The sequence below is a fragment of the Oncorhynchus clarkii genome, chromosome 21 (genome assembly GCF_045791955.1).
Source record: "Oncorhynchus clarkii lewisi isolate Uvic-CL-2024 chromosome 21, UVic_Ocla_1.0, whole genome shotgun sequence".
NCBI classification, from domain to species: Eukaryota; Metazoa; Chordata; class Actinopteri; order Salmoniformes; family Salmonidae; genus Oncorhynchus; species Oncorhynchus clarkii.
In genome coordinates, this window is record NC_092167.1 from 8,512,293 (window position 1) to 8,584,381 (window position 72,089).

Sequence of the window (72,089 nt, forward strand, 5' to 3'; positions counted from 1 at the left end):
TCCAACAGTAACAGGAAATGTGAATTATAATGTGGATTATAATTAATGTACATTTTTTGTTGGTAGTGATGTGTTTATCATCAGGGAAAATCAAGTCTGAAATTTCAAGGTGGAAATTACAAACTTCAGAAGCCATGTTAAACCTCAAATACACTAAATGTTTTACATTTCCTGCATTGCAGGACAGTTCTCCTGCAATAGGGTGATCAAATTAAGGTCCTACATTTGTAGATTACAGCCTTTATAAATCAAGCAGGTTAAAAACTTTTCCAAGAAAGATGAATCAGGAGTACCATCTACTACATGTGGCTAGACCTCTCATGTTAATCTGTTAACATTGTAGTATCTAGACCTCTCCTGTTAATCTGTTAACATTGTAGTATCTAGAACTGTCCTGTTAATCTGTTAACATTGTAGTATCTTGTGTTAGTATGAACTAGTGGTTGATGACGATTTGGTTTCAAGTGCGAACATATATAACTAAGCAATGACATTATTTAGGTCTGAAGGTTCTCAATCTGTCAACAAGGTTTTATGAATACAGTGCCTTGCGAAAGTATTCGGCCCCCTTGAACTTTGCGACCTTTTGCACATTTCAGGCTTCAAACATAAAGATATAAAACTGTATTTTTGTGAAGAATCAACAACAAGTGGGACACAATCATGAAGTGGAACGACATTTATTTGATATTTCAAACTTTTCTAACAAATCAAAAACTGAAAAATTGGGCGCGCAAAATTATTCAGCCCATTTACTTTCAGTGCAGCAAACTCTCTCCAGAAGTTCAGTGAGGATCTCTGAATGATCCAATGTTGACCTAAATGACTAATGATGATAAATACAATCCACCTGTGCGTAATCAAGTCTCCGTATAAATGCACCTGCACTGTGATAGTCTCAGAGGTCCGTTAAAAGCGCAGAGAGCATCATGAAGAACAAGGAACACACCAGGCAGGTCCGAGATACTGTTGTGAAGAAGTTTAAAGCCGGATTTGGATACAAAAAGATTTCCCAAGCTTTAAACATCCCAAGGAGCACTGTGCAAGCGATAATATTGAAATGGAAGGAGACCACTATGTGTATCAGACCACTGCAAATCTACCAAGACCTGGCCGTCCCTCTAAACTTTCAGCTCATACAAGGAGAAGACTGATCAGAGATGCAGCCAAGAGGCCCATGATCACTCTGGATGAACTGCAGAGATCTACAGCTGAGGTGGGAGACTCTGTCCATAGGACAACAATCAGTCGTATATTGCACAAATCTGGCCTTTATGGAAGAGTGGCAAGAAGAAAGCCATTTCTTAAAGATATCCATAAAAAGTGTCGTTTAAAGTTTGCCACAAGCCACCTGGGAGACACACCAAACATGTGGAAGAAGGTGCTCTGGTCAGATGAAACCAAAATTGAACTTTTTGGCAACAATGCAAAACGTTATGTTTGTCGTAAAAGCAACACAGCTGAACACACCATCCCCACTGTCAAACATGGTGGTGGCAGCATCATGGTTTGGGCCTGCTTTTCTTCAGCAGGGACAGGGAAGATGGTTAAAATTGATGGGAAGATGGATGGAGCCAAATACAGGACCATTCTGGAAGAAAACCTGATGGAGTCTGCAAAAGACCTGAGACTGGGACGGAGATTTGTCTTCCAACAAGACAATGATCCAAAACATAAAGCAAAATCTACAATGGAATGGTTCAAAAATAAACATATCCAGGTGTTAGAATGGCCAAGTCAAAGTCCAGACCTGAATCCAATCGAGAATCTGTGGAAAGAACTGAAAACTGCTGTTCACAAATGCTCTCCATCCAACCTCACTGAGCTCGATCTGTTTTGCAAGGAGGAATGGGAAAAAATGTCAGTCTCTCGATGTGCAAAACTGATAGCGACATACCCCAAGCGACTTACAGCTGTAATCGCAGCAAAAGGTGGCGCTACAAAGTATTAACTTAAGGGGGCTGAATAATTTTGCACGCCCAATTTTTCAGTTTTTGATTTGTTAAAAAAGTTTGAAATATCCAATAAATGTCGTTCCACTTCATGATTGTGTCCCACTTGTTGTTGATTCTTCACAAAAAAATACAGTTTTATATCTTTATGTTTGAAGCCTGAAATGTGGCAAAAGGTCACAAAGTTCAAGGGGGCCGGATACTTTCGCAAGGCACTGTATATTTCTATATCATTCAACAACATTTAAGATTAAAGTCTACTTTGGTTTATTGAAAGAGACAACAAAAATATTTGTTCTTAAGGTAAATCTTTATTTTAATTTATTCATCAAAGCATCAAAGCAAACATTCCTACAGTATCTAATAGTAATAAAACAGAACACATCAAATCTAACACTGATACAACCTCAGTCTACAGAGAGGATTGACACATGAACTCAAGCAAAGCCCCCTGTCTGTTTGCATGTCAGTGATCAATAAGACAGAGAACATCTGATCTCAGAACAGAGTCAAAGCAGAGAAACCAGCAGCCTCTCTCTGCAGGGGTGTGTGACTGAGGGTTCCTACCCAGAACAGTCAGTCAGCCTTCCTCATGGTCTTGGTGACTGGAGTCTGCGATTTATGGGACTGGCCTCCTGCTTCTTGCTGGTCCCATCCACTTTCCAGCTCATGATCCTGTCTGAGGGGAAGCCCTTGTTGCATTCGGAAAGTATTCAGACCCATTGACTATTTCCACATTTTGTTACATTACAGCCTTATTCTCAAATTGATTAGAAAAAAATCTACACCCCATAATGACAAAGCGAAACATTTTTTTAGAAATGTTGGCATATTTATATATATATATATATATATATATATATATATATTAAAAAACAATGAAATTCCTTATTTACGTAAGTAGTCAGACCCTTTTCTTTGACTCGAAATTGAGCTCCGGTGCATTCTGTTTCCATTGATCATCCGTGAGATGTTTCTACAACTTGATTGGAGTCTACCTGTCATAAATTCAATTGATTGGACATGATTTGGAAAGGCACATACCTGTCTATATAAGGTCCCACAGTTGACCGTGCATTTCTGAGTAAAAACCAAGCCACGAGGTCGAAGGAATTGTCCGTAGAGCTCTGACACAGGATTGTGTTGAGGCACAGATCTGGAGAAGGGTACCAAAACATTTCTGCAGCATTGAATGTCCCCAAGAAGACAGTGGCCTCCATCATTCATAAATAGAAGAAGTTTGGAACCACTAAGACTCTTCCTAGAGCTGGCGACCCGGCCAAACTGAGCATCGGGGGAAAAAGGCCTTGGTCAGGGAGGTGACCAAGAACCCCATGGTCACTCTGACAGAGCTCCGGAGTTCTCTGCCGTGATGGGGGAACCTTTCAGAAGGACATCCATCTCTGCAGCACTCCACCAATCACGCCTTTATGGTAGAGTAGCCAGACGGAATCCACTCCTCAGTAAAAGGTACATGAAAGCCCGCTTGGAGTTTGCCCAAATGCACTTAAAGACTCTCAGACCATGAGAAACAAGATTCTCTGGTCTGATGAAACCAAGATTGAACTCTTTGGCCTGAATGCCAAACGTCACGTCTGGAGAAGCATGGTGGTGGCAGCATCATGCTGAGGGGATGTTTTTCAGCGGCAGGGATTGGGAGACTAGTCAGGATCGAGGGAAAGATGAACAGAGCAAAGTACAGAGACCATTGATGAAATCCTGCTCCAGATTGCTCAGGACCTCAGACTGGGGCCAAGTTTCCACTTCCTACAGGACAACGACCCTAAACACACAGACAAGACAACACAGGAGTGGCTTCGGGACAAGTCTCTGAATGTCCTTGAGTGGCCAGTCAGACCCCGGACTTGATTCAAATTGAACATCTCTGGAGAGACCTGAAAATAGTTGTGCAGCGATGCTCCCCATCCAACCTGACAGAGCTTTAGAGGATCTGCAGAGAAGAATGGGAGAAACTCCCCAAATACAGGTGTGCTAAGCTTGTAGCGTCATACCGAAGAAGGCTTGATGCTGTAATCGCTGCCGAAGGTGCTTCAACAAAGTACTCAGTAAAGGGTCTGAATACGTTTTTTGTATTTGTATTTTGCATTTGCAAAAATTGCAAAAACTGTTTTTGCTTTGTCATTATGGGATATTGTGTGTAGATTAATGGGAAAATCAATTAAGTACATTTTTAGAATAAGGCTGTAACGTAGCAAACTGTGGAAAAAGTCAAGGGGTCTGAATACTTTTCGAATGCACTGTAAGTAAAAACACTTTAAAGTACTACTTAAATCATTTTGGGGGTTACCTGTACTTTCTATGACAAATTTAAGGACAAATATAAGCACCCACCTAATTTACTATTATTATAAAAGCAAGCTCATGCAGGACAAAATATATTCTAATGATGGGAACCTACTTGGAAACTGAAATAGATTTGAAACATTAATTTGCATAGTGCATCTGTCCTGCTGCTCTAAGAGCATTTATATCCCTGTGAGTTTAACACTTCATGACTGAGACCTGTTCTTCATGACAACAGAACCCACAACAACCATGACTTTTATCACCATCTTCATCTGGACACTTGCTTTCTGCTTTCAAGGTAAAAATAAGAAATCACATTTTCTGAATTTATTGTTGAAAATTAATTAAATCAACTCCATTGAATTGTATATCAATGTTAATATTTCTATTCAGAACTGCTCATTACTATATGTAATATTTATTTCATATACATGTTTTCATTTTATTTTTCAGAATCCAGAGGACAGTATGTTGTGACACAGACTCCGGTAGTGAAAGCTGTTCTCCCAGAACAGACAGTCTCTCTGAACTGTAAAACCAGCAGTAATGTTTTTGGTAATGATCGTCTAGCCTGGTACCAACAGAAACCTGGAGGAGCTCCTAAACTCCTTATTTACCTTGCTACAACACTTCAGTCTGGGACTCCATCTAGATTCAGTGGCAGTGGATCTGGGAGTGACTTCACTCTGACCATCAGTGGAGTCCAGGCTGAAGATGCAGGAGATTACTACTGTCAGAGTTTACACTGGCCTGGTAGCACTCAGTGGTTCACACAGTGATACAGAGCCATACAAAAACCTGTCAGACTGCACAGTGACTGTACTGATACAGCTGGGACCTACTGCAGGTGCTGAGGGGGAAGAGACAGTGACATGGAACACTGATCAGGTCAACTTTGAAAATGGTTAGAACGCATGATACAAATCACACGTTCTCCAACGTCCTCAATATCGTCCTCATCATCATCATCATTAATATCATCATCATGGTTGTATCTTGTTATATTGGTAATGAACTGAAAGTGTGTATGAAAGTTATTAGACGTTTTGAAACACATTACCAGTCCATATGCAGAGTAAGATCTACAGAAGTAAAAGAAAAGTGATGTTAAATCATCATCAGCCCCTCAAACCAAATCCCTACATGCACTTCACAAGCAGCTATTGATGTGATCAACTAGCATGTATTAACCCTTTTCATGAGCTGTTAGATCTGTGAATGAGACAGGATGCTGGGCTCAAACATGAGACACATTTACATAGAGACATACACTACACACTATCATCGTGAAGTATAATTATTTTTTATCTGTCATTAATTACTTGGTGCCTTATCTGTTATGTGTCCCTCCCTGAATCCGCCATAGAGGATCAAATCAGTCACCTCCCTCACATCAGTCCAAGTCCAGGGTATATCAGGGAGTGAAACTGGTCAACTGGTAGACTGGGAGCTGTAGGAGTGAAACTGAGATTTACATAGACAGGGCTGGGTGGTTCTGCTTGTCCCAGAATAGACCAGCACTGTCACCAGATGTTCAGCCAGGGGGAAGAGACAGTGACATGGACCACTGACTGAACTAAACAGTGGCGGTCGGTGCCATTTAAGATGAGGGAGGATGATTATGTTTTATTATGAGCATGGCCTTATTTCTATTACAGCATATTGGATGACTGTCATTGATATTCCATTCACCCAGTTTAACATAGATTGGTTTAGGCTACTAAATATTACTTGCATTTTCCCTATACCCATCATGAGGTTCCCAACCACCTAGCCTATGAATTCAATATAGGTGCACACAGCTCGAGAGAAAGATTTGAGGTGACAGTGACACATGGACAGACAGTGACACATTCAATACCGCCTTGCACACTCTTGCCTGCATCTTGCTGACCTAGCGTGTAATCATTCGTCCAACAGTTGCAAACTGTAAGGACTGACGCCGGACAGGAGAAGCAGGTACGGAGAGTCAGACATTTATTAGGGATCAAATCAAATGTATTTATATAGCCCTTCTTACATCAGCTGATATCTCAAAGTGCTGTACAGAAACCCAGCCTAAAACCCCAAACAGCAAGCAATGCATGTGTAGAAGCACGGTGGCTAGGACAAACTCCCTAGAAAGGCCAGAACCTAGGAAGAAATCTAAAGAGGAACCAGGCTCTGAGGGGTGGCCAGTCCTCTTCTAGCTGTGCCGGGTGGAGATTATAACAGAACATGGCCAAGATGTTCAAATGTTCATAGATGACCACACCCACAGGGACTGATAGAACTGAACTACTAGTGTAATGCAGAAGGGAATCATAGTACTGAATTACTAGTATAATGCAGTAGGGACTCATAGTACTGCATTACTAGTATAATACAATAGGTGAGGTATCCTGAGAATAGAGGATGTGTGCCAGCACAGAGGGATAAGGAAACATGTGAGTTATGCTTTAGTAAGGTTGTCTTCTTAGCGTTCATAGCAATGGTTGTCAACTATACCGCAGAAATGGAACGTAAACCACAGAGAAAAGATTTTGTGGTGGCAGCTGCAGAGAAGTACTTGGGTATACGAGAGTAAACTTCAGAAGAGTTACTATTATATTTGTTGTCCCTAATTTTGTGATATCCAATTGGTAGTTACAGTCTTGTCCGATCGCTGCAACTCCCCTATGGACTCGGGACAGTCAAAGGTTGAGAGCCATGCGTCCTCCAAAACACAACCCTGCGAAGCCACACCACTTCTTGACACACTGTTCGCTTAACCCTGAAGCTAGCCACACCAATGTGTCATCACATTCTGTTCGGCTCTTCCCGAGCAGTGTCACACTCATCTGGTTTCTTCTCTCCAGACACAGCAGTGATGTAGCCACAGTCTGGGGCACCTATCCTCTCCCGTTGCTGGCTTGAATGTCCTGAACATTGTCTGAGCTGCCTTTGTGCAGGGCAGCTCATTAACCCCAATACTCCTCAGGTGTGGGGGTTGTGGTTCAGGTCCCTAACTAACACACTCCTTCCCTCATTCACTCAACGAGAAGAGCACTCAAAAGGCGTTAACCAATTCAAAGGAAGTCAATCAAATAAGTAAATAAGAAAGAAAGCAAAACACAGCACACGATAGGACTAAATAAATATTAAAGGACTTCTAAATAAATACATTCTAAATAAATACATTCTATATAAATACATTCTAAATAAATACATTCTATATAAATACATTCTATATAAATACATTCTATATAAATACATTCTATATAAATACATTCTAAATAAATACATTCTATATAAATACATTCTAAATAAATACATTCTATATAAATACATTCTATATAAATACATTCTAAATAAATACATTCTATATAAATACATTCTATATAAATACATTCTAAATAAATACATTCTATATAAATACATTCTAAATAAATACATTCTAAATCAAGGAAATCCCGGCTGGCCAAACCCTCCCCTAACCCGGACGACAGTGGTCCAATTGTGCGCCGCCTCATGGGTCTCACAGTCACGGCCAGCTGTGACACAGCCTGGGATCAAACCCAGGTCTGAAGTGACACCTCAAGCACTGTGATGCAGTGCCGTAGACAGCTGCGATGCAGTGCCTCAGAAACCTGTGATGCAGTGTCTTAGACCGCTGTGCCACTCAGGATGCCAACTTCAGAAGAGTTACAGGGTGTGTTGAGGGGTGGTGTCCCGTCATGCCAGGCCATTGGCATGGTGCAGGAGCAGATAGGGTCAAAGTAGTGGAAAATGGTAGTGGGTTTTAATATGTAGGTGGTAGCTGAAGGGAAGTACCTGAGTGTACGAGATATTACTGCAGAAGAGTTCATGGAGTTCATGTTTTTATGAAATAGTGGTATGTAGGTGTAGGGTTAGTTGGTGTGTAAGTTTTTCCTTTTAGGAACAGGAATAATAAAGGTAATCTAATGAAGATGGCCTCACAATTTAGTACAGTAGGTGGCAGTTTATACACCCTTAAATTGAATGCAATCCTCCAACCCAATCCAGAAAGAAGAAGAGCTCTTCAAATACAGCAGCACATGCTTCAGTGCTCTATTAGTATTTATATTCCTGTGAGTTTAACACTTCATGACTGAGAGCTGTTCTTCATGACAACAGAACCCACAACAACCATGACTTTTATCACCATCTTCATCTGGACACTTGCCTTCTGCTTTCAAAGTTAACATTGTCAGAATGTATTGTTGAAAAATATTTGAATCTACATGAAGGTATAACATACAGTATATTCATTTTAATATTTGTTTTCATAACTATTGATTAGTATATGTAATATTTATTGGATAGAAATGTTTTTATTCTATTCAGAATCCAGAGGACAGCCTGTGACTCAGGCTCCTTCAGTGGAAACTGTTCTCCCAGGACAGATGGTCTCCTTATTTATCGAGGAAGTACTCTTATTTCTGGGACTCCATCTAGATTCAGTGGCAGTGGATCTGGGAGTGACTTCACTCTGACCATCAGTGGAGTCCAGGCTTTTTACATCCTCCCTCACACCACTGTGGTAGTTCCAGAGAGCAGCAGGTGAAGCAGGAGACTGGAGATGTCAGAGCTCTGGAGATCTCCCTTTTAGATCAGTCAGTCAGCAGCATCACAGACTGCAGTTACTGAGCCTGACCACTGGAGGGAGACATAAAGCAGCTACTATCTGGTCAAATAACACATTATTTTTTTTATTTTTTTTTTACCTTTATTTAACCAGGCAAGTCAGTTAAGAACAAATTCTTATTTTCAATGACGGCCTGGGAACAGTGGGTTAACTGCCTGTTCAGGGGCAGAACGACAGATTGTACCTTGTCAGCTCGGGGGTTTGAACTCGCAACCTTCCGGTTACTAGTCCAACGCTCTAACCACTAGGCTACCGCCACAATATGCTCCATTTGTAGATAGTCTACAATCAATGCATCAGTCCCCATTCAGCACTTATATCAGAGACCATGTCAGTCGTTACATAGCTATCAGGATTCTACATCATATCAGTTTGACTGTCCAGGAAGACTATTTACATATTTAATTGTTTTATTTAACCTTTATTTAACTAGGCTGTCAGTTAAGAACAAATTCTTATTTACAATGACGGCCTACCCCGGCCAAACGCTGATGACACTGGGTCAATTGTGAGCCTCCATATATAGGACACTTTGCTGCAGTGCTCTGGGAGTGTTTATAGCCCTGTGAGTTTACCACTTCATGACTGAGAGCTGTCCTTCCTGACAACAGAACCTACAACAACCATGACTTTTATCACCGTCTTCATATGTATATTTTCCCTGTGTCTCCAAGGTAATATATTTGACAGTAAAGGATGCAAACCATTGCAATATTAGGCTATATAACCTTATTACAGTTTAAGAAAATAATCTATATGGACAAATGAATGAACAATTTAATGTTAATTCAACATGCCATCTCTGTTTCAGAGAACAGAGGTCAGGTTGTTGTGACTCAGACTCCAACAGTGAAAACTGTTTCAGTGGGTCACTCATTAACATTCAGCTGTAAGACCAGCAGTGCTGAAAACAGTGACATCTATGGACAGGGGATGGCCTGTTATCAACATAAACCTAGAGAAGCTCCTAAATACCTAGTATACTTAGCAAAAACCATTCAGTCTTGGACTCCATCTAGATTCAGTGGCAGTGGATCTGGGAGTGACTTCACTCTGACCATCAATGGAGTCCAGGCTGAAGATGCAGGAGATTACTTCTGTCAGAGGTTATACAACCCCAACTAGGTCTGGGTGTTCACACAGTGATACAGAGTCGTACAAAAACCTTCCTCAGTCAGACAGCACTATGGTAGTTCCAGAGAGCAGCCGGCTCTGGAGATCTCCCCTTTAGATCAGTTGGGCTACCGAGTGGCGCAGCAGTCTAAGGCACTGTATCTCAATGCTAGAGGCGTCACTACAGATGCTGGTTCAATCCCGGGCTAATCACAAACAACAGTGATCAGGAGTCCCATAGGGCGGCACACAATTGTCCCGGGGTAGGCTGTCATCGGAATAAATTGTTTGTTCTTAACTGACTTGCCTAAGTAGTAATTTAAAAATATATATATATGTTTTTAAATGAAGTCAGTCAGCAGCATTTAAGTCTTTGAATGCCAAGTTAACAAACAGATCACTGGCCATTTTGAATCCAACTGTACCTTCTCCGCTGTGCAATCCGGTTTCCGAGCTGGTCACGGGTGCACCTCAGCAGCGCTCAAGGTACTAAACGATATCATAACCGCCATCAATAAAAGACAGTACTGTGCAGCCGTCTTCATCGACCTGGCCAAGGCTTTGGACTCTGTCAATCACCGTATTCTTGTCGGCAGACTCAACAGCCTTGGTTTCTCAAATCACGGCCTCTCCTGGTTCACCAACTACTTCTCAGATAGAGTTCAATGTGTCAAATCGGAGGGCCTGTTGTCCGGAACTCTGGCAGTCTCTATGGGGGTAGCACAGGGTTCCATTCTCGGGCTGACTTTTTTCTCTGTATATATCATGATATCAGTGATTCCTTGATCCACCTCTACGCAGACGACACCATTCTGTACACATCTGGCCCTTATTTGGACACTGTGTGAACAAACCTCCAAACAAGCTTCAATGCCATACCACTCTCCTTCCGTGGACAACAACTGTTCTTAAACGCTAGTATAACTAACTTCAACCGATCGCTGCCCGCACCCGCCCGCCTGACTAGCATCACTGCTCTGGACGGTTCTGACTTAGAATATATGGACAACTACAAATACCTACAACTACAAATTAAATTGCTGGATTGTAAACTCTCCTTCCAGACTCATATTAAACTAAAATAAATCCAAAATTAAATCCAGAATCGGCTTCCTATTTCTCAACAAAACCTCCTTCACCCACTGATAAGGGAATTTATATGTTTAAAGTAATGACTAAAGAATTCCACCCTGAAACGTATAAGACTATATTCCAGTAATACATGTGTGGGACAAGTTAAGAGGGAGAAATATGTGGAGAAAACAGAGACTACACATGATAACTCTGAAAAAGCTGACAACAGGAGGGCCCTTTCAAGGCCTCTCTAATCTCGGAAGGAGAGGAGAGAACGGCGAGAAACTGCCAAGGCTGGTAGAAAAGTGATGTCTGTGTGTGTGTGTGTGTGTGTGTGTGTGTGTGTGTGTTTGTGCGTGTGTGTGTGTAGAGGGAGTTTAAAGACGGTTCAAATTTTGGTTGACTTGAGATCTCTCCTGAATAAACTACAACAAACCTTTTGCAGAATCTGAGATTTGCCTAATTCTTATTAACCCTACCTTTACAACCTAGGGGGAATTGGTCAAAGCTATAGTGATTGTTATCATCATTGGGATTGAAAATTCTCGTGACACTCACGCTGCCAAACATACTCTCGTAAAACTGACTATCCTACCGATCCTCGTCTTCAGCAATGTCATTTACAAAATAGCCTCCAACACCCTACACAGCAAACTGGATGCAGTCTATCACAGTGCCATCCGTTTTGTCACCAAAGCCCCATATACCACCCACAACAGCGACCTGAATGCTCTCGTCGGCAGGCCCTCGCTACTTATTCGTCGCCAGACCCACTGGCTCCAGGACATCAGCTGTCTGAGCAGCTTACCAATCACTGTACCTGTACACAGCCAATCTGTAAATAGCCCACCCGACTACCTCATCTCCATATTTTACTTACACTCTTGCTCTTTTGCACCCCAGTATCTCTACTTGCACATCATCATCTTGTCACGAACCAGCTCAAAGCCCGTAACAAAGGGAGACAACGTGGAGATAAGGAGTAACAAAATATATATTTATTAACTAAAGCAACTAAGGAAAATATACAATGATGTGTGTAATCAGTAATCAGTAGTGTAAGTGAGTGTTTTGCATGCATGAATGTGATGCAGGGTGTTGAAAGGTGCCAAAGCAAACAAACAAAAAGCCACCAAGAACCACAACACAATCTACAAATGTCTGCATGGAGAGAGTCTCCTCCATGAATGGGGAAGTGGTGTATTTATCCTGAGAAACACCTGGGCCCAGGTGTTTCCCATGTAGCTGACGACCCTTTCAACTCCGCCCACCGGCATCCTAATAAGGAAACAAAAACAAAGACAGAAAAAAATCTCGCTCTTCCCCTCTGCTGAGCACACCAGACCACAACCCGAGAATTGACAATCACCCTGAGCACCACAGAAGAGAGATGAGATACGGAGCTTCCCCAAAACCTACAATAACTCAACCCTAGTCTTCGTGCAGATTTGCGGTGGGAATTTACACACTGTAGCCCGCTGGCAAGGAAAAACTCCCCAGCATGCTGGTAAATTCCACCAAGCCATGGATGTGCCCCCGAGACAACTGCTCAGTCCACAGACACCACACAAAAATAACAAACATTAACCATGCCCAACATATTAAAAAAAAAATGAAACATGTCGCTAAGCCTATCAGGGGAAAAAAGACTATAGCTCCAGGTAGCAAGTTCCACTACCCTACCCAAATCTCCCACTGAGGTACACAGCCGATTACTCACTTCAGACTGATGTCCCAACAGAAAGTAGAACAAACGTTTCCACCTGGGCCCAGGTGTTTCCCATGTAGCTGACGACCCTTTCAACTCCGCCCACCGGCATCCTAATAAGGAAACAAAAACAAAGACAGAATACGGCAGACAGAGTGGGAGGGTCGTCACAATCTGCACATCTATCACTCCAGTATTAATGCTAAATTGTAATTATTTTTGCCTCTATGGCCTATTTATTGCCTACTTCCCTACTCTTCTGCATTTGCACACACTGTACATAGATTTTTCTATTTTTATTTTATTTTGTGTTGTTGACTGTAAGTTTGTTTATGTGTAACTCTGTGTTGTTGTTTTTGTCACACTGCTTTGCTTCATCTTGGCCAGGTCGCAGTTGTAAATGAGAACTTGTTCTCAACTGGCCTACCTGGTTAAATAAAGGTGAAATAAATAGAGGAATTGATCAGAGAAACCTGCATGATGTAAGTGTCCATCTCATTACACTTTTTTACATTTTATCTCTGTCCTGTAGGTGACAGAAAATCCACATACTCTTTCTACCATATCCTATATCCCCGACATGATTTATGTTACATGATTATTTTCGACGGAACGTTGGTGGAACGCCGCAGCGATGTGTCTCTCCAACAGCACCCTGGAGAGGCGCACTGGGAATAGACAAGCAAAATGTTTTGCGCCCCTGCCTTTGTCAAAGTGGGCACTGCTTATCATAGGGCTGCATCAGCGCTCACCTAAAAAGCCCATATGCCACTGGCTGAGAGAAATTATCATTGTTTTTAGGCAGAATTATGGGAGGTTTTATATGTTGCTGTATGTGTGTCTTGGTCAGTTTAGCTCAGAAAATGCTGCCCTCATCAATCTAACGCCATAGGTGGCCACCTAATCCTGCCTAATGAGCGGGCTGGCCGTGCCAATGATCACTGGAAGGTGGAAACTGACTGGTATTCCTCTTTTCCATGGATACCAATATGTTACCATAGCATATTACCATAACACTAATAAACAGATAAAGTGATATATGTTCAGAAGTTACATGATATACGACTTTTAAAAATCCCCATTTTTCATTATAGTTTTGTCTTACTAAAAAACAACCAATAACCAATAATAGCATTGTATTTATGCCCTTTTTATTCACGTAATTGAACATTACTTGAAAGTTACAATCGCTTCAGGCTCCCAAGCCCTCAAAAAATCCACAAATGGACTTTACAACCAGCTGTGGAAATCCAATGGATGTGATCATCAACAGCAGCATATTAACTTTTTTCATGAAGTAGGTTACGGACTGTTAGCTCTGTGAATGAGACCTGACGCTGGATTCAACATGAGACACATGTAAACTATCATCATAAAGTAGAAAACCCATTATATCTGTCATTAATTACATGTTGGCATATCTGTTATGTCTCCCTTCCTGCATCCACCATAGAGGTTAAAACCAGTCACTCCCTCACATCTGGCCCAATCCAGGGTATTTCAGACAGTGAAACTGTTCATCTGCTAGACCGGTAGCTGTGGGAGTGAAACTGAGATTTACATAGACAGGGTTGGGTGGTTCTGCTTGTTCCAGAATAGAGCAGCACTGTCACCAGATGTTCACTCTGTTCCCAGGGGGTTGGAGGTAGAGAAGACTATATCTTGAAGATGTGATACATTTGTCCACATAATATTAAATGTATTGCAATTAAGCAAAATACAGGAATGATCACATTGGTGAGAGTCCGACATATCGAACAAATGTTCAATAGCATTAGACTAAGTCTATAAATCAAGCAGGTTAAAAAACTTTCCAAGAAAGATGAATAAGGAGTACCATGTACTACATGTGTCTTGACCTCTCCTGTTAATCTGTTAACATTGTATTTTCTAGACCTCTCCTGTTAATCTGTTAACATTGTAGTATCTAGACCTCTCCTGTTAATCTGTTAACATTGTAGTATCAAGACCTCTCCTGTTAATCTGTTAACATTGTAGTATCTAGACCTCTCCTGTTAATCTGTTAACATTGTAGTATCTAGACCTCTCCTGTTAATCTGTTAACATTGTAGTATCAAGACCTCTCCTGTTAATCTGTTAACATTGTAGTATCAAGACCTCTCCTGTTAATCTGTTAACATTGTAGTATCTAGACCTCTCCTGTTAATCTGTTAACATTGTAGTATCTAGAACTCTCCTGTTAATCTGTTAACACTGTATTATCTAGAACTCTCCTGTTAACCTGTTAACATTGTAGTATCTAGACCTCTCCTGTTAATCTGTTAACATTGTATTATCTAGAACTCTCCTGTTAATCTGTTAACATTGTATTATCTAGAACTCTCCTGTTAATCTGTTAACATTGTATTGTCTAGAACTCTCCTGTTAATCTGTTAACATTGTATTATCTAGAAAACTCATGTTAATATTTTAACATTGTAGTATCTAGACCTCTCCTGTTAATCTGTTAACATTGTAGTATCTAGACCTCTTCTGTTAATCTGTTAACGTTGTAGTATCTAGACCTCTCCTGTTAATCTGTTAACATTGTAGTATCTAGACCTCTCCTGTTAATCTGTTAACATTGTAGTATCTAGACCTCTCCTGTTAATCTGTTAACATTGTAGTATCTAGACCTCTCCTGTTAATCTGTTAACATTGTAGTATCAAGACCTCTCCTGTTAATCTGTTAACATTGTAGTATCTAGACCTCTCCTGTTAATCTGTTAACATTGTAGTATCTAGACCTCTCCTGTTAATCTGCTAACATTGTAGTATCAAGACCTCTCCTGTTAATCTGTTAACATTGTAGTATCTAGACCTCTCCTGTTAATCTGTTAACATTGTAGTATCTAGAACTCTCCTGTTAATCTGTTAACACTGTATTATCTAGAACTCTCCTGTTAACCTGTTAACATTGTAGTATCTAGACCTCTCCTGTTAATCTGTTAACATTGTATTATCTAGACCTCTCCTGTTAATCTGTTAACATTGTAGTATCTAGACCTCTCCTGTTAATCTGTTAACATTGTAGTATCTAGACCTCTCATGTTAATCTGTTAACATTGTAGTATCTAGAACTCTCCTGTTAATCTGTTAACACTGTATTATCTAGAACTCTCCTGTTAACCTGTTAACATTGTAGTATCTAGACCTCTCCTGTTAATCTGTTAACATTGTATTATCTAGAACTCTCCTGTTAATCTGTTAACATTGTATTATCTAGAACTCTCCTGTTAATCTGTTAACATTGTAGTATCTAGAACTCTCCTGTTAATCTGTTAACATTGTATTATCTAGAACTCTCCTGTTAATCTGTTAACACTGTATTATCTAGAACTCTCCTGTTAATCTGTTAACATTGTAGTATCTAGACCTCTCCTGTTAATCTGTTAACATTGTAGTATCTAGAACTCTCCTGTTAATCTGTTAACACTGTATTATCTAGAACTCTCCTGTTAACCTGTTAACATTGTAGTATCTAGACCTCTCCTGTTAATCTGTTAACATTGTATTATCTAGAACTCTCCTGTTAATCTGTTAACATTGTATTATCTAGAACTCTCCTGTTAATCTGTTAACATTGTATTGTCTAGAACTCTCCTGTTAATCTGTTAACATTGTATTATCTAGAAAACTCCTGTTAATATTTTAACATTGTAGTATCTAGACCTCTCCTGTTAATCTGTTAACATTGTAGTATCTAGACCTCTTCTGTTAATCTGTTAACGTTGTAGTATCTAGACCTCTCCTGTTAATCTGTTAACATTGTAGTATCTAGACCTCTCCTGTTAATCTGTTAACATTGTAGTATCTAGACCTCTCCTGTTAATCTGTTAACATTGTAGTATCTAGACCTCTCCTGTTAATCTGTTAACATTGTAGTATCAAGACCTCTCCTGTTAATCTGTTAACATTGTAGTATCTAGACCTCTCCTGTTAATCTGTTAACATTGTAGTATCTAGACCTCTCCTGTTAATCTGCTAACATTGTAGTATCAAGACCTCTCCTGTTAATCTGTTAACATTGTAGTATCTAGACCTCTCCTGTTAATCTGTTAACATTGTAGTATCTAGAACTCTCCTGTTAATCTGTTAACACTGTATTATCTAGAACTCTCCTGTTAACCTGTTAACATTGTAGTATCTAGACCTCTCCTGTTAATCTGTTAACATTGTATTATCTAGACCTCTCCTGTTAATCTGTTAACATTGTAGTATCTAGACCTCTCCTGTTAATCTGTTAACATTGTAGTATCTAGACCTCTCATGTTAATCTGTTAACATTGTAGTATCTAGAACTCTCCTGTTAATCTGTTAACACTGTATTATCTAGAACTCTCCTGTTAACCTGTTAACATTGTAGTATCTAGACCTCTCCTGTTAATCTGTTAACATTGTATTATCTAGAACTCTCCTGTTAATCTGTTAACATTGTATTATCTAGAACTCTCCTGTTAATCTGTTAACATTGTAGTATCTAGAACTCTCCTGTTAATCTGTTAACATTGTATTATCTAGAACTCTCCTGTTAATCTGTTAACACTGTATTATCTAGAACTCTCCTGTTAATCTGTTAACATTGTATTGTCTAGAACTCTCCTGTTAATCTGTTAACATTGTATTATCTAGAACTCTCCTGTTAATATGTTAACATTGTAGTATCTAGACCTCTCCTGTTAATCTGTTAACATTGTAGTATCTAGACCTCTCCTGTTAATCTGTTAACATTGTAGTATCTAGACCTCTCCTGTTAATCTGTTAACATTGTAGTATCTAGACCTCTCCTGTTAATCTGTTAACATTGTAGTATCTAGACCTCTCCTGTTAATCTGTTAACATTGTAGTATCTAGACCTCTCCTGTTAATCTGTTAACATTGTAGTATCAAGACCTCTCCTGTTAATCTGTTAACATTGTAGTATCTAGACCTCTCCTGTTAATCTGTTAACATTGTAGTATCTAGACCTCTCCTGTTAATCTGTTAACATTGTAGTATCAAGACCTCTCCTGTTAATCTGTTAACATTGTAATATCTAGACCTCTCCTGTTAATCTGTTAACATTGTAGTATCTAGAACTCTCCTGTTAATCTGTTAACACTGTATTATCTAGAACTCTCCTGTTAACCTGTTAACATTGTAGTATCTAGACCTCTCCTGTTAATCTGTTAACATTGTAGTATCTAGACCTCTCCTGTTAATCTGTTAACATTGTAGTATCAAGACCTCTCCTGTTAATCTGTTAACATTGTAGTATCTAGACCTCTCCTGTTAATCTGTTAACATTGTATTATCTAGAACTCTCCTGTTAATCTGTTAACATTGTATTATCTAGAACTCTCCTGTTAATCTGTTAACATTGTAGTATCTAGAACTCTCCTGTTAATCTGTTAACATTGTATTATCTAGAACTCTCCTGTTAATCTGTTAACACTGTATTATCTAGACCTCTCCTGTTAATCTGTTAACATTGTAGTATCAAGACCTCTCCTGTTAATCTGTTAACATTGTAATATCTAGACCTCTCCTGTTAATCTGTTAACATTGTATTATCTAGACCTCTCCTGTTAATCTGTTAACATTGTAGTATCAAGACCTCTCCTGTTAATCTGTTAACATTGTAGTATCTAGACCTCTCCTGTTAATCTGTTAACATGGTAGTATCTAGAACTCTCCTGTTAATCTGTTAACACTGTATTATCTAGAACTCTCCTGTTAATCTGTTAACATGGTAGTATCTAGACCTCTCCTGTTAATCTGTTAACATTGTAGTATCTAGACCTCTCCTGTTAATCTGTTAACATTGTATTATCTAGAACTCTCCTGTTAATCTGTTAACATTGTAGTATCTAGAACTCTCCTGTTAATCTGTTAACATTGTATTATCTAGAACTCTCCTGTTAATCTGTTAACACTGTATTATCTAGAACTCTCCTGTTAATCTGTTAACATTGTATTTTCTAGAACTCTCCTGTTAATCTGTTAACATTGTATTATCTAGAACTCTCCTGTTAATATGTTAACATTGTAGTATCTAGACCTCTCCTGTTAATCTGTTAACATTGTATTATCTAGACCTCTCCTGTTAATCTGTTAACATTGTAGTATGTAGACCTCTCCTGTTAATATGTTAGCATTGTAGTATGTAGACAGACCTCTATTGTTAACATTGTATTATCTAGAGCTCTCCTGTTAACATTGTATTATCTAGACCTCTCCTGTTAACATTGCATTATCTAGACCTCTCCTGTTAACATTGTAGTATCTAGACCTCTCCTGTGAAAATAGTAGTATATTGTGTTAGTATGAACTACTGGTTGATGACGATTTGGTTAGAACATAAATAACTAATCAATGAGGTTTAGATCTGATAGTTTCATAGAAACTGTGAATCCGGCTTTATGAATATAATGCTATATCATTCAACAATATTTAAGATTAAAGTCTATTTGGGTTTATTGAAAGAGACAAGGGCAATATTTGTTCCAAAGGGAAATCTTTATTTCCATCAAAGCAAACATTCCTACAGTATCTAATAGTAATAAAACAGAACACATCACATCTAACACTGATACAACCTCAGTCTACAGAGTGGATTGACACATTAACTCAAGCAAAGCCCCCTGTTAGTCTACATGTCAGTGATCAACAAGACATAGAAAATCTGATCTCAGAACAGAATCAAATCAGAGGAACCAGCAGCCTCCCTCCACAAGGGTGTGTGACTGAGGGGTCCTACCCAGAACAGTCAGCCTTCCTCAGGGTCTTGGTGACTGGAGTCTGGGATTTCTGCTGGGCTTCACAGGTCACCTCTCCTGCCTTGGTCCACTCCAGGCCAGTGAGAGTCAGGGTGCTGCTCCAGCTGTACAGGCCATCCTTCTCCAGGACCCTAGAACTGGCCTCCTGCTTCTGGCTGGTCCCGTCCACTTTCCAGCTCAAGGTCCAGTCTGAGGGGAAGCCCTTGTTGGCCAGACACGTCAGTGTGGCTGTTGTTGTACTGGACAGTTCCTCTCTAGCGGGGGACAGGACAGTGAGGGTGGGGGCACTGTTACCTGGAACAAACAGAACACATCAACTGCATCAACTATGTCCAAAAGATTTATAAAAGCAATAGATATACAAATATATTGATTTGGAAATGCCTTCTAAATATAATGTAGTTAGATTGATAAAAGATTTGAAGAAAACACAAACCATAATATGATAGATATACAATGCAGATTTATGAACAATATGAGTCAAGTGTAAGTGGTTAACTTTAGCATTACTAGTATGTCAGATATCTTAGGATTGTTTCTGATCAGAATACTCCTAACATCTCCAGTATATTAAGATGATCCAACAGGCTGTAAACAAACATAAGACTCACAAAGCAACAATTACACAAAGCAACAATTACTGCAATAACCATAAGAGTTATACATTCTGCTCTCATACAAATCAGACATACAAATAAACCTACTATTTAACATTTTGATTGAATAATATATTATTTGAAAGAAGGCTCAGTGAAAAGCAATAGAAAAAAAACATGTTTTTAAAATGAATATTTATAAAATCATAATATTTTAGAAAGTAAAAAAAAAATGTAATCAGATAGAAATGTCAAGAGAGGTTGTTACTTACTTCAAACATCAAGTCTGGTGCCGCTACCAAAAGTTTACCACAGTGATACAATCACTATTACTGCTGGTACAAATACCTCCTGACCATTGGACAAGCTGAATTTCTTTAGACTGTGGTTCAAATATCTAACTCTAGTACGGTATGAATACTTGCCAAATATTGTTTTATCTTCTTCATGTGAAAGAAAGTGTTTATTGTTTATTTATTTTTAACATACTGTTTATTGTACATTTTCTACTAGGTGCAGTATGTTTATGCATACAACTAGTCTAAAATGTAGGCTAATCTCTTCCATTTTTCAAAAATGCAGGTCAAATTTGATTAGATGTAATAACATTTATATTCTAATTGGCCATAGTCTGTGAAGGCCGTGTATTCTTTTTAAATCATCTTCAATGTTTTTTTTAAATCCTCAATATTGAGGCTAAATGTATAGAACAATTGAAACATGACATCAAAACGTGAAAAAAACAATGAATTTGGTGTTTACTTACTTCCAACATCAAGTCTGGTACCGCTACCAAAAGTGAACCACAGTGATACAATCCCTATTACTGCTGGTACAAAAACCTCTCTGTTGTGTTGCTGCAGCTGTTACAGTGAAGATCACTCATACAGAATCATAATCAACAAAAATACACTTTAACATCTTCCAAGTAGAACAAACACTTCATAATAACATTTCTAGATAATAAAAATATGAATTGTGTCTTAAATCCAGATATGAGTCATTTTTCCTTCCTCTGTGTATCAGGTGTTCTTCTAGTCTAGTCCAGCATTAGATCCGTGTTGCTAGTATTCCTCCATATTGTCCATATGAAAGACAACAGCAGCAGCAGTAGTGATAGTGATCCATGTTGTATATTCCTTTATTAAACATGTTGATCTCAAATTTAACAGTGGTGGTAAAGTCACAGAGGACAGACAACACTACCAGAGGAATCCTAGCTTTAGTTTAGAGAAGTGTTCACTAACTGATTAGAGGAACTTACATGAGAGACCAAGCATGAGTGAACAGACAGTTCATTATATCTGATGTGGCAGGGTCTACAGACAATCACAATCCTGGATTACAAAAAGAAAACCAGCCCCGTTGCGAACATCAACGCCTTGCTCCCAGACAAATTAAACAATCTCTTTGCTCGCTTTGAGGACAATACAGTGCCACTGACACGTCCTTCTACCAAAACCTGTGGGACCTCCTTCTCCGTGGTCAATGTGAGTAAAACATTTACACGTGTTAACCCTCGCAAAGCTGCCGGCCCAGACTGCATCCCTAGCCGCGTCCTCAGAGCATGCACAGACCAACTGTCTAGTGTGTTTACAGACATATTCAATCAATCCCTATGGAAGTCTGTTGTCACAGACGATGCCATCACATGCTTGAAGATGGCCTGTTTCTAAGAATGCTAAGGTAGCACTCATTTCTTTAAAAAAAAATGTTTTACCACCTTTTCATGGTATCCAATTGTTAGTAGTTACTATCTTGTCTCATCGCTACAACTCCTGTACGGGCTTGGGAGAGACGAAGGTTGAAAGCCATGCGTCCTCCGAAACACAACCCAACCAAGCCGCACTGCTTCTTAACACAGCGTGCATCCAACCCGACCAATGTGTCAGAGGAAACACCATGTACCTGTTGACCTGGTTAGCGTGCACTGCACCCGGCACAGGAGTCGCTTGAGACAAGGACATCCCTACCGGCCAAACCCGGACAACGCTAGGCCAATTGTGGGTCGCCCCATGGACCTCCCGGTCGCAGTCGGCTGCAAAAGAGCCTGGGCGCGAACCCAGAGTCTCAGGTAGCACAGCTAGCACTGCGATGCAGTGCCCTAGACCACTCCGCCACCCAGGAGGCCCTTAGCACTAATTTATGTCGTCATGAAGTGCTTTGAGAGACTAGTCAAGGATCAAATCACGTCCACCCTACCTGACACCCTAGACCCACTCCAATTTGCTTTCTGCCCCAATAGGTCCACAGACGATGCCATCACACCATCTGGACAAGAGGAATACCTATGAAAGAATGCTGTTCATTGACTACAGCTCAGCATTCAACACCATAGTAGCCTCCAAACTCATCATTAATCTTGAGACCCTGGGTCTCGACCCCTCTCTGTGCAACTGGGTCCTGGACTTTCTGACGGGCCGACCCCCAGGTGGTGAAGGTAGGAAACAACATCTCCATTCCGCTGATCCTCAACACTGGGACCCCACAGGGGTGTGTTGTCAGCCCTCTCCTGTACTCCCTGATGACCCATGACTGCGTGGCCATGCACACCTCCAACTTAATCATCAAGTTTGGAGATGACACTACAGTGGCAGGCTTGATTACCAACAACGCCCAGACGGCCTGCAGGGAGGAGGTGAGGGGCGTCGGAGTGCGGTGTCAGGAAAATAACCTCTCACTCAACGTCAACAAAACAAAGGAGATGATCGTGGACTTCAGGAAACAGCAGAGGGAGCACCCCCCACCCCCATCCACATCGACGGGACCGTAGTGGAGAAGGTGAAAAGTTTTAAGTTTCTCGGCGTACACATCACAGACAATCTGAAATGGTCCACCCACACAGACGGCGTGGTGAAGAAGGCTGAATAAATTTGGCTTGTCACCAAAAACACTCACAAACTTTTACAGATGTACAATCAAGAGCATCCTGTCGGGCTGTATCACCGCCTGGTATGGCAACTCCAGAGGGTAGTACGGTCTGCACAACGCATCACGGGGGGCAAGCTACCTGCCCTCCAGGACACCTACAGCACCCGATGTCACAGGAAGGCCAAAAAGATCATCAAGGACAACAACCACCCGAGCCACTGCCTGTTCTCCCCGCTATCATCCAGAAGGTGAGGTCAGTACAGGTGCATCAAAGCTGAGACCGAGAGACTGAAAAGCAGCTTCTATCTCAAGGCCATCAGACTGTTAAACAGCCATCACTAACAGAGAGGCTGCTGCCAACATACAGACTCAATCTCTGGTCACTTTAATAAATGGATCACTAGTCACTTTAAATAACGCCCCTTTAATAATGTTTAAATGTCCTACATTACTCATCTCTTATGCATATACTGTATTCGATACCATCTACTGTATTTTGCCTGCGCCGCACGGCCATCGCTCATCCATGTATTCATATGTACATATTCTTCTTCATCCCTTTACATTTGTGTGTGTATAAGGTAGCTGTTGTGATTTTGTTAGATATTACTGCACTGTCGGAACTAGAAGCACAAGCATTTCGCTACACTCGCATTAACATCTGCTAACCATGTGTATGTCACCAATAACATTTGATTATATCTGATCATCATCAGAATAATAATATAATGGTGGTGTGACATAAAAGTTACCATACATTAGTTATCTGAGTAAACAGTTGCTGTTTGATGTTAGAAAAGCTGTGACATGAAGGAGAAAATACTCCAATAACTGGAGCCTACTTGGAAACTGAAATAGATTTGAAACATTAATTTGCATAATGCATCTGCTCCACTGCTCTAAGAGTGTTTATATCCCTGTGAGTTGAACACTTCATGACTGAGAGCTGTTCTTCATGACAACAGAACCCACAACAACCATGACTTTTATCACCATCTTCATCTGGGCACTTGCTTTCTGCTTTCAAGGTAACAGTTTTCAGAATTCATTGTTTGAGATTAATTTAATCTATAGTGTATACATGTAGAGTATATCAATGTTAATATTTCTATTCAGAACTATTCATTACTATATGTAATATTTAATTTATAGAAATGTTTATTTTCAATTTTTCAGAAGCCACAGGACAGTATGTTGAGACACAGACTCCTGCAGTAACAGCTGTTGTCCCAGGACAGACAGTCTCTCTGAACTGTAAAACCAGCAGAAATGTTTACAACAATAACTATCTAGCCTGGTACCAACAGAAACCTGGAGGAGCTCCTAAACTCATTATTTACGATGCTGCAATACTTCAGTCTGGGACTCCATCTAGATTCAGTGGTAGTGGATCTAGGAGTGACTTCACTCTGACCATCAGTGGAGTCCAGGCTGAAGATGCAGGAGATTACTACTGTAAGAGTTTCCGCTATCCCAACAGTGCCGGGGTGTTCACACAGTGATACAGAGCCGTACAAAAACCTCCCTCAGTCAGACTGCACAGTGACTGTACTTATACAGCTGGGACCTACTGCAGGTGCTGAGGAGGAAGAGACAGTGACATGGAACAATGACTGAACTAAATTACACTGAGCTAAATATATCAGTGATGGTGTCTATAATGTAAACTTATCCCAGGTGCTGAGGGGAAGACAGTGACATGGAACACTGATCAGTAGAGGAGGTCAACTTTGAGTATGTTTACAAAGCATCATTCAGATCACAAGTTCCCCATCATCCTCATCACACTTGTGAATATTTATTGTCATGGTCGTGAAGTTCACTTATAAAAGTTATATGAAGTTTTAAAACACACATTACCTGTTCATAATCAGAGTCAGATCCACAGATAAACAATGGTGATGTTACATCAGCATCAGCCCCATAAATCGAATCCCCATATGAACCTCACAACCATGAGGTCTGTTACATCTGTGAATGAGACATGATGCTGGGCTCAAACATTAAATATGTTTGAATAATATACATTTGATCTGTCATAATATCTGTAATTGTAACTAACCTGAATCCACCATAGAGGTTAAAACCAGTCACTCACATCTGTCCCAGTCTAACTACTAGACTGGTAGCTGTGGGAGTGAAACTGAGATTTACATGGGCTGGGTGGTTCTGCTTGTCCCAGAACAGAGCAGCACTGTCATCAGTTGTTCACACTGTCCCCAGAGGGTTGGAGATAGTGGAGACTCTATGACTATCGTGAAGCTGTGATACTGGTAATATGTGGATCTTGTAAAACAAATTTAGCTTAATGTAGGTGTGATCACATTGTTGAGAGTCCAAGGCATTGATCAAATGTTCAATAACATTCGTTTACTGTCTTTATGAGTCTATAAATCAAGAAGGTAAAAAACAGTCCAAGAAAAAAGAATAAGGAGTACCATCTACTGCGTGTGTCTAGACCTCTCCTGTTAATCTGTTAACATTGTAGTATCTAGACCTCTCCTGTTAATCTGTTAACATGGTAGTATCTAGACTTCTCCTGTTAATCTGTTAACATGGTAGTATCTAGACCTCTCCTGTTAAGCTGTTAACATTGTAGTATCTAGACCTCTCCTGTTAATCTGTTAACATTGTAGTATCTAGACCTCTCCTGTTAATCTGTTAGCATTGTATCTAGACCTCTCCTGTTGTTATTCTTGTTTTAATATTAACTACTGGTTGATGACAATGGGGTTTCAAGTGAGAACATAAATACCTAAGTAATGACATAGAGGACTGGTAGGTTTAAAATAAACTGTGAATCAGGCTTTATTTATATGTCTATACCATTCAACATTTAAGACCAAAGTCTAATTATTGAAAGAGAAAATAAAAAATGTGTTCCAAAGGGAAATCTTTATTTTCATGCATTTATCAAAGCAAATATTCCTACAGTATCTAATAGTAATAAAACAGAACACATCACATCTAACACTGATACAACCTCAGTCTACAGAGAGGATTGACACATGAACTCAAGCAAAGCCCCCTGTTAGTCTACATGTCAGTGATCAATAAGACAGAGAACATCTGATCTCAGAACAGAGTCAAATCAGAGGAACCAGCAGCCTCCCTCCACAGGGGTGTGTGACTGAGGGGTCCTACCCAGAACAGTCAGCCCTCCTCAAGGTCTTGGTGACTGGAGTCTGGGAATTCTGCTGGGCTTCACAGGTCACCTCTCCTGCCTTGGTCCACTCCAGGCCAGTGAGAGTCAGGGTGCTGCTCCAGCTGTACAGGCCATCCTTCTCCAGGACCCCGGGACTGGTCTCCTGCTTCTGGCTGGTCCCGTCCACTTTCCATCTTATGGTCCAGTCTGAGGGGAAGCCCTTGTTGGCCAGACACGTCAGTGTGGCTGTTGTTGTACTGGACAGCTCCTCACTAGAGGGGGGCAGGACAGTGAGGGTGGGGGCACTGTTACCTGGAACAAACAGAACACATCAACTAAGTAATTACAACAAGTACAGCAACACTAAGAGATTATCTCCATTATCTTCATAAAGTGAATTGGAAATGCCCTCTAAATATAAATGTAAAAGTTAGATTGTTTAAAAGATGTGGAGAAAACACTAAAGTAATATGATATAAAGCAGATTTCTGAACCAAACAAGTATAAAGTGGTTAAATAACTAGAGTTACTAGTCATATGGTGTCAGTTATACATGTTATACAGATATTGTTTAGGAATGGATCTGATCAGAACTGCCAAGTCATATTAATAGTATTTACATCACATATCATCCATGTTGGATTATCAAGTCAGTTACAACCATAACTGAGACCCTTTGTCTTCACACTAACAGTGAAGTCTACCATGAACACAATGCAACAGTGATGCCTACTTTATCCTATACTATATATTAGTTATAATACCAGAATTAGGAGTTCTAGTCCACAATCTTACAAATCAGAAAGACAAATAAACCTACAATTTAGCATGTCGATGATATAGAATATTATTTGAAAGAAAGGCTCAGTCAAAAGTAATTTGAAAAGCATCTAAAATATCTCAAATGTAAATATGTCAATAGAGACAGAGTTTAGGAAAGTAAATATCCCAAAATGTAGTCTGAAAGACATATCAAAAGAGCTTGTTACTTACGTCCAACATCAAGTCTGGTCAAGTCACTATTACTGCAGGTACAAAAACCTCCTGACCATTGGGGAAGCTGAATTTCTTTAGACTGTGGTTCAAATATCTAACTCTACTATGGTAGAACTCTACTATGGTGTAGTATGTTTATTCATACACTAGAATCTAAAATGTAGAGTAATCACTCATTGTTTAAATTCAGGTCAAAATTGATTAAATGTAATAAAATGGCCTTGAAAAAAATGGCCTTGAATATTTCTCCCAAAATCATGGAGATAAAGTGAGTTACAAAATCCTCAATATCGAGGCTAAATGTATAGAGAAATTAAAACGCAACATATTAACTGTATAAAACAGTTAATTTTGTGTTTACTTACTTCCAACATCAAGTCTGGTACCGCTACCAAAAGTCCACCACAGTGATACAATCCCTATTACTGCTGGTACAAAATCCTCTCTGTGTTGTGATGCTGCAGCTGTTACAGTGAAGATCACTCATACAGAATCATAATCAACACAGATACACTTTAACATCTTCCAGGTAGAACAAACACTTCATATTAGCTGTTTCTAGATAATACAAATATGAATTGTATCTTAAATCCAGATAGCAGTATTTTTCCTTCCTCTGTGTATCAGGTTCTCCTAGTCTGGAAGTACAGTCCAGCATCAGATCAGTGTTGCTAGTATAACACTACAATTTAAATCCTACTAGCTTTAGTTTAGAGAAGTGTTCACTAACTGATTAGAGGAACTTACATGAGAGACCGAGCATGAGTGAACAGACATTTCATTATATCTGATCATCATCAGAATAACAATATAATGGTGGTGTGACATAAAAATGACCATGGATCAGTTATCAGAGTTAACAGTTGCTGTTTGATGTTATTAAAGCTAGCTAATGCAGGACAAAATATATTTTAATGAAGGGAACCGACTTGGAAATTGAAATAGATTTTACAAAATAATTTGCATAATGCATCTGCACACTTTGCATTAGCAGCACATGCTTCAACGCTCTGAGAGCATTTATATCCCTGTGAGTTTAACACTTCATGACTGAGTGCTGTCCTTCCTGACAACATAACCCACAACAACCATGACTTTTATCACCATCTTCATCTGGACACTTGTTTTCTGCTTCAAGGGTAACATTTTCAGGATTTATTGTTGAAAAATAATTTAATCTATACCATCCATTGTTACTATTTATATTCAGAATTATTCATTACTATATGTACAATTTCATTCATTTAAGCATTTGTATTCTGTTTTTCAGAATCTAGAGGACAGATCACTGTGACTCAGACTCCTGAAATGAAAGCATTCCAGACTGGAGACGCAGTCACATAAAGATGTAGATTTAACAAACCTCCTGCTTGTAGTCCCCCTTGTGTAGCCTGGTACCAACAGAAACCTGGAGGAGCTCCTAAACTCCTTATTTACTATGCTACAACACTTCAGTCTGGGACTCCATCTAGATTCAGTGGCAGTGGATCTGGGAGTGACTTCACTCTGACCATCAGTGGAGTCCAGGCTGAAGATGCAGGAGATTACTACTGTCAGAGTGCACACTACTCCAACAGTGTCTGGGTGTTCACACAGTGATGTAGAGTCGTACAAAAACCTCTCTCAGTCAGACTGCACAGTGACTGTACTGATAAAGCTGGGACCTACTGCAGGTGCTGAGGGGGAAGAGACAGTGACATGGAACACTGACTGAACTAAAATACACTGAGATAAATATATCAGTGATGCTGACTATAATGTCAACTCATCCACCTTCATGTTAAATCATTCCTGAACTGACAACACCCATATGTCCAGACTACATAAATATGCCTTCCCTTTTGCTGTGGCTAACAAACCTTTTATTAACATTTCAGACAATAAATTGAATAGACTCCATCTATGTGAAGTAATAATGTCTCACATAATTTCAGAATAAGTATCCCAGTCTCTGTTAGGCCCCTGTATTGGGTAGTGCATTTCAAGTTAAGATTGCACTATATTAACTGAGATCATATAACATGATTATGACCCATAATAACAACCTGAGGTTCTGTCATACAAGAGACAGTGACATGGAACACTGGTTAGTGAAGTCAACTTTGAATATGTTTAGAAAGCATCATTCTAATCACATGTTCCCCATCATCATCATCATCATCATCAATGTAGTGCACCTTCAAAAGTTATTTGAAGTTCTGAAATACTCACAATACCAGTCCAATATGCAAAACAAGATGTAGAGACGTAAATAAAAAGAAGGTGGTGTTACATCAGCATCAGCCCCCTAAATCAAATCCCCATATGAACCTCACAACCAAACATGTGATGTGATCATCTAGCATTATATTAACTATTTTAATGAGCAGGTTACAGCAGGCTGTTACATCTGTGATTGAGAAATGATGCTGGATCTGTGAATGAAACAAGCTGCTGGGCTCAAACAGACATACAGTATTATCTATCATTAATTACATGGAGGCATATCTGTTGTGTCTTCCTCCCTGAAGTACCTCAGTCAGGTATTGAATTTCAAGCAAAGATTCAACAATATTTATTGAGATTATCTAACATTATTATAACCCCCTAAAACGTCCTGTGTTTATGTCAAAGCAAAACGCCTCTCCTGCCACACCTGGCTAGATCCTTTCAACACGTTCCCAGGCCTTTAATTGAGCCGAGCTGAGGCTTGTTAAAACCACTTAAGACCCTGATTGTCTGAACAATCAGCCTCAACCTTTAAAATGCTGCTGCTCACACAGATCTCTCCAATGAATGGAGGTTGTGGGAAGGTGAAGGAAGCATGGAGAGGTCAGGAACAGAAGTTGGGTTTTGGAGAAACACCATCAGTGCTCTGTAAGCAATGTAGCTGATGGAGAGGCAGGAGCTTGGTGAACAGATAGATATGATTGTGGACAGCGAGGAAGAAGGAGAAGATGTGGGAATTGGGAAGATGTTTGTTGAGGAAGAATGGTGTCAGACATGATAAAGAAGAATCTGGATCAATAGGAATCCCTTGCCTTTTGGCAGATCCATTTCTGATTTCAGGTTGGGGCAGAAAGGAGTTGGGTGCAGTTGAATCAGTGAAGGTAACCTGTAGTGGACTTGTGATGTTTGTGTTTCTTCTTATTAGAGGGAGCAGGTGCTCTGTGTCACTCAACTTGGGTCATGATCTGTTCCTTGCTTTGCTTTTACCAACAGGATGTAATGTAAAAATCTTCCCAGTGTGAAGTAGTTCTTAATTGTTGTGATTGTGAAGTCATGTAAAACGTTTCAGTGTGAAAATGTTCCTAGTCAGTTGCACGCGTGTCTGTGGATGGCTGAGCTCCTACAGATGTTTCAAATATATGCACTGTCAATCGAAAATGTAGCATCCAAGTCTTTGCCATCGCTGTTAATTCTCTCCTCACATCAACCCTCAGCACTTTGACGAGCAAGTCCGGGTGTTTATATGCTGACCTCACACCTCAACAAGCTTCTGATTGGTCAGAGTCAATACCCTTGGCCACCATTGATTGGCAGATGTGTGAAGCAAATGTGCGTGCCCACAGAACCGTTTGTCGAGGTCAGGGGACACAGGTTACATAAAGAGATGCGCATGCAATTATTGTTTTGAACATTTCCACGCTGGGAGAGATTTTACATCATGATGTACAATCAGAAAACAATCAGAACGGTTGGACTTTTTCACACTGGGAAGATTTTTACATGACACAGAGCACCATTGAAAGATTGAGTTCTGGGCTAGTGATAAGTGTGGAGGTGGAGCAATTGAAGTTTAAATACCTGGTGTTTGTGATGCCCGCCGTTTGGTGGGACGTTGATCCGGTGGGGGGAGTGGTGAAAGAGTCATTGTCAGTCCTTTTGAGTTTTGAGTCTATATTAGTTATCATGTTAGAGCTTTTGTGCAGAATCCACTGTACTGTTTCAGGTGCAACGTTCATGGTCATGTTGCAGCAGTGTGTAGGAGGGAGATTCCAAGATGTGTGCAGAAGGGCATGGGACAGAGGATTGTGTAGTTTTGCTGGATAAATTTGTGTCAACAGTAGGGGTGCTGATGTTGTTGGAGATCGTAAGTGTCAGGTGCGAGAGAGGCAGGTTGACGTGACCAGAGTCAGAGTAGTGCAGAGGGTGTCGTATGCTGAGGCAATGAAGGAAGTGGAAGAGGATGGGTGAAGGGTGAGGGATCCCAGTGAGTAGTAGATTTGTGCCAGCACAGGGAGATAGGGCAGCGAGTGAGTTATGCTTCAGTAAGGTTGTCTTAGCGTTCATAGCATTGGTTATCAACTGTACCATAGAAATGGAACGTAAATTATAGAGAATAGCTGTCGAGGTGGCAGCTGCAGAGAAGTATTTGGGTATATGAGATTTCACCTATGAAGAGTTGCAGGGTGTGTTGAGTGGTGGTGTCCCGTCCTCCCAGGTCGTTGGCATGGTGCAGGAGTCGATAGGGTCAAAGTAGTGAAATGGGGTAGTGGGTTTTAATGGTTAGGTAGAAGCTGAAGAGAAGTACCTGGTGTATGAGGTTTTACACTAGAAGAGTTAATGGGGTGATTTTAATTTGTATGAAATAGTGGTATGTAGGGTTAGTTGGTGGGGAAAGTTTGTCCTTTTAGGAACAGGAATAATAAAGATAATTTAATGTAGATTTTGTAGGCCGTGACTGGCCTTACAATTTAGTCAGTAGGGGGTGGTGTGTACACCTTTAAATGTGATGTGATCCTCTAACCCAATCCCAAAGAAAGAGAGCTCTTCAACTACAGTTTCCCTGAGGAACCAATAGTCTGTTTGCATAGAGAGGACACTTTGCATTGACAGCACATGCTTCAGTGCTCTGGGAGTGTTTATAGCCCTGTGAGTTTAACACTTCATGACTGAGAGCTGTTCTTCATGACAACAGAACCCACAACAACCATGACTTTTATCACCATCTTCTTCTGGACACTTGTTTTCTACATACAAGGTTACAATTTTCAGAATGTATTGTTGAAAATGAATTAAATCTACAGTGTTTACATGTACGGTATATCAATGTTAATATTTCTATTCAGAACTATTCATTACTATATGTAATATTTAATTCATATAAATGTTTTTACTATATTTTTCAGAATCCAGAGGACAGTACGTTGTGACACAGACTCCGGTAGTGAAAGCTGTTCTCCCAGAACAGACAGTCTCTCTGAACTGTAAAACCAGCAGTAATGTTTACAACAATAACTATCTAGCCTGGTACCAACAGAAACCTGGAGGAGCTCCTAAACTCCTTATTTACCGTGCTACAACACTTCAGTCTGGGACTCCATCTAGATTCAGTGGCAGTGGATCTGGGAGTGACTTCACTCTGACCATCAGTGGAATCCAGGCTGAAGATGCAGGAGATTACTACTGTCAGAGTTACCACAGTGATGGAGTGTTCACACAGTGATACAGAGTCGTACAAAAACCTCCCTCAGTCAGACTGCACAGTGACTGTACTGATACAGCTGGGACCTACTGCAGGTGCTGAGGGGGAAGAGACAGTGACATGAAACACTGGCTGAACTAAAATACACTGAGCTAAATATATCAGTGATGCTGACAGTAATGGCAACTCATCCACCTTCATGTTAAATCATTCCTTAAGTGATAACACCCATATGTCCAGATTGCATTAGTATTCCTCTTATGTTGCTGTAGTTCATATGTAAACATTGCCTTTACATGTCACATAATACGTTGAATGGACTCTGTGCAACAACAAGTGTCTCACATCATTTCAGAACAAAATCCCCAGTCTCTGTAAGATCCCTCTGTCAGGAAGTGAATTTCAAGCAAAGATTCATCCATATTTTTTGAGATGGTATAACAAAGTTATAAGCCCCTAAAACAACGTGAGGTTCGGTCAAGAGCAAGACCGCTCTCCTGCTAGAACCTTCCAGCACCTTGCCAGACTCTAATTTAGCCCAGTTAAATCTAGTTCACCAATCAGGGTCATGATTGCCTGGACAATCAGCCCCAACCTTTAAAATGCTGCTGCTCACACAAACCTCTTCAACAGGTCTCTTACACAGAGGAGGTGGAAATAGTTGTAGGAGTTGAGCTGGGGAACCTATGGCAGTGGATGCCCCAGAGCCTGAGAATGTCCTTGAAGGATCCTGATACACTGATCCTGAGAAGGTGGATTTTGAGGCATTTATTGTGCAGGTGATAAATTGTACTGCCCAAACGAACAAGAAATCCAAGAAACTGGACATAATTGTATCTGCAGCTGAAAGGTTTTTGGGTCTTCAGGAATTAACAGTCGAAGCATTGCAGGGACTACTGTCTGAAGATGTTTCTCCCTGCCAGCCCCCTGAGACTGTGTCGGGACCTGATTAGACAGATGACTTTGACCTATGGAGTACATAAATATTAGTTGATTTTATTTTAGGAACATTTTTCTCCCCTTTCCCTTTTTTCTCCCTAAATTGAGTGCAGTAATACACCTTTTTTTTGGGGGGGGGGGGTTGTAGTAAAAAAAAAAAAAACGAAATAATAATAAAAATAACTACAATTTCCTAGTAGCACCAAAGAAAGTAAGTTTGCATAGAGAGGACACTTTGCATTGGCAGCACATGCGTCAGTGGTCTGGGAGTGTTTATAGCCCTGTGAGTTTAAGAGAAACTTCATGACTGAGATCTGTCCTTCATGACAACAGAACCCACAACAACCATGACTTTTATCACCATATTCATCTGGACACTTGCTTTCTGCTTCCAAGGTTACAATTTTAATTCAATCTACAGTTTTTACATGTACGGTATATCAATGTTAATATTTATATTCAGAACGATTCATTATTATATGTAATATTTAATTCATATAAATGTTTTTACTATATTTTCAGAATCCAGAGGACAGTATGTTGTGACACAGACTCCGGCAGTGAAAGCTGTTGTCCCAGAACAGACAGTCTCTCTGACCTGTAAAACCAGCAGTAATGTTTACAACAATAACTATCTAGCCTGGTACCAACAGAAACCTGGAGGAGCTCCTAAACTCCTTATTTACTATGCTACAACACTTCAGTCTGGGACTCCATCTAGATTCAGTGGCAGTGGATCTGGGAGTGACTTCACTCTGACCATCAGTGGAGTCCAGGCTGAAGATGCAGGAGATTACTACTGTCAGAGTTACCACAGTGGTGGAGTGTTCACACAGTGATACAGAGTCGTACAAAAACCTCCCTCAGTCAGACTGCACAGTGACTGTACTGATACAGCTGGGACCTACTGCAGGTGCTGATGATGAAGAGACAGTGACATGGAACACTGACTGAACTAAAATACACTGAGATAAATATATCAGTGATGCTGACTATAATGTCAACTTATCCCAGGTGCTGAGGGGTTGACAGTGACATGGAACACTGATCAGTAGAGGAGGTCAACTTGAGTATGTTTACAAAGCATCATTCAGATCACAATTTCCCCGTCATCCTCATCACACTTGTGAATATTTATTGTCATGGTCGTGAAGTTCACTTATAAAAGTTATATGAAGTTTTAAAACACACATTACCTGTTCATAATCAGAGTCAGATCCACAGATGTAAAAAAAAATGAACAATGGTGATGTTACATCAGCCCCATAAATCGAATCTCCATATGAACCTCACAACCAAACATGTGATGTGATCATCGAGCAATATATGAACTATCTTGATGAGCAGGTCTGTTACATCTGTGAATGAGACATGATGCTGGGATCAAACATGAAATATGTTTGAATAATATACATTTGATCTGTCATAATATCTGTAATTGTAACTAACCTGAATCCACCATAGAGGTTTAAACCAGTCACTCATATATGTCCCAGTCTAACTACTAGACCTGTAGCTGTGGGAGTGAAACTGAGATTTACATGGGCTGGGTGGTTATGCTTGTCCCAGAATAGAGCAGCACTGTTACCAGATGTTCACACTGTCCCCAGAGGGTTGGAGATAGAGAAGACTATGACTATCGTGAAGCTGTGATACTGGTTATATTATGTGGATCTTGTAAAACAAATGTAGCTTAATGTAGGTGTGATCACATTGTTGAGAGTCCAAGATATTGATCAAATGTTCAATAACATTAGTTTACTGTCTTTATGAGTCTATAAATCAAGCAGGTAAAAAACAGTCCAAGAAAAATGAGTAAGGAGTACCATCTACAGTGTGTGTCTAGACCTCTCCTGTTAATCTGTTAACATTGTAGTATCTAGACCTCTCCTGTTAATCTGTTAACATTGTAGTATCTAGACCTCTCCTATTAATCTGTTAACATTGTAGTATCTAGACCTCTCCTGTTAATCTGTTAACATTGTAGTATCTAGACCTCTCCTGTTAATCTGTTAACATTGTAGTATCTAGACCTCTCCTGTTAATCTGTTAACATGGTAGTATCTAGACCTCTCCTGCTAATCTGTTAACATTGTAGTGTATAGACCTCTCCTGTTAATCTGTTAACATTGTAGTATCTAGAACTCTCCTGTTAATATGTTAATATTGTAGTATGTAGACCTCTCCTGTTAATCTGTTAACATTGTAGTATCTAGACCTCATCTGTTAACATTTTAACATTGTAGTATGTAGACTTCTCCTGTTAATCTGTTAACATTGTAATATCTAGACCTCTCCTGTTAATATGTTAACATTGTATTATCTAGACCTCTCCTGTTAATCTGTTAACATTGTAGTATCTAGTCCTCTCCTGTTAACCTGTTAACATTGTAGTATCTAGACATCTCCTGTTAATCTGGTAACGTACTATCTAGACCTCTCCTGTTAACCTGTTAACATTGTAGTATCTAGTCCTCTCCTGTTAACCTTTTAACATTGTAGTATCTAGACCTCTTCTGTTAACATTGTAGTATCAAGACCTCTCCTGTTAACCTGTTAACATTGTAGTATCTAGACATCTCCTGTTAACCTGTTAACATTGTAGTATCAAGACCTCTCCTGTTAATCTGTTAACATTGTAGTATCTAGACCTCTTCTGTTAACATTGTAGTATCTAGACCTCTCCTGTTAACCTGTTAACATTGTAGTATCTAGACATCTCCTGTTAACCTGTTAACATTGTAGTATCTAGACCTCTCCTGTTAATCTGGTAACGTACTATCTAGACCTATCCTGTTAACCTGTTAAAATTGTAGTATGTAGACCTCTCCTGTTAATCTGTTAACATTGTAGTATCTAGACCTCATCTGTTAACCTTTTAACATTGTAGTATGTAGACTTCTCCTGTTAATCTGTTAACATTGTAGTATCTAGACCTCTCCTGTTAAAATGTTAACATTGTATTATCTAGACCTTTCCTGTTAATCTGTTAACATTGTAGTATCTAGACCTCTTCTGTTAACATTGTAGTATGTAGACCTCTCCTGTTAACCTGTTAACATTGTAGTATCTAGACCTCTCCTGTTAATCTGGTAACGTACTATCTAGACCTATCCTGTTAACCTGTTAACATTGTAGTATCTAGACCTCTCCTATTAATCTGTTAACATTGTAGTATCTAGACCTCTCCTGTTAATCTGTTAACATTGTAGTATCTAGACCTCTCCTGTTAATCTGTTAACATTGTAGTATCTAGACCTCTCCTGTTAATCTGTTAACATGGTAGTATCTAGACCTCTCCTGCTAATCTGTTAACATTGTAGTGTATAGACCTCTCCTGTTAATCTGTTAACATTGTAGTATCTAGAACTCTCCTGTTAATATGTTAATATTGTAGTATGTAGACCTCTCCTGTTAATCTGTTAACATTGTAGTATCTAGACCTCATCTGTTAACATTTTAACATTGTAGTATGTAGACTTCTCCTGTTAATCTGTTAACATTGTAATATCTAGACCTCTCCTGTTAATATGTTAACATTGTATTATCTAGACCTCTCCTGTTAATCTGTTAACATTGTAGTATCTAGTCCTCTCCTGTTAACCTGTTAACATTGTAGTATCTAGACATCTCCTGTTAATCTGGTAACGTACTATCTAGACCTCTCCTGTTAACCTGTTAACATTGTAGTATCTAGTCCTCTCCTGTTAACCTTTTAACATTGTAGTATCTAGACCTCTTCTGTTAACATTGTAGTATCAAGACCTCTCCTGTTAACCTGTTAACATTGTAGTATCTAGACATCTCCTGTTAACCTGTTAACATTGTAGTATCAAGACCTCTCCTGTTAATCTGTTAACATTGTAGTATCTAGACCTCTTCTGTTAACATTGTAGTATCTAGACCTCTCCTGTTAACCTGTTAACATTGTAGTATCTAGACATCTCCTGTTAACCTGTTAACATTGTAGTATCTAGACCTCTCCTGTTAATCTGGTAACGTACTATCTAGACCTATCCTGTTAACCTGTTAAAATTGTAGTATGTAGACCTCTCCTGTTAATCTGTTAACATTGTAGTATCTAGACCTCATCTGTTAACCTTTTAACATTGTAGTATGTAGACTTCTCCTGTTAATCTGTTAACATTGTAGTATCTAGACCTCTCCTGTTAAAATGTTAACATTGTATTATCTAGACCTTTCCTGTTAATCTGTTAACATTGTAGTATCTAGACCTCTTCTGTTAACATTGTAGTATGTAGACCTCTCCTGTTAACCTGTTAACATTGTAGTATCTAGACCTCTCCTGTTAATCTGGTAACGTACTATCTAGACCTATCCTGTTAACCTGTTAACATTGTAGTATCTAGACATCTCCTGTTAACCTGTTAACATTGTAGTATCAAGACCTCTCCTGTTAATCTGTTAACATTGTAGTATCTAGACCTCTCCTGTTAATCTGTTAACATTGTAGTATCAAGACCTCTCCTGTTAATCTGTTAACATTGAAGTATCTAGACATCTCCTGTTAACCTGTTAACATTGTAGTATCAAGACCTTTCCTGTTAATCTGTTAACATTGTAGTATCAATACCTCTCCTGTTAACCTGTTAACATTGTAGTATCTCGACCTCTCCTGTTAACCTGTTAACATTGTAGTATCAAGACCTATCCTGTTAACCTGTCAACATTGTAGTATCAAGACCTCTCCTGTTAATCTGTTAACATTGTAGTATCTAGACCTCTCCTGTTAATCTGGTAACGTACTATCTAGACCTATTCTGTTAACCTGTTAACATTGTAGTATCTATAGACCTCTCCTGTCAATCTGTTAACATTGTAGTATCTAGACCTCTCCTGTTAATCTGTTAACATTGTAGTATCTAGACCTCTCCTGTTAATCTGTTAACATTGTAGTATCTAGACCTCTCCTGTTAACCTGTTAACATTGTAGTATCAAGACCTCTCCTGTTAATATGTTAACATTGTAATATCTAGAACTCTCCTGTTAATCTGTTAAAATTGTAGTATCTACACCTCTCCTGTTAATCTGTTAACATTGTAGTATCTAGACCTCTCCTGTTAATCTGTTAACATTTTAGTATCTAGACCTCTCCTGTTAATCTGGTAACGTACTATCTAGACCTATCCTGTTAACCTGTTAACATTGTAGTATCTAGACATCTCCTGTTAACCTGTTAACATTGTAGTATCAAGACCTCTCCTGTTAATCTGTTAACATTGTAGTATCTAGACCTCTCCTGTTAATCTGTTAACATTGTGGTATCTAGACCTCTCCTGTTAATCTGTTAACATTGTAGTATCAAGACCTCTCCTGTTAATCTGTTAACATTGAAGTATCTAGACATCTCCTGTTAACCTGTTAACATTGTAGTATCAAGACCTCTCCTGTTAATCTGTTAACATTGTAGTATCTAGACCTCTCCTGTTAACCTGTTAACATTGTAGTATCAATACCTCTCCTGTTAACCTGTTAACATTGTAGTATCTCAACCTCTCCTGTTAACCTGTTAACATTGTAGTATCAAGACCTCTCCTGTTAATCTGTTAACATGGTAGTATCTAGACCTCTCCTGTTAATCTGTTAACATTGTAGTATCTAGACCTCATCTGTTAACCTGTTAACATTGTAGTATCAAGACCTCTCCTGTTAATCTGTTAACATTGTAGTATCTAGACCTCTCCTGTTAATCTGTTAACATTGTAGTATCTAGACCTCTCCTGTTAATCTGTTAACATGGTAGTATCTAGACCTCTCCTGTTAATCTGTTAACATTGTAGTATCTAGACCTCTCCTGTTAATCTGTTAACATGGTAGTATCTAGACCTCTCCTGGTAATCTGGTAACGTACTATCTAGACCTATCCTGTTAACCTGTTAACATTGTAGTATCTATAGACCTCTCCTGTCAATCTGTTAACATTGTAGTATCTAGACCTCTCCTGTTAATCTGTTAACATTGTAGTGTCTAGACCTCTCCTGTTAATCTGTTAACATTGTATTATCTAGACCTCTCCTGTTAATCTGTTAACATTGTAGTATCTAGACCTCTCCTGTTAATCTGTTAACATTGTAGTATCTAGACCTCTCCTGTTAATCTGTTAACATTGTAGTATCTAGACCTCTCCTGTTAATGTGTTAACATTGTAGTATCTAGACCTCTCCTGTTAATCTGTTAACATTGTAGTATCTAGACCTCATCTGTTAACCTGTTAACATTGTAGTATCTAGACCTCTCCTGTTAATCTGTTAACATTGTAGTATCTAGACCTCTCCTGTTAATCTGTTAACATTGTAGTATCTAGACCTCTCCTGTTAATATGTTAATATTGTAGTATTTAGACCTCTCATGTTAATCTGTTAACATTGTAGTATCTAGACCTCATCTGTTAACCTTTTAACATTGTAGTATGTTGACTTCTCCTGTTAATCTGTTAACATTGTAGTATCTAGACCTCTCCTGTTAATCTGTTAACATTGTAGTATCTAGTCCTCTCCTGTTAACCTGTTAACATTGTAGTATCTAGACCTCTTCTGTTAACATTGTAGTATCTAGACCTCTCCTGTTAATCTGGTAACGTACTATCTAGACCTATCCTGTTAACCTGTTAACATTGTAGTATCTAGACATCTCCTGTTAACCTGTTAACATTGTAGTATCAAGACATCTCCTGTTAACCTGTTAACATTGTAGTATCAAGACCTCTCCTGTTAACCTGTTAACATTGTAGTATCTAGACCTCTCCTGTTAACCTGTTAACATTCTAGTATCAAGACCCCTCCTGTCTCAGCCTCCAGTATTTATGCTGCAGTAGTTTATGTGTCGGGGGGCTAGGGTCAGTTTGTTATATCTGGAGAACTTCTACTGTCCTATTCGGTGTCCTGTGTGAATCTAAGTGTGCGTTCTCTAATTCTCTCCTTCTCTCTTTCTCTCTCTCGGAGGACCTGAGCTCTAGGACCATGCCCCAGAACTACCTGACATGATGACTCCTTGCTGTCCCCAGTCCACCTGGCCGTGCTGCTGCTCCAGTTTCAACTGTTCTGCCGTATTATTATTCGACCATGCTGGTCATTTATGAACATTTGAACATCTTGGCCATGTTCTGTTATAATCTCCACCCGGCACAGCCAGAAGAGGACTGGCCATCCCACATATGCTCTCTCTAATTCTCTCTTTCTTTCTCTCTCTCGGAGGACCTGAGCCCTAGGACCATGCCCCAGGAATACCTGACATGATGACTCCTTGCTGTCCCCAGTCCACCTGACTGTGCTGCTGCTCCAGTTTCAACTGTTCTGCCTTATTATTATTCGACCATGCTGGTCATTTATGAACATTTGAACATCTTGACCATGTTATGTTATAATCTCCACCCGGCACAGCCAGAAGAGGACTGGCCACCCCACATAGCCTGGTTCCTCTCTAGGTTTCTTCCTAGGTTTTGGCCTTTCTAGGGAGTTTTTCCTAGCCACCGTGCTTCTACACCTGCATTGCTTGCTGTTTAGGGTTTTAGGCTGGGTTTCTGTACAGCACTTTGAGATATCAGCTGATGTACGAAGGGCTATATAAATAAATTTGATTTGATTTAATCTGTTAACATGGTAGTTTCTAGACCTCTCCTGTTAACCTGTTAACATTGTAGTATCTAGACCTCTCCTGTTAATCTGTTATCATTGTAGTATCTAGACCTCTCCTGTTAATCTGTTAACATTGTAGTATCTAGACCTCTCCTGTTAAATGTGCAACAAGGGGAAAAAGACCTCTGGACCATCTTTACTCCGCATACAGAGACGCATGCAAAACCCTCCCTCGCCCTCCTTTTGGCAAATCTGACCATAATTCTATCCTCCTGATTCCTGCGTACAAGCTAAAATTAAAGCAGGAAGCACCAGTGACTTGATCAATAAAAACGTGGTCAGATGAAGCAGATTCTAAGCAACAGGACTGTTTGCTGGCACAGACTGGAATATGTTCCGGGATTCCTTCAGTGGCATTGAGGAGTACACCACATCTGTCATTGGCTTCATCAATAAGTGCATTGATGACGTCATCCTCACAGTGACCGTATGTACAAACCCTAACCAGAAACCATGGATTGCAGGCAACATTCGCACTGAGCTAAAGGCTAGAGCTTCCGCTTTCAAGGAGCAGGACTCTAACCCGGAAGCTTATAAGAAATCCTGCTATGCCATCCGACAAACCATCAAATTGGCAAAGCGTCAATACAGGACTAAGATCGAATTGTACCTCCCTGGCTCTGACGCTAGACGGATGTGGCAGGACTTGCAAACCATTACAGACTACAAACGGAAGCACAGCCGAGAGCTGCACAGTGACACGAGCCTACCAGATGAGCTAAATAACTTCTATGCTCGCTTCGAGGCAAATAACATTGAAACATGCATGAGAGCACCAACTGTCATGGAAGGCTGTGTGATCATGCTCTCTGCAGCCGATGTGAGTAAGACCTTTAAACAGGTCAACATTTTTACCAGGACGTGTACTGCGAGCATGCGCTGACCAACTGGCAAGTCTCTTCACTGACACTTTCAACCTCTCTCTGTCTGAGTCTGTAATACCAACATGTTTCAAGCAGACCACCATAGTGACTGTGCCCAAAAACACTAAGGTAACCTGCCTAAAGGACTACCAACTCGTAGCACTCACATCTGTAGCCATGAATTGCTTTGAAAGGCTGGTCACGGCTCACATCTACACCATCATCCCAGCAACCCTAGACCCACTCTAATTTGCATACCGCCCCAACAGATCCACAGATGATGCAATCTCTATTGCACTCCACACTGCCCTTTCCCACCTGGACAAAAGGAACACTTATGTGAGAATGCTATTCATTGACTACAGCTCATCTTTCAACACCATAGTGCCCTCAAAGCTCATTAATAAGCTAAGGACCATCGGAATAAACACTTCCCTTTGCAACTGGATCCTAGACAACCTGACCGGCAGCCCCCAGGTGGTAAGGGTAGGTAACAACACATCTGCAACACTGATTCTCAGCACGAGGACCCCTCAGGGGTGCGTGCTCAGTCACCTCCTGTACTCCCTGTTCACCCATGACTGCATGGCCAAGCATGATGCCAACACCATAAATTAAGTTTGCCGACGACACAACATTGGTAGGCCTGATCACCGACAATGACGAGACAGCCAATAGGCAGAAGGTCTGTATCGGTTCCCCCCTGTATATAGTCTAACTATTGTTATTTTACTGCTGCTCTTTAATTACTTGTTACTTTTATCTCTTATCCGTACTTTTAAAGCTGTGTTGTTGGTTAGGGCTCTCGTAAGTAAGCATTTCTCTGTTGTATTCGGCGCATGTGATTAGTAACATTTGATTTGATTTGCTGGTTGAAGATGAGGTGGTTTCAAGTGAGAACATAAATAACTAAGCAATGACATTTAGTTCTGATATTTTTCAAAGAAACTGTGAATCAGACTTTATTAATGTATGTCTATACCATTCAACAACATTTAAGACTGCAGTCAAATTATTAAAAGAGACAGAAATATGTGTTCCAAAGGGAAATCTTTATTTTCATCTATTCATCAAAGCATCAAAGCAAACATTCCTACAGTATCTAATAGTAACAAAACAGAACTCATCAAATCTAACACCGATTCAATCTCAGTCTACAGAGAGGATTGACACATGAACTCAAGCAAAGCCCCCTGCTAGTCTACATGTCAGTGATTAATAAGGCAGAGAACATCTGATCTCAGAACAGAACAGAACAGTCAAAGCAGAGGAACCAACAGCCTGGGATTTCTGCTGGGCTTCACAGGTCACCTCTCCTGCCTTGGTCCAAACAAGTATAAAGTGGTTAAATAACTAGAGTTACTAGTCATATGGTGTCAGTTATACATGTTATTTAGATATTGTTTAGGAATGGATCTGATCAGAACAGCCAAGTCATATTAATAGTATTTACATCACATATCATCCATGTTGCATTATCAAGTCAGTTACAACCATAACTGAGATCCTTTGTCTTCACACTAACAGTGAAGTCTACCATGAACAGAGAAGCAACAATGATGAATACTATATACAATACTATTAGTTATTATACCAGAATTGGGAGTTATAGTCTGCAATCATACAAACCATACATACAAACTTATAATTTAGCATTTTGATTCAATAAAATGTTATTTGAAAGAAGGCTCATTCAAAAGTATTGACTCACGACAACAAAAGTGAATAAAATGATACATTTTGCTGTTTACTTACTTCCAACATCTAGCCTGGTGCCGCTACCAAAAGTGTACCACTGTGATACAACCCCTATTTGTAACGTCTGCTTCCAACTCACACTCTCAAACACATAGATCCCCTGAACGCAGCTCACTTTCCAACTCACACTCTCAAACACCTAGATCCCCTCTAGCTCACTGTCCAGATCCCAATCACCTGAATTCTGTTCACACACCTGTATGTCATTTACACACACTACTTAGTTCAGTTCTTTTCACCCCGTCATTGTGAGGTATTGTTTGTTTTGTGACACACTTCTATTCAGAGCTCTGTTTGTCACGTATTCAGTCCTGTGTATGATAGTTTTTGGCCTGCCTCACTAACGATGCCTTTTGCCTATTCCCTGCCTGTACTTCAGCCTAACGGATTTCCTGTTATCAACCTCTTGCCTGCTCTCCTGGACTACATTCCTAGCCTTGTCGCTGCCTGTACTGTTGCCTTTTTGGACCCCATCGTGTTCATTACACTATTACTGCTGGTACAAAAACCTCTCTGTGTTGTGATGCTGCAGCTGTTACAGTGAAGATCACTCATACAGAATCATAATCAACACAGATACACTTTACCATCTTCCAGGTAGAACAAACACTTCATATAAGCTGTTTCTAGATAATACAAATATGAATTGTATCTTAAATCCAGATATGAGTCATTTTTCCTTCCTCTGTGTATCAGGTTCTCCTAGTCTGGAGGTACAGTCCAGCATTAGATCAGTGTTGCTAGTATTCCTCCATATTGTCCATATGAAAGACAACAGCAGCAGCAGTAGTGATAGTGATCCATGTTGTATATTCCTTTATTAAACATGTTGATCTCACATTTAACAGTGGTGGTAAAGTCACAGAGGACAGACAACACTACCAGAGGAATCCCACCAGCTTTAGTTTAGAGAAGTGTTCACTAACTGATTAGAGGAACTTACATGAGAGACCGAGCATGAGTGAACAGACAGTTCATTATATCTGATCATCATCAGAATAATAATATAATGGTGGTGTGACATAAAAATGACCATGGATCAGTTATCAGATAAAACAGTTGCTGTTTGATGTTATTAAAGGGGCAACATGTAGCTAGCGGTTAGAGTGTTGGGCCAGTAACTGAAAGGTTGCTCGTTCAAATCCCCAGGCCGACACGGTGAAACATCTGTCGATGTTCCCTTTAGCAAGGCACTTAACCCTAATTGCTCCAGGGTCGCAGTTGATAATGGCAGATCTGGGCTGTGACCCCACTCTCTGAGGCTGTCTCAGGGGGAGTTGGGATATAAAAACATAAACATTTTTAATTTACACATGCGTGAAATAGGACAAATATAAGCACCACCTAGTTGTTCTAAAAGAAAGCTCATGCGGGACAAAATATATACTGATGGGATACTACTTGGAAACTGATAAAGATTTGAAACATTCATTTGCATAGTGCATCTGTCCTGCTGCTCTAAGAGCATTTATATCCCTGTGAGTTTAACACTTCATGACTGAGACCTGTTCTTCATGACAACAGAACCCACAACAACCATAACTTTTATCACCATATTCATCTGGACACTTGTCTTCTACATACAAGGTATAAGAATTATGATTATCTAAGTAACAATAATTGAGTAAGTAATGCATGATTATCTCATAATAATGTATTAATTACATCATTTCAGATATGTTTTGTTTGTTTCTCTCACCATTCAATATTCAGAATCCAGAGGACAGTACACTCTGACTCAGACACCTGCAGTGAAAGCTGATGGCAATGGAGAGACGGTCAACATTGGCTGTAAACTCAGCAGTGATATATACAGTAATTACCTGCACTGGTACCAACAGAGACCTGGAGAAGCTCCTAAACTCCTCATTTATAAGATAAACAACAAGTTCACTGGGACTCCATCTAGATTCAGTGGTAGTGGATCTGGGACTGACTTCACTCTGACCATCAGTAGAGTCCAGGCTGAAGATGCAGGAGATTACTACTGTCAGAGTGCACACTACTCCAACAGTGTCTGGGTGTTCACACAGTGATATAGAGCCGTACAAAAACCTCCCTCAGTCAGACTGCACAGTGATGGTACTGATACAGCTGGGACCTACTGCAGGTGCTGAGGGGAGGAGATGGTCCAGTACAATGACACAGTGTGTAGTAGAGCTGAACAACAATAGAGTCAAACCAGAGCTATGTCTAGAAGACCTTACATCATAACTGACCACTAAATGTTTCTCCTGAACATTAACTACATGTTGACTCTGTTAAGTAACCATCAACCAATCTGAATGGAGATATTGTGCAATTATCAAAACCCCTAAAGATGACTTATGTTTTGAAAAGCTAGAATTCAATCAACATGATTCAAACAGATACAATAAAGCCACTAAACATTACCCATACATCCTCCCTCACACTACTGTGGTAGTTCCAGAGAGCAGCAGGTGATGCAGGAGACTGGAGACGTCAGTGCAGTGGGGATCTCCCTTTTAGATCAGTCAGTCAGCTGTATCACAGACTGCAGTTACTGAGCCTGACCACTGGAGGGAGACATAAAGCAGCTACTATCTGGTCTAATAACACAGTAATAACAATATGCTCCATTTGTAGATGTCTATAATCAATATATCAGTCCTCATTCAGCACTTCAGCACTGATTCAAAGAGATACAATAAAGCCCTAAACATTACCCATACATCCTCCCTCACACCACTGTGGTAGTTCCAGAGAGCAGCAGGTGAAGCAGGAGACTGGAGATGTCAGAGCTCTGGTAATCTCCCTTTTAGATCTGAGTCAGTCAGCAGCATCACAGTCCACACACAGACTGCAGTTACTGAGCCTGACCACTGGAGGGAGACAGAAAGCAGCTACTATCTGGTCAAATAACACATTAATAACAATATGCTCCATTTGTAGATAGTCTATAATCAATATATCAGTCCTTATTCAGCACTTATATCAGAGACCATGTCGGTCATTACATAGCTATCAGGTTTCTACATCATATCAGTTTGACTGTCCAGGAAGACTATTTACATATTTAATTGTTTTATTTAACCTTTATTTAACTAGGCAAGTCAGTTATTAAGAACAAAATCTTATTTACAATGACGGTCTACCCCGGCAAAAACGCTGACGACTCTGGGTCAATTGTGAGCCCCCAGATATAGGACACTTTGCATTAGCAGCACATGCTGCAGTGCTCTGGGAGTGTTTATAGCCCTGTGAGTTTAACACTTCATGACTGAGAGCTGTCCTTCAGGACAACAGAACTCACAACAACCATGACTTTTGTTTTTCCTAGCACGGTGGCTAGGAAAAACTCCCCAGAAAGGCCAAAATCTAGGAAGAAACCTAGAGAGGAACCAGGTTATGTGGGGTGGCCAGTCCTCTTCTGGCTGTGCCGGGTGGAGATTATAACAGAACATGGCCAAGATGCTCAAATGTTCATAAATGACCAGCATGGTCCAATAATAATAAGGCAGAACAGTTTAAACTGGAGCAGCAGCACGGCCAGGTGGACTGGGGACAGCAAGGAGTCATCATGTCAGGTAGTCCTGAGGCATGGTCCTAGGGCTCAGGTCATCCGAGAGAGAGAAAGAAAGAGAGAAAGAGAGAATTAGAGAGAGCATAATTAAATTCACACAGGACACCGAATAGGACAGGAGAAGTACTCCAGATATAACAAACTGACCCTAGCCCCCCGACACAAACTACTGCAGCATAAATACTGGAGGCTGAGACAGGAGGGGTCAGGAGACACTGTGGCCCCATCCGAGGACACCCCCGGACAGGGCCAAATAGGAAGGATATAACCCCACCCACTTTGCCAAAGCACAGCCCCCACACCACTAGAGGGATATCTTCAACCACCAACTTACCATCCTGAGACAAGGCTGAGTATAGCCCACAAAGATCTCCGCCACGGCACAACCCAAGGGGGGGGCGCCAACCCAGACAGGATGATCACATCAGTGACTCAACCCACTCAGGTGACGCACCCCTCCCAGGGACGGTATGAGAGAGCCCCAGTAAGCCAGTGACTCAGCCCCTGTAATAGGGTTAGAGGCAGAGAATCCCAGTGGAAAGAGGGGAACCGGCCAGGCAGAGACAGCAAGGGCGGTTCGTTGCTCCAGAGCCTTTCCGTTCACCTTCCCACTCCTGGGCCAGACTACATATGACCCACTGAAGAGATGAGTCTTCAGTAAAGACTTAAAGGTTGAGACCGAGTTTGCGTCTCTGAAATGGGTAGGCAGACCGTTCCATAAAAATGGAGCTCTATAGGAGAAAGCCCTGCCTCCATCTGTTTGCTTAGAAATTCTAGGGACAATTAGGAGGCCTGCGTCTTGTGACCGTAGCGTACGTGTAGGTATGTACGGCAGGACCAAATCAGAGAGATAGGTAGGAGCAAGCCCATGTAATGCTTTGTAGGTTAGCAGTAAAACCTTGAAATCAGCCCTTGCTTTGACAGGAAGCCAGTGTAGGGACGCTAGCACTGGAGTAATATGATCACATTTTTTGGTTCTAGTCAGTATTCCTAGCAGCCGTATTTAGCACCAACTGAAGTTTATTTAGTGCTTTATCCGGGTAGCCGGAAAGTAGAGCATTGCATTAGTCTAACCTAGAAGTGACAAAAGCATGGATTAATTTTTCTGCATCATTTCTGCACAGAAAGTTTCTGATTTTTGCAATGTTACGTAGATGGAAAAAAGCTGTCCTTGAAATGGTCTTGATATGTTCTTCAAAAGAGAGATCCGGGTCCAGAGTAACGCAGAGGTTCTTCACAGTTTTATTTGAGACGACTGTACAACCATTAAGATTAATTGTCAGATTCAACAGAAGATCTCTTTGTTTCTTGGGACCTAGAACAAGCATCTCTGTTTTGTCCGAGTTTAAAAGTAGAAAGTTTGCAGCCATCCACTTCCTTATGTGTGAAACACATGCTTCTAGCGAGGGCAATTTTGGGGCTTCACCATGTTTCATTGAAATGTACAGCTGTGTGTCATCCGCATAGCAGTGAAAGTTAACATTATGTTTTCGAATGACATCCCCAAGAGGTAAAATATATAGTGAAAACAATAGTGGTCCTAAAAGGGAACCTTGAGGAACACCGAAATTTACAGTTGATTTGTCAGAGGACAAACCATTCACAGAGACAAACTGATATCTTTCCGACAGATAAGATCTAAACCAGGCCAGAACTTGTAGACCAATTTGGGTTTCCAATCTCTCCAAAAGAATGTGGTGATCGATGGTATCAAAAGCAGCACTAAGGTCTAGGAGCACGAGAACAGATGCAGAGCCTCGGTCTGATGCCATTAAAAGGTCATTTACCACCTTCACAAGTGCAGTCTCAGTGCTATGATGGGGTCTAAAACCAGAATGAAGCATTTCGTATACAGTGCCTTGCGAAAGTATTCGGCCCCCTTGAACTTTGCGACCTTTTGCCACATTTCAGGCTTCAAACATAAAGATATAAAACTGTATTTTTTTGTGAAGAATCAACAACAAGTGGGACACAATCATGAAGTGGAACGACATTTATTGGATATTTCAAACTTTTTTAACAAATCAAAAACTGAAAAATTGGGCGTGCAAAATTATTCAGCCCCTTTACTTTCAGTGCAGCAAACTCTCTCCAGAAGTTCAGTGAGGATCTCTGAATGATCCAATGTTGACCTAAATGACTAATGACGATAAATACAATCCACCTGTGTGTAATCAAGTCTCCGTATAAATGCACCTGCAATGTGATAGTCTCAGAGGTCCGTCAAAAGCGCAGAGAGCATCATAAAGAACAAGGAACACACCAGGCAGGTCCGAGATACTGTTGTGAAGAAGTTTAAAGCCGGATTTGGATACAAAAAAAAGGCTAAGCTTTAAACATCCCAAGGAGCACTGTGCAAGCGATAATATTGAAATGGAAGGAGTATCAGACCACTGCAAATCTACCAAGACCTGGCCGTCCCTCTAAACTTTCAGCTCATACAAGGAGAAGACTGATCAGAGATGCAGCCAAGAGGCCCATGATCACTCTGGATGAACTGCAGAGATCTACAGCTGAGGTGGGAGACTCTGTCCATAGGACAACAATCAGTCGTATATTGCACAAATCTGGCCTTTATGGAAGAGTGGTAAGAAGAAAGCCATTTCTTAAAGATATCCATAAAAAGTGTTGTTTAAAGTTTGCCACAAGCCACCTGGGAGACACACCAAACATGTGGAAGAAGGTGCTCTGGTCAGATGAAACCAAAATTGAACTTTTTGGCAACAATGCAAAACGTTATGCTTGGCGTAAAAGCAACACAGCTGAACACACCATCCCCACTGTCAAACATGGTGGTGGCAGCATCATGGTTTGGGCCTGCTTTTCTTCAGCAGGGACAGGGAAGATGGTTAAAATTGATGGGAAGATGGATGGAGCCAAATACAGGACCATTCTGGAAGAAAACCTGATGGAGTCTGCAAAAGACCTGAGACTGGGATGGAGATTTGTCTTCCAACAAGACAATGATCCAAAACATAAAGCAAAATCTACAATGGAATGGTTCAAAAACAAACATATACAGGTGTTAGAATGGCCAAGTCAAAGTCCAGACCTGAATCCAATCGAGAATCTGTGGAAAGAACTGAAAACTGCTGTTCACAAATGCTCTCCATCCAACCTCACTGAGCTCGAGCTGTTTTGCAAGGAGGAATGGGAAAAAATGTCAGTCTCTCGATGTGCAAAACTGATAGAGACATACCCCAAGCGACTTGCAGCTGTAATCGCAGCAAAAGGTGGCGCTACAAAGTATTAACTTAAGGGGGCTGAATAATTTTGCACGCCCAATTTTTCAGTTTTTGATTTGTTAAAAAAGTTTGAAATATCCAATAAATGTCGTTCCACTTCATGATTGTGTCCCACTTGTTGTTGATTCTTCACAAAAAATACAGTTTTATATCTTTGTGTTTGAAGCCTGAAATGTGGCAAAAGGTCGCAAAGTTCAAGGGGGCCGAATACTTTCGCAAGGCACTGTACATTGTTTGTCTTCAGGAAGGCAGTGAGTTGCTGCGCAACAGCCTTTTCTAAAAAATTTGAGAGGAAAGGAAGATTCGATATAGGCCGATAGTTTTTTATATTTTCTAGGTCAAGGTTTGGCTTTTTCAAGAGAGGCTTTATTACTGCCACTTTTAGTGAGTTTGGTACACATCCGGTGGATAGAGAGCTGTTTATTATGTTCAACATAGGAGGGCCAAGCACAGGAAGCAGCTCTTTCAGTAGTTTAGTTGGAATAGGGTCCAGTATGCAGCTTGAAGGTTTAGAGGCCATGATTATTTTCATCATTGTGTCAAGAGATATAGTACTAAAACACTTGAGCGTCTCTCTTGATCCTAGGTCCTGGCAGAGTTGTGCAGACTCAGGACAACTGAGCTTTGAAGGAATACGCAGATTTAAAGAGGAGTCCGTAATTTGCTTTCTAATTATCGTGATCTTTTCCTCAAAGAAGTTCATGAATTTATCACTGCTAAAGTGAAAGCCATCCTCTCTTGGGGAATGCTGCTTTTTAGTTAGCTTTGCGACAGTATCAAAAAGGAATTTCGGATTGTTCTTATTTTCCTCAATTAAGTTAGAAAAATAGGATGATCGAGCAGCAGTGAGGGCTCTTCGGTACTGCACGGTACTGTCTTTCCAAGCTAGTCGGAAGACTTCCAGTTTGGTGTGGCACCATTTCCGTTCCAATTTTCTGGAAGCTTGCTTCAGAGCTCGGGTATTTTCTGTGTACCAGGGAGCTAGTTTCTTATGAGAAATGTTTTTAGTTTTTAGGGGTGCAACTGCATCTAGGGTATTGCGCAAGGTTAAATTGAGTTCCTCAGTTAGGTGGTTAACTGATTTTTGTCCTCTGGCGTCCTTGGGTAGACAGAGGGAATCTGGAAGGACATCAAGGAATCTTTGGGTTGTCTGTGAATTTATAGCACGACTTTTGATGTCCCTTGGTTGGGGTCTGAGCAGATTATTTGTTGCAATTGCAAATGTAATAAAATGGTGGTCCGATAGTCCAGGATTATGAGGAAAAACATTAAGATCCACAACATTTATTCCATGGGACAAAACTAGGTCCAGAGTATGACTGTGACAGTGAGTGGGTCCAGAGACATGTTGGACAAAACCCACTGAGTCGATGATGGCTCCGAAAGCCTTTTGGAGTGGGTCTGTGGACTTTTCCATGTGAATATTAAAGTCACCAAAGATTAGAATATTGTCTGCTATGACTACAAGGTCCGATAGGAATTCAGGGAACTCAATGAGGAACGCTGTATATGGCCCAGGAGGCCTGTAAACAGTAGCTATAAAAAGTGATTGAGTAGGCTGCATAGATTTCATGACTAGAAGCTCAAAAGACGAAAACGTCATTTTTCTTTTGTAAATTGAAATTTTCTATCGTAAATGTTAGCAACACCTCCGCCTTTGCGGGATGCACGGGGGATATGGTCACTAGTGTAGCCAGGAGGTGAAGCCTCATTTAACACAGTAAATTCATCAGGCTTAAGCCATGTTTCAGTCAGGCCAATCACATCAAGATTATGATCAGTGATTAGTTCATTGACTATAATTGCCTTTGAAGGAAGGGATCTAACATTAAGTAGCCCTATTTTGAGATGTGAGGTATCATGATCTCTTTCAATAATGACAGGAATGGAGGAGGTCTTTATCCTAGTGAGATTGCTAAGGCGAACACCGCCATGTTTAATTTTGCCCAACCTAGGTCGAGGCACAGACACGGTCTCAATGGTGATAGCTGAGCTGACTACACTGACTGTGCTAGTGGCAGACTCCACTATGCTGGCAGGCTGGCTAACAGCCTGCTGCCTGTCCTGCACCCTATTTCATTGTGGAGCTAGAGGACTTAGAGCCCTGTCTATGTTGGTAGATAAGATGAGAGCACCCCTCCAGCTAGGATGGAGTCCGTCACTCCTCAGCAGGTCAGGCTTGGTCCTGTTTGTGGGTGAGTCCCAGAAAGAGGGCCAATTATCTACAAATTCTATCTTTTGGGAGGGGCAGAAAACAGTCTTCAACCAGCGATTGAGTTGTGAGACTGCTGTAGAGCTCATCACTCCCCCTAACTGGGAGGGGGCCAGAGACAATTACTCGATGCCGACACATCTTTCTAGCTGATTTACACGCAGAAGCTATGTTGCGCTTGGTGATCTCTGACTGTTTCATCCTAACATCGTTGGTTCCGACGTGGATAACAATATCTCTATACTCTCTACACTCGCCTGTTTTAGCTTTAGCCAGCACCATCTTCAGATTAGCCTTAACGTCGGTAGCCCTGCCCCCCGGTAAACAGTGTATGATCGCTGGATGATTTGTTTTAAGTCTAATACTGCGGGTAATGGAGTCGCCAATGACTAGAGTTTTCAATTTGTCATAGTTAATGGTGGGAAGCTTTGGCGTCTCAGACCCCATAACGGGAGGAGTAGAGACAAGAGAAGGCTCGGCCTCTGACTCCGACTCGCTGCTTAATGGGGAAAACCGGTTGAAAGTTTCTGTTGGCTGAATGAGCGACACCGGTTGAGCATTCCTACAGCATTTCCTTCCAGAAACCGTGAGAAAGTTGTCCGGCTACGGGGACTGTGCCAGGGGATTTATTTGAAAAAGTTGAGGGAAAAAACAAAAATATAAACGGTAATTAAAAAGTAAAAACCGTAAAGTTGTCAGGTAGCAAAATAGGTTGGCAACAAAACGCACAGCAACACGTAAACAAGTCTGCAAGTTGTGACCTGGCCTCTGGACTCTGTTTCAGAGTCCAGAGGCCAGGTCATTGTGACTCAGAGTCCTGCAGTGAAAACTGTTTCAGTGGGTCGCTTAGTCAGTCTCAGCTGTAAGACCAGCAATGCTGTATACAGTGACATCTATGGACAGGGGATGGCCTATTATCAACAGAAACCTGGAGGAGCTCCTAAATACCTAGTATACTTAGCTAAAACCATTCAGTCTTGGACTCCATCTAGATTAAGTGGTAGTTGATCTAGGAGTGACTTCACTCTGACCATCAATGGAGTCCAGGCTGAAGATGCAGGAGATTACAAGTGTCAGAGTTTACACTACCCCAACATTGTCTGGGTGTTCACACAGTGATACAGAGTCGTACAAAACCTCCCTCAGTCAGACAACACTATAGTAGTTCCATAGAGCAGCCGGCTCTGGAGATCTCCCCTTTAGATAAGTTGGGCTACCGAGTGGTGCAGCGGTCTAAGGCACTGCATCTCAATGCTAGAGGCGTCACTACAGATGCTGGTTTGATCCCGGGCTGAATCACAAACAGCGGCGATCGGGAGTCCCATAGGGCGGCGCACATTTGGCCCAGCGTCATCCGGGGTAGGCAGTCATTGTAAAAAATGATTTGTTCTTAACTGACTTGCCTACGTAGTAAATTTAAAAAATATATATATTTATATGTTTTTAAATTAAGTTAGTCAGAAGCATTTAAGTCTTTGAATGCCAAGTTAACAAACAGATCACTGACCATTTCGAATCCCATCGTACCTTCTCCTCTGTGCAATCCGATTTCCGATTTGGTCACAGGTGCACCTCAGCAGGTGCACCGCCATCGATAAAAGACAGTACTGTTCAGCCGTCTTCATTGACCTGGCCAAGGCTTTCGACTCTGTCAATCACCGTATTCTTATCGGCAGACTCAACAGCCTTGGTTTCTCAAAAGACTGTCTCTCCTGGTTCACCAACTACTTCTCAGATAGAGTTCGTTCAGGGTGTCAAATCGGAGGGCCTGTTGTCCGGACCTCTGGCAGTCTCTATGGGGGTAGTACAGGGTTCAATTCTCGGGCCGACTCTTTTCTCTGTATATATCAATGATGTCGCTCTTGCTGCGGGTGATTCCTTGATCCACCTCTACGCAGACGACACCATTCTGTATACATCTGGCCCTTATTTGGACACTGTGTGAACAAACCTCCAAACAAGCTTCAATGCCATACCACACTCCTTCCGTGGACTCCAACTGCTCTTAAACGCTAGTAAAATTAAATGCATGCTCTGCCCGCACCCGCCCGCCTGACTAGCATCACTACTCTGGACGGTTCTTAGAATATGTGGACAACTACAAAATTAAATCCAGAATCGGCTTCCTATTTCGCAACAAAGCCTCCTTCACTCACTGATAAGGGAATTTATATGTTAAAGTAATGACTAAAGAATTCCACCCTGAAACGTATAAGACTATATTCCAATAATACATGTGTGGGACAAGATACTACCCATCCCGCATGCGGGAGCGTAATCATAGCCTCAAACTAATTAGCATAACGCAGCGGACATAAATCTACCTAGAAAATGTTCCTATACATTAAAATCACAAATTAAATATATTGAGACACAGCTTAGCCTTTTGTTAATCACACTGTCATCTCAGATTTTCAAAATATGCTTTACAGCCAACGCTAGACAAGCATTTGTGTAAGTTTATCATGGCATAATGCTATGCTAGGCTCTGCTACCAGCAGGCAACATTTTCACGAAAATAAGAAAAGCAATCAAATTAAATCATTTACCTTTGAAGAACTTCAGATGTTTTCATTCAGGAGACTCCCAGTTAGATAACAAATGTTCCTTTTTTCCCAAAATATTATTTTTGTAGGCGAAATAGCTCTGTTTGTTCTTCACGTTTGGCTGAGAAATCGACCGGAAAATGCAGTCACTACAACGCCAAACTTTTTTCCAAATTAGCTCCATAATATCGACAGAAACATGGAAAACGTTGTTTGGAATCAATCCTCAAGGTGTTTTTCACATATCTATTCGATGAAATATCCATCGGGACAGTTGATTTCTCATAAGAAGCGATTGGAAAAATGGCTACTTGTGTACTTTACGCAAGATTTTCTCCGGGAGCCATCATGTGACCACTTGCTCAATGTGGTCCCTTACGGCTATTCTTCAACATAAATGCGTAAAAAGACGTCACAATGCTGTAGACACTTTGGGGAATACGTAGAAAGCGTAAGCTCATTCGTAGCCCATTCACAGCCATATAAGGAGTCATTGGCATGCAGGGCTTTCAAAATATGGGGCACTTCCTGGTTGGATTTTTATCTGGGTTTCGCCTGTAACATCAGTTCTGTTGCACTCGCAGACAATATCTTTGCAGTTTTGGAAACGTCAGAGTGTTTTCTATCCAAATCTGTCAATTATATGCATAGTCGAGCATCTTGTCGTGACAAAATATCCTGTTTAAAACCTGTTGATGCCATGGGTTCCCCGAAGGGTACTACACCCCCCTTGTTCAGCTGAAATGGTGGCGCAGGGAATGCAAAAATATTCTTAGAAATATTTTACCTCCACACATTAACAAGTCCAATACCTCAAATGAAAGATAAACACCTTGTTCATCAACCCAGCGTGTCAGATTTTTAAAATGTTTTACGGCGAAAACACAGCACATATTTATGTTAGACCACCACCGAAACAAAGGCAAAAGGCACCCATTTTGTCCCACAAAATATAAAATGATAAAAGCAGGATTAACCAGTTGAGTCTATGGGGGCGCTATTTCATTATTGGATAAAAAAACGTGCCCGTTTTAAGCGCAATATTTTGTCACGAAAAGATGCTCGAATATGCATATAATTGACAGCTCTGGAAAGAAAACAGTCTGACGTTTCCAAAACTGCAAAGATATTATCTGTGAGTGCCACAGAACTCATGCTACAGGCGAAACCAAGATGAAACTTCAAACAGGAAATGAGCAGAATTTCTGAAGCTCTGTTTTCCATTGTCTCCTTATATGGTTGTGAATGCACCAGGAACGAGCCTGCCCTTTCTGCCGTTTCTTCAAGATGTCTGCAGCATTGTGACGTATTTGTAGGCATATCATTGGAAGATTGGCCATAAGAGACTACATTTTCCAGGGGTCCGCCCGGTGTCCTTTGTCTAAATTGGTGCGTAATCTTCAGTTGCGGGCATTTTCTCCTGGGATTCAGGAGAGAAAGCACACTTCCACGAACGATATATCATTGAAGAGATATGTGAAAAACACCTTGAAGATTGGTTCTAAACAACGTTTGCCATGTTTCAGTCAATATTATGGAGTTAATTTGGAAAAAAGTTTGCCGTTCTGATGACTGGATTTTCGTTTTTTTTTTTGCTATCTAACAGAGTCTCCTCATTGAAAACATCTGAAGTTCTTCAAAGGTAAATTATTTTATGTTGCCTGCTGAATGCTAATGCTAACGCTAACGCTAAATGCTACGCTAGCTAGCTACTGTTACACAAATGATTGTTTTCCTATGGTTGAGAAGTATATTTTGAAAATCTGAGATGACAGTGTTGTTAACAAAAGGCTAAGCTTGAGAGCTAGCATATTTATTTCATTTCATTTGCGATTTTCATGAATAGTTAACGTTGCGTTATGGTAATGAGCTTGAGGCTGTATTCCCGATCCTGGATCCGGGATGGCTAAGTGCTAGAGGTTATAAAAAAAAATCATTGACTAACCTCTTTAAAATCTTCATCAGATGACAGTCATATGACATGTTACACAGTACATTTATGTTTTGTTCGTTAATATGCATTTTATATCCATAAATCTCGGTTTACATTGACCCCATGTTCAGAAAATTCTCAAAAATGTCCGGAGAAATTATAGAAAGCTACGCCAGATAACAGAAATACTCATCATAAACTTTGACTAAAGATACATGTTCTACATATAATTAAAAATATACACTGGTTCTTAATGCAACCGCTGTGTCACATTTTTTTTTAACGTTACGGAATTAGCCTACCATGCAATAATCTGAGACAGCGCTCAGACGTAACAATATTTCTCCGCTATGTTGGAGTCAACAGAAATACAAAATTACAACATAAATATTCCCTTACCTTTGATGGTCTTCGATCAGAATGTAGTGCAAGGAGTCCTACTTCAAGAATAAATCGTTTTGTTTCATAATGTTCAATTCTAGTGTCCATGTAGCTGCATTTGCTGCCACTTTCAGCTCAAATGCCCAAAAAATGACTTCTGGTCCAGCATCAAAACTTCCAAATTACATATTACAGGTCGACGAAACTGGTCAAACTAAGTGTAGAATCAATCTTCAGGATGTTATAAACGTACAAAACGAATGGCATTCCAACCGGACAATCCTAGCTCCTCTCGTGCTAATTGGAAAAGAGGGAGCACCCCAAACGCATATGCGCTTTGAAGCACGTGAATCTTCTGGGACACTGTAGTAAATTCCTTCCCATTAGGTCAAAGTTCACAGCATATGCGCCATTGCACTTTCTACTGAATGAGGACATCTAGTGGAAGACATAGGAAGTGTTTCCAGATCCATAACTTTTTGGGAAGGGAGGGGGCGATGACGTCAAAGTTGCCCCAACTTTCAGGATTCCAAAACTAGAAGATTGCCTGCCCTGTGAGTTCTGTTATACTCACAGACATAATTCAAACGGTTTTAGAAGCTTCAGAGTGTTTTCTATCCAATAATAATAATAATATGCATATATTAGCAATTTAGGACAGATTTTGATGCAGTTCACTATGGGCATGCAATTCATCCAAAGGGGAAATACTGCCCCCTATCTCTAACAGGTTTTAAAACGTGAACGTTTTTTATCCAAAAATGAAAATACTGCCCCCTAGTTATAAAAGGTTAAGAGGGAGAAATATGTGGAGAAAACAGAGACTACACATGATGATACCTCTGAAAAACCTGACAAAAGGAGGGACCTTTTAAGGCCTCTTTAATCTATGGTGGAGTGGAGAGAACGGTGAGAAACTGCCAAGGCTGGTAGAAAAGTGATGTGTGTGTGTGTGTGTGTGTGCGTGCGTGCGTAGAGGGTGTCATAAAGACTGTTAAAATGTTGATTGACTTGAGATCTATCCTGAATAAACTACAACGAACCTTTTGCAGAATCTGAGTCTTTGCCTAATTCTTATTAACCCTACCTTTACAACCTAGGGGGAATTGGTCAAAGCTATAGTGATTGTTATCATCATTGTGATTGAAAATTCTCGTGACACTCACGCTGCCAAACATACCCTCATAAAACTGACTATCCTACCGATCCTCGTCTTCAGCAATGTCATTTACAAAATAGCCTCCAACACTCTACACAGCAAACTTGATGCAGTCTATCACAGTGCCATCCGTTTTGTCACCAAAGCCCCATATACCACCCACAACAGCGACCTGAATGCTCTCGTCGGCTGGCCCTCGCTACTTATTCGTCGCCAGACCCACTGGCTCCAGGTCATCTACAAGTTTTTGCTAGGTAAAGCTCCGCCTTATCTCAGCTCACTGGTCACCATAACAACATCCACCCGTAACACGCGCTCCAGCAGGTATATCTCAGTGGTCATCCCCAAAGCCAACACCTCCTTTGGCCGCCTTTCCTTCCAGTTTTCTGCTGCCAATGACTGGAACGAATTGCAGAAATCTCTGTAGCTGGAGACTTATATCTCCCTCTCTAACTTTAAGCATCAGCTGTCTGAGCAGCTTACCAATCACTGTACCTGTACACAGCCCATCTGTAAATAGCACACCCTCATCTCCATATTATTACTTACCCTCTTGCTCTTTTGCACCCCAGTATCTCTACTTGCACATCATCATCTGCACATTTAACACTCCAGTATTAATGCTAAATTGTAATTATTTTTGCCTCTCGAGACGATTTATTGCCTACCTTCATGTGTAACTCTGTTGTTGTTTTTGTCACACTGCTTTGCTTCATCTTGGCCAGGTCACAGTTATAAATGAGAACTTGTTCTCAACTGGCCTACCTGGTTAAATAAAGGTGAAATAAATAGAGAAATTGATCAGAGAAACCTGCATGATGTAAGTGTCCATCTCATTACACTTTTTTACGTTTTATCTCTGTCCTGTAGGTGACAGAAAATCCACATACTCTTTCTACCATATCCTATATAACATGATTTATGTTACATGATTATTTTCGACGGAACGTTGGTGGAACGCCGCAGCGATGTGTCTCTCCAACAGCACCCTGGAGAGGCGCACTGGGAATGGACAAGCAAAATGTTTTGTGCCCCTGCCTTTGTCAAAGTGGGCACTGCTTATCATAGGGCTGCATCAGCGCTCACCTAAAAAGCCCATATGCCACTGGCTGAGAGAAATTATCATTGTTTTTAGGCAGAATTATGGGAGGTTTTATATGTTGCTGTATGTGTGTCTTGGTCAGTTTAGCTCAGAAAATGCCGCCCTCGTCAATCTAACGCCATAGGCGGCCACCTAATCCTGCCTAATGAGCGGGCTGGCCGTGCCAATGATCACTGGGAGGTGGAAACTGACTGGTTTCCATGGATATCAATATGTTACCATAGCATATTACCATAACAATAATAAACAGATAAAGTGATATATGTTCAGAAGTTACATGATATATGACTTTTAAAAATCTCAATTTTTCATTATAGTTTTGTCTTACTAAAAAACAACCAATAACCAATAATAGCATTGTATTTATGCCCTTTTTATTCACGTAATTGAATATTACTTGAAAGTTACAATCGCTTCAGGCCCCCAAGCCCTCAAAAAATCCACAAATGGACCTTACAACCAGCTGTGGAAATCCAATGGATGTGATCATCAACAGCAGCATATTCACTTTTTTCATGAGTAGGTTACGGACTGTTAGCTCTGTGAATGAGACCTGACGCTGGATTCAACATGAGACACATGTAAACTATCATCATAAAGTAGAAAACCCATTATATCTGTCATTAATTACATGTTGGCATATCTGTTATGTCTCCCTTCCTGAATCCACCATAGAGGTTAAAACCAGTCACTCCCTCACATCTGGCCCAGTCCAGGGTATTTCAGACAGTGAAACTGTTCATCTGCTAGACTGGTCGCTGTGGGAGTGAAACTGAGATTTACATAGACAGGGTTGAGTGGTTCTGCTTGTCCCAGAATAGAGCAGCACTGTCACCAGATGTTCACTCTGTTCCCAGTGGGTTGGAGGTAGAAAATACTCTTTGACTATCTTGACGATATGATACCAGTGAAATGATGTGGATCTTGTAAAACAAACATTGCTTAATGTAGGTGTGATCACATCGGTGAGAGTCCAAGATATGTGTCTTTATGAGTCTATACATCAAGCATGGTCAAAAAATGTTCCAAAAATATGAATCAAATTAACCATCACCTACTACATGTGGCTAAACCTGTCCTGTTAATCTGTTAACATTGTAGTATCTAGACCTCTCCTGTTAAATGTGCAACAAGAGGAAAAAGAACTCTGGACCACATACAGTGGGGCAAAAAAAGTATTTTGTCAGCCACCAATTGTGCAAGTTCTCCCACTTAAAAAGATGAGAGAGCCCTGTAATTTGTCATAGGTACACTTCAACTATGACAGACAAAATGAGAAAAAAAATCCAGAAAATCACGTTGTAGGATTTTTTATTAATTTATTTGCAAATTATGGTGGAAAATAAGTATTTGCTCAATAACCACAGTTTATCTCAATACTTTGTTATCTACCCTTTGTTTGCAATGACAGAGGTCAAACGTTTTCTGTAAGTCTTCACAAGGTTTTCACACACTGTTGCTGGTATTTTGGCCCATTCCTCCATGCAGATCTCCTCTAGAGCAGTGATGTTTTGGGGCTGTTGCTGGGCAACACGGACTTTCAACTCCCTCCAAAGATTTTCTATGGGGTTGAGATCTGGAGACTGGCTAGGCCACTCCAGGACCTTGAAATTCTTCTTACGAAGCCACTCCTTCGTTGCCCGGGCGGTGTGTTTGGGATCATTGTCATGCTGAAAGACCCAGCCACGTTTCATCTTCAATGCCCTTGCTGATGGAAGGAGGTTTTCACTCAAAATCTCACAATACATGGCCCCATTCATTATTTCCTTTACACGGATTAGTCGTCCTGTTCCCTTTGCAGAAAAACAGCCCCAAAGCATGATGTTTCCACCCCATGATTCACAGTAGATATGGTGTTCTTTGGATGCAACTCAGCATTCTTTGTCCTCCAAACACGACGAGTTGAGTTTTTACCAAAAAGTTATATTTTGGTTTCATCTGACCATATGACATTCTCCCAATATTCTTCTGGATCATCCAAATGCTCTCTAGCAAACTTCAGACGGGCCTGGACATGTACTGGCTTAAGCAGAGGGACATGTCTGGTACTGCAGGATTTGAGTCCCCGGCGGCGTAGTGTGTTACTGATGGTAGGCTTTGTTACTTTGGTCCCAGCTCTCTGCAGGTCATTCACTAGGTCCCCCCCGTGTGGTTCTGGGATTTTTGCTCACCGTTCTTGTGATCATTTTGACCCCACGGGGTGAGATCTTGTGTGGAGCCCCAGATCGAGGGAGATTATCAGTGGTCTTGTATGTTTTCCATTTCCTAATAATTGCTCCCACAGTTGATTTCTTCAAACCAAGCTGCTTACCTATTGCAGATTCAGTCTTCCCAGCCTGGTGCACGTCTACAATTTTGTTTCTGGTGTCCTTTGACAGCTCTTTGGTCTTGGCCATAGTGGAGTTTGGAGTGTGACTGTTTGAGGTTGTGGACAGGTGTCTTTTATACTGATAACTATTTCAAACAGGTGCCATTAATACAGGTAACGAGTGGAAGACAGAGTAGCCTCTTAAAGAAGAAGTTGCAGGTCTGTGAGAGCCAGAAATACTTATTGTCCACCATAATTTGCAAATAAATTGATTAAAAATCCTACAATGTGATTTTCTGGATTTTTTTCCCTCATTTTGTGTGTCATAGCTGAAGTGTACCTATGATGAAAATTACAGGCCTCTCTAATATTTTTAAGTGGGAGAACTTGCACAATTGATGGCAGACTAAATACTTTTTGCCCCACTGTATACTACACACAGAGACGCATACAAAGCTCTCCCTTGCCCTCCATTTTGCAAATCTGACCATAATTAAATCCTCCTGATTCCTGCTTACGAGCTCAAATTAAAGCAGGAAGCACCAGTGACTTGATCAATAAAAAGTGGTCAGATTCTAAGCTACAGGACTGTTTGCTGGCACAGACTGTAATATGTTCCGGGATTCCATCAATGGCATTGAGGAGTACACCGCATCAGTCATTGGCTTCATCAATAAGTGCATCGATGACGTCATCCCCACAGTGACCATACGTACATACTGGTGTCTGGTTAGACTGTAAACTTTCCTTCCAGACTCACATTAAGCATCTCCAATCCAAAATTAAATCTAGAATTGGCTTCCTATATCACAACAAAGCATCCTTCACTCATGCTGCCAAACATACCCTCGTAAAACTGACCATCCTACCGATCCTCGACTTCGGTGATGTCATCTATAAAATTGCCTCCAACACTCTACTCAACAAACTGGATGCAGTCTATTACAGTGCCATCCGTTTTGTCACCAAAGCCCCATACACTACCCACCATTGCGACCTGTACGCTCTCGTTGGTTGGCCCTCGCTCCATACTCGTCACCAAACCCACTAGCTACAGGTTATCTACAAGTCTTTGCTAGGTAAAGCCCCACCTTATCTCAGCTCACTGGTCACCATAGCAGCACCCACTCGTAGCAAGCGCTCCAGCAGGTATATCTCACTGGTCACCCCCAAAGCCAATTCCTCCTTTGGTCGTCTTTCCTTCCAGTTCTCTGCTGCCAATGACTGGAACGAACTGCAAAAATCTCTGAAGCTGGAGACTCATATCTCCCTCACTAGCTTTAAGCACCAGCTGTCAGAGCAGCTCACAGATCACTGCACCTGTACATAGCCCATCTATAAAGAGCTTTTCTATCTAACCCACCTCATCCCCATACAATATTTATTTATTTATCTTGGTCCTTTGCACACCAGTATCCCTACTTGCACATTCATCTTCTGCACATCTACCATTCCAGTGTTTTAATTGCTATATTGTAATTACTTCACCACCATGGCCTATTTATTGCCTTAACTCCCTTATCTTACCTCATTTGCACTCACTGTATATATACTTTTAGTTTTCTTTTGTTCTACTGTATTATTGACTATGTTTTGTTTATTCCATGTGTAACTCTGTGTTGTTGTATGTGTCGAATTGCTATCCTTTATCTTGGCCAGGTCGCAGTTGAACATGAGAACATGTTCTCAGCTAGCCTACCTGGTTAAATAAAGGTGAAAAAAATAAACATATCCCTACCAGAAGCCATGGATTACAGGCAGCATCTGCACTGAGCTAATGGCTTGAGCTGTCACTTTCAAGGAGCGGGACTCTAACCCGGAAGCTTAAAAGAAATCCCGCTATGCCATCCGACAAACCATCAAACAGGCAAAGCGTCAATACAGGACTAAGATCGAATCGTACTACACTGGCTCTGACACTAGACGGATGTGGCAGGACTTGCAAACCATTACAGACTACAAACGGAAGCACAGCCGAGAGCTGCACAGTGACACGAGCCTACCAGATGAGCTAAACTACTTCTATGCTCGCTTCGAGGCAAATAACATTGAAACATGCATGAGAGCACCAACTGTCATGGAAGGCTGTGTGATCATGCTCTCTGCAGCCGATGTCAGTAAGACCTTTAAACAGGTCAACATTTTTAAGGCCGCAGGGCCAGACGGATTACCAGGACGTGTACTGCGAGCATGCACTGACCAACTGGCAAGTCTCTTCACTGACACTTTCAACCTCTCCCTGTCTGAGTCTGTAATACCAACATGTTTCAAGCAGACCACCATAGTGACTGTGCCCAAGATCACTAAGGTAACCTGCCTACCAACCGGTAGCACTCACGTCTGTAGCCATGAAGTGCTTTGAAAGGCTGGTCATGGCTCACATCTACAACATCATCCCAGCAACCCTAAACCCACTCCAATTTGCATACCGCCCCAACAGATCCACAGATGATACAATCGCTATTGCTCTCCACACTGCCCTTTCCCACCTGGACAAAAGGAACACCTATGTGAGAATTCTATTAATTGACTACAGCTCAGCTTTCAACACCATAGTGCCCTCAAAGCTCATCAATAAGCTAAGGACCATGGGACTAAACACCACCCTAGTCATAGACTGTTCTCTCTGCTACAGCATGGCAAGCAGTACCGGAGCGCCACGTCTAGGTCCAAGAGGCTTCTTAACAGCTTCTACCCCCAAGCCATAAGACTCCTGAACATCTAGTCAAATGGCTACCCAGACAATTTGCATTCCCCCCCTCTCCCCCTCTTCACACCACCGCTACTCTGTTGTCATCTATGCATAGTCACTTTAATAACTCTACCTACATGTACATACTACCTCAACTAACCGGTGCCACCGCACATTGACTCTGTATCGGTTCCCCCCTGTATATAGTCTAACTATTGTTATTTTACTGCTGCTCTTTAATTACTTGTTACTTTTATCTCTTATCCGTACTTTTAAAGCTGTGTTGTTGGTTAGGGCTCTCGTAAGTAAGCATTTCTCTGTAAGGTCTGTTGTATTCGGCGCATGTGATTAGTAACATTTGTTTTGATTTGATTTGCTGGTTGAAGATGATGTGGTTTCAAGTGAGAACATAAATAACTAAGCAATGACATTCAGGCCTGATAGTTTTCAAGGAAACTGTGAATCAGGCTTGATTACTGTATGTCTATACCATTCAACAACATTTAAGACTGCAGTCAAATTATTAAAAGAGACAACAGAAATATGTGTTCCAAAGGGAAATCTTTATTTTCATCTATTCATCAAAGCATCAAAGCAAACATTCCTACAGTATCTAATAGTAACAAAACAGAACTCATCAAATCTAATACCGATTCAATCTCAGTCTACAGAGAGGACTGACGCATGAACTCAAGCAAAGCCCCCTGTTACTCGACATGTCAGTGATCAAAAGACAGAGAACATCTGATCTCAGAACAGAGTCAAAGCAGAGGAACCAGCAGCCTCTCTCCACAGGGGTGTGTGACTAGGGGGCCTAACAGTCAGCCCTCCTCAAGGTCTTGGTGACTGGAGTCTGGGAATTCTGCTGAGCTTCACAGGTCACCTCTCCTGCCTTGGTCCACTCCAGGCCAGTGAGAGTCAGGGTGCTGCTCCAGCTGTACAGGCCATCCTTCTCCAGGACCCCGGGACTGGTCTCCTGCTTCTGGCTGGTCCCGTCCACTTTCCATCTTATGGTCCAGTCTGAGGGGAAGCCCTTGTTGGCCAGACACGTCAGTGTGGCTGTTGTTGTACTGGACAGCTCCTCACTAGAGGGGGGCAGGATGGTGAGGGTGGGGGCACTGTTACCTGGAACAAACAGAATACATCAACTAAGTAATTACAACAAGTTCAGCAACACTAAGAGATTATCTCCATTAAGGTCCACAACCAAATAAAGTGAATTGGAAATGCCCTCTAAATATGAATGTAGAAGTTGGATTATTTAAAAGATGTGGAGAAAACACTAAAATAATTGATACAAAGCAGATTTATGAACCAAACAAGTATAAAGTGGTTAAATAACTAGAGTTACTAGTCATATGGTGTCAGTTATACATGTTATACAGATATTGTTTAGGAATGGATCTGATCAGAACAACCTACTCATATTCTTTGTCTTTGTCTTCACACTAACAGTGAAGTCTACCATGAATACAACGCAACAATGATGAATACTATATACAATACTATTCGTTTTTATACCACAATTAGGTGTAATATTATGCAATTTTACAAATCAGACATTCAAATAAACCTACAATTTATCATTTTGAGTCAATAAATATTTATTTGAAAGAAGGCTCATTCAAAATCTACATTTAACCAAAAATATTTGAGTTAAAGATAATAAAAATATAAATAATGAATCGCACACAAACAGTAATACACAATGCAACAACTATATTCCATATTATTAAATAGTTATCATACTGGAACTCTCCTCTGCAATCCATCAAACCACACATTTAAATAAACACCTACATTTGAACATGTTATTTAAATAACATTTCATTTGAAAGAAGGCTTAGTCAAAAGTAATACAAAAAATATATTTTTTTAGGAAGGAAAATATGAAAAATCGCAATATATTCATATAGATGAAGTTTCACAGAGTAAAATACCCCCAAAATAATCAGAAAGAAATATCAAAGAGCGTGTTACTTACTTCCAACATCTAGTCTGGTGCCGCTACCAAAAGTGTACCACAGTGATACAATCCCTATTACTGCTGGTACAACAACCTCCTGCATGTTTGGCACTCTTCATTTCATTAGACTGTGGTTCAAATAATTAACTCTACTATAGTATGAATACATTTCAGAAATGAATTATTCTACTCAATTAGAAATAAAGTGTTTTTTATGTTGATTTCCTTAACATGGACCAAACCTGACTTTTTCTTGTACATCTCCTACTACTGTAGGTGCAGCATGTTTATTCATACAACTAATCTAAAATGTAGGCTAATCACTTTAATAGTTTAAAGGCAGGTCAAATTTGATTAGATGTAATAACATTCATATACAAATTGGCCATAGTATGTGTAGGCCTTGTGTATTTTGTTTAAATCATCTAAAAAAGTTCATTTGAAAAATCCTCAATATCAAGTCAAAATGTATAGAGAAATTGAAACACAACATCAAAAGTTGAATAAATAGTTTGGAATAAATCATTTGGACTTTACTTACTTCCAACATCAAGTCTGGTGCCGCTACCAAAAGTCCACCACAGTGATACAATAACTATTACTGCTGGTACAAAAACCTCTCTGTGTTGTGATGCTGCAGCTGTTACAGTGAAGATCACTCATACAGAATCATAATCAACACAAATACACTTTAACATCTTCCAGGTAGAACAAACACTTCATATTAGCTGTTTCTAGATAATACAAATATGAATTGTATCTTAAATCCAGATCTGAGTCATTTTTCCTTCCTCTGTGTATCAGGTTCTTCTAGTCTGGAGGTACAGTCCAGCATCAGATCAGTGTTGCTAGTATTCCTCCATATTGTCCATATGAAAGACAACAGCAGCAGCAGTAGTGATAGTGATCCATGTTGTATATTCCTTTATTAAACATGTTGATCTCAGATTTAACAGTGGTGGTAAAGTCACAGAGGACAGACAACACTACCAGAGGAATCCTAGCTTTAGTTTAGAGAAGTGTTCACTAACTGATTAGAGGAACTTACATGAGAGACCGAGCATGAGTGAACAGACAGTTCATTATATCTGATCATCATCAGAATAATAATATAATGGTGGTGTGACATAAAAGTTACCATACATTAGTTATCAGATAAAACAGTTGCTGTTTGATGTTGTAAAAGGGACAGCAGGTAGCTAGCGGTTAGAGTGTTGGGCCAGTAACTGAAAGGTCACTAGTTCAAATATCTGGGTCGACAAGGTGAAAAATATGCTGATGTGACCTTGAGCAAGGCACTTAACCCTAATTGCTCCTGGGTCGCCGTTGGCAACGGCAGACCCTGGCCTTGACCCCACTCTCCGAGGTTGTCTCAGGGGGAGTTGGGATATGCAAAAAGAAATCATTCCAATTCACACTTGGGCATAAAACTGTGTGAAATAAGACACATTTAATTACCCACCTAATTATTATAAAATAAATCTCAAAATGTATTCTGATGGGATACTACTTGGAACCTGAAATAGATTTGAAACCATAATTTGCATAATTAATTTGCTCCACTGCTCTAAGAGTGTTTATATCCCTGTGAGTTGAACACTTCATGACTGAGAGCTGTTCTTCATGACAACAGAACCCACAACAACCATGACTTTTATCACCATCTTCATCTGGACACTTGTTTTCTACATACAAGGTTACAATTTTCAGAATGTATTGTTGAAAATGAATTATATCTACAGTGTTTACATGTACAGTATATCAATGTTAATATTTCTATTCAGAACTATTCATTACTATATGTAATATTTAATTCATATAAATGTTTGACAATATTTTTCAGAATCCAGAGGACAGTACACTGTGACACAGACTCCGGTAGTGAAAGTTGTTCTCCCAGAACAGACTGTCTCTCTGAACTGTAAAACCAGCAGTAATGTTTTTGGTAATGATCGTCTAGCCTGGTACCAACAGAAACCTGGAGGAGCTCCTCAACTCCTTATTTACCATGCTACAACACTTCAGTCTGGGACTCCATCTAGATTCAGTGGCAGTGGATCTGGGAGTGACTTCACTCTGACCATCAGTGGAGTCCAGGCTGAAGATGCAGGAGATTACTACTGTCAGAGTTTACACTGGCCTGATAGCACTCGGTGGTTCACACAGTGATACAGAGACGTACTAAAACCTCCCTCAGTCAGACTGCACAGTGACAGTACTGATACAGCTGGGACCTACTGCAGGTGCTGAGGGGGACGAGACAGTGACATGGAACAATGGTCACTAGAGGAGATGAACTGTGACATGTGACAATAATAGAAAGCAATCATTCAGACCACATGACCATCCTCATCATCATCATGGTTATGGATCATTATGGACTTATAGTTTTTGTCATGGCCTTTAAGTAGTACTTTAAAGTATTTTTACTTAAGTACTTTATACCACTGACTAGGCCTAATCAAAAATTGCTTTCAGAAGAAGCCTTTGACTCTCCTCCTGAACTGTAACCATAGGCCTACACAGCACAGCCATTGGTTAGCCAGCACACAACACGTTTTTGATCAGCAAGCATAGAGAAGGCCGGGGCTCAGGTTTGAAATATCCATTGCGATGTGTAATGCAGCCTAGTTTATTTTACACCATCCCAACAGCTATCTTAGAAACATAACTTTGTGCTGTGCTTCTCTGAGCATACACTTTGTAGCCTATAGCCTCTAGGCTAGGGATCATTTCATTGAGACCACACTTAATAGCCTATAGACGCACTTGATTATGAGGGGTGGCATCGGACACACGATATATTGTAAAGCCTAATAAGCAACTAATTCTAAAACACTGAGAAATACACACATTTCATAAAATGCTAATTACATGATCCTCCCCTGGACTAAATTGAAGAAAAAAAGAATACTAAACCCTCCCCTTGAGATAAATTTAAAAAGCATGAACCCATTTTCCTCCAGGTACCCATTCTGTACATTTTGATCCATCCCTGGTTGATGACAACGCAGTTAGAACATAAATAATTAAGCAATGACATTTAGGTCTGATAGTTTTAAAATAAACTGTGAATCAGGCTTTATTAATATATGTCTATACCATTCAACATGTACAACTAAAGTTGAAATATTGAAAGAGACAACTAAAATATTTGTTCCAAAGGGAAAACTTTATTTTCATAAAATCTTCAAAGCAAACATTCCTACAGTATCTGATAGAAATAAAACAGAACTCATCAAATTTAGCACTGATACAACCTCAGTCTACAGAGAAGATTGACACATGAACTCAAGCAAAGCCCCCTGTTAGTCTACATGTCAGTGATCAAAAGACAGAACATCTGATCTCAGAACAGAGTCAAAGCAGAGGAACCAGCAGCCTCTCTCCACAGGGTTGTGTGACTGAGGGGTCCTACCCAGAACAGTCAGCCTTCCTCGGGGTCTTGGTGACTGGAGTCTGGGATTTCTGCTGGGCTTCACAGGTCACCTCTCCTGCCTTGGTCCACTCCAGGCCAGTGAGAGTCAGGGTGCTGCTCCAGCTGTACAGGCCATCCTTCTCCAGGACCGTAGAACTGGTCTCCTGCTTCTGGCTGGTCCCGTCCACTTTCCATCTTATGGTCCAGTCTGAGGGGAAGCCCTTGTTGGCCAGACACGTCAGTGTGGCTGTTATTGTACTGGACAGTTCCTCTCTAGCGGGGGGCAGGACAGTGAGGGTGGGAGCACTGTTACCTGGAACAAACAGAACACATCAACTGCATCAACTATGTCCAAAAGATTTATAAAAGCAATAGATATACAAATATATTGATTTTGAAATGCCTTCTAAATATAGTGTAGTTAGATTGATAAAAGATTTGAAGAAAACACAAACCATAATATGATAGATATACAATGCAGATTTATGAACAATATGAGTCAAGTGTTAACTTTAGCATTACTAGTATGTCAGACATCTTAGGATTGTTTCTGATCAGAATACTATTTTTTTATTTTTATAAAAGATTTGAAGAAAACACAAAATGATAGATATACAATGCAGATTTATGAACAATATGAGACAAGTGGTTAACTTTAGCATTACTACTATGTCAGATATCTTAGGATTGTTTCTGATCAGAATAAATTTTACCCCCTTTTCTCCCCAATTGTTTTTAGTAGCTACTATCTTGTCTCATCACTCCAACAACCGTACGGGCTCAGGAGAGACGAAGGTTGAAAGTCATGCGTCCTCGGATACACAACCCAACCAAGCCGCACTTCTTAACACAGCGCGCATCCAACCCGGAAGCCAGCCGCACCAATGTGTCAGGGGAAACACTGTGCACCTGGCAACCTTGGTTAGCGTGCACTGCGCCCGGCCCGCCACAGGAGTCTCTGGTGCACGGTGAGACAATCCCTCCCTAACACGGACGACGCTAGGCCAATTGTGCTTCGCCCCACAGACCTCCCGGTCGCGGCCGGTTGCGACAGAGCCTGTGCATGAACCCAGAGTCTCTGATGGCACAGCTGGCGCTGCAGTACAGCGCCCTTAACCACTGCGCCACCCGGGACGCCTCTGATCAGAATACTCTTAACATCTCCAGTATATTAAGATAATCCAACAGGTTGTATAAAAACATTGTCACGTTCTGATCTTAGCTCCATTGTTTTGTCTTTGTTTTAGTATGGTCAGGGCGTGAGTTGGGGTGGGCAGTCTATGTTCCTTTTTCTATAATTTGTGATTTCTGTGTTTGGCCTGGTATGGTTCTCAATCAGAGGGAGCTGTCAATCGTTGTCCCTGATTGAGAACCATACTTAGGTAGCCTGATTTCACTTTTGAGTTGTGGGTGATTATTTTCCGTGTCAGTGTTTGTTCCACATGGAACTGTTTCAGTTTTGTTATTTCTCTGTGGCCAATGTGAGTAAAACATTTACACGTGTTAACCCTCGCAAAGCTGCCGGCCCAGACTGCATCCCTAGGTGCGTCCTCAGAGCATGCGCAGACCAACTGTCTAGTGTGTTTACAGACATATTCAATCAATCCCTTTCCCAGTCTGTTGTCCCCACATGCTTCAAGATGGCCACCATTATTCCTGTTTCTAAGAAAGCTAAGGTAACTGAACTAAATGACTATCACCCCATAGCACTCACTTCTGACATCATGTAGAGCTTTGAGAGACTAGTCAAGGATCATATCACCTCCACCCTACCTGACACCCTAGACCCACTCCAATTTGCCTACCGCCCCAA

General features: G+C 40.6%; 4 gene segments (V, D, J or C); 1 reads left to right on the forward strand and 3 right to left on the reverse strand.

Annotated features, from left to right (window-relative positions):
• Positions 1-19,516: 19,516 nt before the first annotated feature.
• Positions 19,517-23,462, reverse strand: LOC139379579 (Ig kappa-b4 chain C region-like). The segment is given in 3 exon segments: positions 19,517-19,833; positions 20,902-20,998; positions 23,454-23,462. Coding segments are annotated over 3 exon segments (423 nt in total).
• Positions 23,463-25,785: 2,323 nt separating this feature from the next.
• LOC139378457 (Ig kappa-b4 chain C region-like) lies at positions 25,786-28,042 on the reverse strand. The segment is given in 3 exon segments: positions 25,786-26,463; positions 27,513-27,611; positions 27,895-28,042. Coding segments are annotated over 3 exon segments (432 nt in total).
• A 37,392-nt stretch (positions 28,043-65,434) lies between these two features.
• On the reverse strand, positions 65,435-66,961 carry LOC139379580 (Ig kappa-b4 chain C region-like). The segment is given in 2 exon segments: positions 65,435-66,017; positions 66,877-66,961. Coding segments are annotated over 2 exon segments (396 nt in total).
• A 1,520-nt stretch (positions 66,962-68,481) lies between these two features.
• The window catches only part of LOC139379297 (Ig kappa chain V region K29-213-like), a 9,942-nt gene continuing 6,334 nt past the window's right edge, over positions 68,482-72,089 (forward strand). The window contains 1 exon segment of the V gene segment in view: positions 68,482-68,554. Coding sequence covers positions 68,482-68,554 — 73 coding nt within the window.